This window comes from Anarhichas minor, unplaced genomic scaffold (genome assembly GCF_050575085.1).
Source record: "Anarhichas minor isolate MPS153535 unplaced genomic scaffold, ASM5057508v1 ptg000114l, whole genome shotgun sequence".
Lineage (NCBI taxonomy): Eukaryota > Metazoa > Chordata > Actinopteri > Perciformes > Anarhichadidae > Anarhichas > Anarhichas minor.
Genome location: NW_027466560.1, coordinates 1,521,708 through 1,591,582, shown reverse-complemented (window position 1 = coordinate 1,591,582; position 69,875 = coordinate 1,521,708). Strand labels below are relative to the sequence as shown.

General features: G+C 45.8%; 1 protein-coding gene across 3 annotated transcripts; it reads right to left on the bottom strand.

Annotated features, from left to right (window-relative positions):
- Positions 1 to 12,199: 12,199 nt before the first annotated feature.
- mgat3b (beta-1,4-mannosyl-glycoprotein 4-beta-N-acetylglucosaminyltransferase b) lies at positions 12,200 to 61,669 on the bottom strand. 3 transcript variants are annotated; one of them, XM_076083029.1, is made up of 5 exons: positions 60,913 to 61,669; positions 24,257 to 24,692; positions 23,101 to 23,777; positions 21,471 to 21,753; positions 12,200 to 21,384 (listed from the first exon to the last, which is right to left on the bottom strand). In XM_076083029.1, the coding sequence occupies exons 2-5, from the start codon at positions 24,689 to 24,691 to the stop codon at positions 20,887 to 20,889; spliced, it is 1,893 nt and encodes a 630-aa protein (XP_075939144.1). In that variant the 5' UTR covers position 24,692; positions 60,913 to 61,669; the 3' UTR covers positions 12,200 to 20,886. The 3 variants fall into 3 exon arrangements, with proteins under 3 accessions (XP_075939144.1, XP_075939143.1, XP_075939142.1); XM_076083028.1 differs by lacking the exon at positions 60,913 to 61,669 and adding an exon at positions 29,309 to 29,555; XM_076083027.1 differs by lacking the exon at positions 60,913 to 61,669 and adding an exon at positions 29,011 to 29,302.
- Positions 61,670 to 69,875: the final 8,206 nt, after the last annotated feature.

Genomic DNA, 69,875 nt, shown 5'->3' with positions numbered 1-69,875 from the left:
GTCACTTCCTCTTCATTTGTTGCAAAAAAAACAAGATGGCGACGGCCTCAATCAAAGATGGCGACGCCGAAATCGCCAAACTCGAAGCTTCAAAACGGCTTCTGACTACGCGGACGGGAATGTGCGATACCAGTAACAGTAGCATTTCCTTTAAAGTCATACGATACCTTTCGTATTCTACTTTATTCTATTCTTGGATGCGAGTAGAAAAAGGTTTGAATGCAGATGTCGTTCAATACTTCTGAGTACTGCGTTATTCTAGTCCTGATATCCAGCCCTGCTGATACCTGAGGCATCGGCTCTGATCACAATCACAGAGGAACAAATATCTCAGGAAATCTGAAGCCTTTGTTCTTAAAATATGCTTTTAAATTAAATTATTCTTTGATTCGCAAATATTAGTTCTTCATCTTTAGCGAAAATAAGACCTTTCAGTTATTTCTCTATATTTGGAACTTTTGGAAAGTTCTTTAGATTCTACAGTTTTAATTGACCATGATGCTGCTGGGTAATGTAGGCCGTCCAGGGTTCATTTGAAGGTTAATATGTCGACAAAGTTATAACGTAGTCTAAAACAGCAAACCTGTGAAAACCCTTCAAACTAAAGTGGAGTCATCTGCAGCTGCTGTAAGAGAGGAATCACGTGTCCTGTATTCTTGGTGAACTGAGCCTTTAAACAGAAGTTTATCCCAACACATCAAAACAACAAATAAAGGTGCTTCATCTCCAGATGCAGGAGTGCATTGTGGGTTTCATACGATGTATTCTTACACAGACTTCTGCAGAGCAGTTCATGTAAATAGCTGTATATTAGCTGTCTTTATATTCTGACCCGGTGCTCCCACTCACTGCTGGGGCTGAACTCTGTGTGTGTGTGTGTGTGTGTGTGTGTGTGTGTGTGTGTGTGTGTGTGCACAGTATTTCTTCTCTGTTCTGCATCACGAGCAACAAAAACACACTTGATTATGAAAAATTAAACGTTTTCAGAGTGAAAACAGTGAAATCAGGAGTGTGTGTGTGTGTGTGTGTTCCATTTAGGTGTCACGATGTTTTTAATCTCTTCTTTTTCTTTGAAAACATTGCAAACGCACATTTCTGCAGAGGACCTCATTCTAAGTCTCAACATCACAATCACAACATCCAGTTTTAAACTTGGCTCTGAATGTGTTTCCTATGAGGGAGATGGTATTTAATAAGATTTAACCCCAAAAAAGCCTCCAACTCTCTAAAGCCGACCAACAAAACCGATGCGAGGATGTGAGGATGTGAGGACGTGAGGATGTGAGGATGTGAGGATGTGAGGAGGCGAGGATGCGAGGATGTGAGGACATGAGGATGTGAGGATGTGAGGACGTGAGGATGTGAGGATGTGAGGATGTGAGGACGTGAGGATGTGAGGATGTGAGGAGGCGAGGATGCGAGGATGTGAGGATGTGAGGAGGCGAGGATGCGAGGATGTGAGGATGCGAGGATGTGAGGACATGAGGATGTGAGGATGTGAGGATGTGAGGATGCGAGGACATGAGGATGTGAGGATGTGAGGACGTGAGGATGCGAGGATGTGAGGATGTGAGGACATGAGGATGTGAGGATGTGAGGATGCGAGGATGCGAGGATGTGAGGATGCGTCTCTGCAGCATGCCGGCTCCGTCTCTCGGCCACATCTCTCCCATTAGCCGTACCGCCGTCCTCAGGGAGGCTTCGCTCGAGGAGAAGCAGGCTGCAGCGTTGTCGATACTTTAAGCCTCGAGTGGAGATCTGAACAAAGCTCTGCTGGGAGAACAAGCAGGACATGAGAAGAGTTTCCTGACGCTGTTCCAACACGCACGAGCTGCCACTTTAACGAGCAGCTGACTTTGGAGAGTTTAGGCCCGTCTGACTTTGTGCTAAAGACACGCTGGGAAAATACAAGAAGCATGAATTGACAACGTTTCAATTTAAACATGCAAAGAATAAAAATGCAAAACTGACAATTAAACTGTGCGCCCAAACCCTCTCAACATATTAACGCTCAGTCAGCTGCAGCAGCTTCACTTAATAAATAATCAAGTGGCGTGAAATCTCTCTCAATTATCCCCGCTGAGCATAAAACAGACCAAGAGAAGAAAGTGAGCACAGACGTGTTTCTCAACTATTTCAGAGTAAACAAGAGAAAATGTACGATAGAAAAATATTTAAAAAAAGCTTATGAATAGATGTGTTCCAATGCTCAGTCTGTGTATAAGCATCTTTTGGATGTATATATGCATGTACGTGTGTAATTGACGCCGTTCCTTTAAGAAGCACAGCTGGATGGAGTCAGTAATTAATTTTAAGTACTTTTTGGAAATAACTTCACCAAAGACTGAACTCTGAGGCGGTTACGGTGGATGTTTCATCAGACTACATTCGATTGTACAGGTGTAGCTAATTAGGAGAGTGTGTATTATTCACACGTTCACCTGTGAACTATTCTGATGATGATTCTAAATGAGAAGAGGACGCATCACCAACGTTGTGCACTGATTTGTGGACTGCGGTTTAGAAGCTTCGAGTTCTGCATTTACTCATCCTGTTCTTCTTCTGCAATCTGGAAGAGATCTGGTCTGTGGACCGGTCTCTGCTGGAGGATCTGGGTCTGTCCACGGTGGACCGGTCTCTGCTGGAGACTTCTCTCTGATGGTCTCTTTACTGATGGAGGTCTGATAGAGGATCAGGACTACACTGAGACTGGTTCATGTGGATCAGGACTACACTGAGACTGGTTCATAGAGGATCAGGACTAAACTAAACTAAAGGATCTTAATTGACTTTGCATTGACATCACTTCTGTCCTGAGCAACACAATAACTACAGTGAGTAAATATTCCTCGTAGTAACTTTACAGAAGTATAAAAATCAGAATCATGAACATGTGTCTCCTGCTGTAACCTATAGCAACTGGTTCCTGTTCATCCAGTCACAACACTGAACACTCTTCATCCTTCACACGGACAGACCAGCACACAATGCAAGAGGCTGAAGGAGGTTCACCAGGCTGTGGATCCTCTGAGCTCACACTGTCGGTGTCACACCCATAGAAACACCAGGAGGCCTTTTGCATCCTGCAGTGATGTAACTGATGAAGCAGGAGGGAGATCGGATGGGGGGGGGGGGTTAAGATAAATGTTATGAGACTGTAGACAGGTTAGAGACTGAGCCCCGGGGCGAGCAGCTGTGTTCAGGGTGGCGGAACAGGAAGAGGCAGCGCTCTGATTATTACAACCACATGACCTCTGACCTCACTCGTCGGTCAGGGGGTGTGGGGGGGGGGCAGGTAGGAGCAGCTGGGATTCATGGAAAGGGGAAAGTAACGAGCGTACGAAGAAAATCAAAAGACGTAACAACTTGAAATCACAAATGTTCAGCTCGTGAAAACCCCGAGAAGTGAAACCTATGAATCTATGAATGTGCCTCTGCTGCACGATCCGTTCATGCTCCTCCACAGTACGCAACACACACTCTGAGGGTCGCCCTGTATACACCAGCGAGCTACAGCGTGTGTGTGTGTGTGTGTGTGTGTGTGTGTTGATGGAGACACATTGAGGTCATTCAGAGTTTGGTGTTGGCACCGGTCTGCAGCTGCTTTCCTTTCTTTCTTTCTTTCTTTCTCTGCTGCACAATGAACCGGTACGAGAAGTGAAGCATCGACTCTGCGTTACATGAACAACAACACGAGGATTATGAAACAGCAGGAAACTCGGTCGAGATGCGTGAAATTAAAGCCTGAGTCGGGATGAAGAAGTGAGTGTGGCTCAGTGAACACTGTTCATAACCTTTATTAATCAGAGACGAGAGAACATCATGTAATATCTCAACAAAATACATCTTCACTTCATTATGTTTTCATCAGAAACAGCCCGAACATAATATCATTTACATTTTGTAATAAATGATTACATATTTAAGTTGTTTTTATAATTATATTTTATTTATTTATCTGATAACTAGTTAGGGGTCACATTTCAATAATAAAGAGAATATATATGTTTTGATCTTCCATGTCACCGTGTCCCACAGACGTCCTAACAACGTCTTCAAACAAACACTATGGAATAATTCATCACAAAGTGAAGGGAAATGTATGACTGTTAATGCACTGCTTATTAATCATTGAGTGAAAACGTGTTACATTTGGTCGAGTTATAACACAACACGGTGTTATTAACGGTGTTATTACACAGCGTGTTGCTACAGGTCTAGCATGAGAGGCGAGCAGGCTGATTATACGGCGCGTCACCGTGAAACAGCTGCACGCAGGTTCCCTTTAGTAAAGCAGGTACCATGTAAACAACGTACCGTAAGTACAGAAAGCACCCGTCATCAAATATCACCAACGTAACTTCTGAATAACTCAACAGCACTTTGGGACGAGGACACAGGTCTCCTGCGTGAAAGTCCTGTTTGTTTGTCCCTCTCGGTGTTCATGACACGTCTCCTCACAGCCGAGCAGAGTCACGCCTCTGCGTCACAGTCAGTACAGACCACGTGATGCAAAAAGCAAGAATGCGTTTCCTCTGCAGCTGAAGGAGAGACGTTGATACTAACACACCTTCAGAGGCTTCAGAGGAAGCTCAGCGGCTCCACCGGACTGAGAACTTCTCGTGACCTCTCGTGTTAAACAGCGGAGACGTTTCTACGAGAGGAATCAGAAGACATCACAACGCATGATGACGGCTTACACTGTTTTACTGCGTGCATTGATATCTTAAGTGTTTGTGTTTCAACCATGAATGTTAATGAAAGTGACCGACTGTATTTGAGGATTCCAACTTTGTCCTCTTCACATTCCCGTTGTCTCTGTCTGTCCCTCATCACTCACTGACTCTGTTCTCCTGTGAAAGCCTCCTCACCTCATCATCTGGGTAATGGCTCTTAGGAGAGAGCTGCCAGAGCGCTGCAGGGTGAGTCAGATATGAGGGAGGGAGGTGCATGGAGGTGCCAGACGCCGCTCAACGCTCCGCTGGCCTGATCTTATCTGATCTTATCTGATCTTATCTGATCTTATCCGGCGGAGAAGGTCGAGAGTTGAACGAAGACGAGCAGATTCAGATCCGTGCAAACGAGGAGGAGTCTGGTCAACAGAGGACGGACTCGTGCAAAGTGAGCCGCTGTGTGATGATATTGATTATAGGAGTAGAAGGGTTCAGACAGACGTCTGTGGATGACTTCGTCTCGAGGCTGTCACTTATAATCTGTAAGATATTCAGGCTCTCATAATAAAATAATAAAATAATAAAATAAACATCTAGCTTCTGTCTTCATGAAAGGTTTCAATCTGCGTTCATTCTCTGGGAAAATCACTGCGTTTGTATTGTGATGGAAACATGATCTGCTCAGTGAACACGAGTACTGCTGAAGGTCCATGATGATGCCTTCAGGCTCTGCTCAGTGAACACGAGTACTGCTGAAGGTCCATTATGATGCCTTCAGGCTCTGCTCAGTGAACACGAGTACTGCTGAAGGTCCATTATGATGCCTTCAGGCTCTGCTCAGTGAACAGGAGTACTGCTGGAGGTCCATGATGATGCCTTCAGGCTCTGCTCAGTGAACACGAGTACTGCTGAAGGTCCATTATGATGCCTTCAGGCTCTGCTCAGTGAACACGAGTACTGCTGAAGGTCCATTATGATGCCTTCAGGCTCTGCTCAGTGAACACGAGTACTGCTGGAGGTCCATGATGATGCCTTCAGGCTCTGCTCAGTGAACAGGAGTACTGCTGGAGGTCCATGATGATGCCTTCAGGCTCTGCTCAGTGAACACGAGTACTGCTGGAGGTCCATGATGATGCCTTCAGGCTCTGCTCAGTGAACACGAGTACTGCTGGAGGTCCATTATGATGCCTTCAGGCTCTGCTCAGTGAACACGAGTACTGCTGGAGGTCCATGATGATGCCTTCAGGCTCTGCTCAGTGAACACGAGTACTGCTGGAGGTCCATGATGATGCCTTCAGGCTCTGCTCAGTGAACAGGAGTACTGCTGGAGGTCCATCATAACATTATCATGATGTGTTCACGCGTCGTCTGTAGAATGTAGTTCTGGTGATAAACGTTTGAAGGAGATGTTTTCACATGAATATAAAATAGATATTAGAGATGAATTATGAGCTGTTTAACCTCCTAACGAGCTCTAAACTCATCATTATACATCATTAACACGATGACATTTGTTTTTAATCCATAAAAATACAATATTTTATTTCCTCATTTGCTTTGTGGTTTTATGAAGAAATAAACGTCTTTTGATGGTTTAAAGTATTCTGGATCCTTGTAGACCAGCTGCTAGATCAAACAACAAAGAGATCTGTTTCTGTCATCAATGATCAATAATTAGTATCAGCATCATATTTGCTCCCTTCTTTCCTTTCAGCTGATCCGGAGCTCTGTGATCCGTTACAGAGCTCCACCGCCTGCAGACCATGAGCCTGCTGTTACCTTGTGGCTCTCACCTGATTGGCTAATGCTCCCAGCATGGGTCCTAGTGTCCCCCTGCTCCACATAGGGACCACCTGGAACGACATGAACTGATAATTAAATACATGTTGTGTAGTCTGATCCCAGTGCTGTTGATGAGCAACACTGCGCTGCTTCAGTACGTCTGTAGAGTCGGGTTTTTTTAATCTGCAGAGCAAACAAGGCCAAGGTTCTCTGGAGGACACGAGATCCTCCCTCAGGCAGATGTTCAGCGTTATCGCTCCATCAGAGGCTAATTTAGTCGTTTGGTTTCCTGAGCCAGCGAAGGCAGCTGACGGGGCAAATCCTCAAGGAGGCGGATCAGGTTTCTGCTGCTGATCCAGGCCCACGATGCTCTCTCGGGAGTCAAGACTCCTAAACACACGCTGCAGGTCACGGCTCTTATCTGCTCCGTGCACAGCGAAGCGGTGTCGAGCTGGGAGAAGAGCAAGGTCGGCACTCGAAGATCACGACTTTCATTTGTCGAAACACCAAAAGAGTCTCTTGTACAGGATCGTCCTTACCTGTCCTCGTCCCACAGGAGGTCATGTGACGATAGCCCCGTGTCTCTCTTCATGAATCATATCAGTGTTGTAGGTATCGGTGTGAATGTAAAGGTAATGCTGCTGTTACTGGTATCGCCCCTTTCCCGTCCGCGGAGTGAGAAGCCCTTTTGAAGCCTCGAGTTTGGCGCCATCCTTAATTAAGGCCGTCGCCATGTTGTTTTTTCCACAACCAGTGAACAGGAAGTGACCATATGTGGACTGAGGAGGAGTGACGTAGAGACGGCGTATACGTCTCTGGTAGAGACCTGTCAATCACCGTGTAGCCCCGCCCTAAAGCATCCCCTGCTTTATGGTCTGTTTGACTCTAAATGGACCATAATGTACTAAATGAACATCATGCTGTATTGAAGAAGATTTGAAACTAGAGATTGAGACCATAAACTCATGCTTACAATGTTTACTGAGGTAATAAATCAAGAGAGAAGTAGAGTCATTTTCTCATAGACTTCTATACAACCAGAGGAGTCGCCCCCTGGTGGACACTAGAGAGAATGCAGCTTTAACACATGAAGCATCAGCTTCACTCGGCAGAACTCGGAGGTTGCCGTCTGGTCCAAACAGTGAGCTCCAGCTGGATGAAGAGCCCTCTAGGTCTAGAGATGATGAAGCTCGCTACATGTCAATCATGATACGACCACGTCCCCCTGTGCTGTTGCTTTAGAGAACAGAGGTGGTGATGAACACGAAGACACAGAGAGATATTCATAAAAATGGGGACGAAGCAATAATCTCACAGAAGGCCTCGAGTTCTCGTTCGTGCCAACGCTCAATGTGTGACTTGATTGAAGACGACTTTTCACCCGCTAATCAACCTACTTGACGGCAGGTTATTCCTTCATCCAGCCCGGAGGTATCTGGAATCTGCAACAGGCGCCTGAAGAAGCAGAGAATGTGATGTAACAGTAAAGCAACTCTGATGTCAGCGATGTGACTCAAACCCTTGATGGTGAATAGATTTGATGCTCTGCTGCTGGTCCTGGGTTCATTATCGCTGGTTTCAACCACCGCCTCACCGCCTCTTCCTCGTCCGTTCAATACAATCAGTCGGTCAATCGGAGGCTTTTCATTCAGTGTATGTCTCACGTGTGCGATTCTTGTTCTGGGCGATCAGAGCAGCAGAGCCGAAGCCTGCAGCAGTAGTAGAGACGGTCCAGTTGACGGTCTTTACATCAGGCTGCTCTCATCCAGCGTTCGTAGCTAAACCTACAAAAAAGTACGTTTATTTTGAAAAGACTATTTACATGTTACGTGCTGAGATTTAAATGTATCGTTGGACTTTTCGCAGGAACATTCAGGAGTAAATCTTGGTATGATATCATACGAGTCATAACTTCTGCTCTGAAGAAGATCCAAGAAGAACATTTTACAGAATGTTTCAACCCGTTCTCACTCGCTGCTCTGGTTTTGTCAACGGTAGCCAAATGTTGAACATTTTTTAGCTGTAGAACATTTCTCACTCGATGTGGACGTTATAAGCTATAATAAGGACTTTCACACTCCCCTCTTATCCAGATCAACTTCGCCTCAGTCCGTCTGACCTCCACAGTCCGGTCGGTCTCCTGGTGGGCCGGAGCCGCTCAGAGTCTGAGGTGCAGAACCACAGCCTGCCGGAATGTCCCGCCGCAGAACTGACCCACCCACGACAGAGGCTGTATCTGCAATAAACAAGAACACACACACACATGTATACTGTATATACATACTACACACACACAGACCAGCCAGCAGGTACTCTCGCACACACACACACACACACACACACACACACACACACACACACACACACACACACACTGTCTGTCTGGCTCTATTTTTGGGGGGGCTTCTAAATTACAGAGTAGTTTGACCTAGTTAGTCTGAACCCACCCTGAGCTTTTCTGAGAAGCCACACACACACACACACACACACACACACACACACACACACACACACACAGCACCATGCAATACAGGAGCAATACCCCCGTTGAGCCTGAGGCCTTCTGCAATCTCTTCTCGCTCTGCAGCAGCTATCTGGAGTTTCCCGTCTGCAGGAGGTTTACTTGCGATTATTTTCATTAATGCTGACTCACGGGGCCTCCGGCTCTCACCAGACGCATTTTCATTTTTTTTCGGGCGACATTTCTGTTCAATCTGTTCGTAAACTAAAGTCAAACTAAACTTGGTTTGCGTAAAAGCTGTCAATCAAACCCTGGTGCGGAAACAGCAGAGCTTCTCCTCTCTGCTGGAGACCAGGACGTGTTGCTGGACCCACTGGAGGGAAGGGAGGCACAGGAGAACCAGAACCAGGACTGAGAGGGTCAGACTGTCAGACCCTGCTGCAGTAACATGAGAGGTTTCCTAAAGGGAGTCTGGTGCTCAGAGACACTACCACTTTAGTCCACAGGGGGCGACAGAGTCAACACAAAATGAAAGTTCTTCGTAGTAACTTTTAAATAAAAACGATATAAATTTGAACATTTGGGGTCATGACACTTTGGATTGTTAATTATCTTCTTGTGATTACTTGGTGTTGCAGACAGTGTTCACTGTGTCTCGTGCATTGTGTTGCTGTATTTTAGCTGAGAACAGAATCACGATGTAACCAGAATGCTCCACGCTGCTCCTCTCTGATCTCACATCATCCTCCCTTCTGTTTCCTTGTTTCCTCCTTTATAATTCCATTTGTGCACCACGTCCCATTTAATTCTCTCTCTGTGTTCCCCGTACAACGCTCTGTGTTCCCCGTACATCGCTCTGTGTTCCCCGTACATTGCTCAGGGTTCCCCATACATCGCTCTGTGTTCCCCGTACATCGCTCTGTGTTCTCCGTACATTGCTCAGGGTTCCCCATACATCGCTCTGTGTTCCCCATACATCGCTCTATGTTCCCCGTACATCGCTCTGTGTTCCCCGTACATCGCTCTATGTTCCCCGTACATCGCTCTGTGTTCCCCGTACATCGCTCTGTGTTCCCTGTAATTCTGGAGAAAAGCTTTTTAATTGAACGGTCATTATCCGCTGAGACGGCGGCGCGAGTCATCAACGATTAGGAACGACACAAAGAGGATATTAGAGGTGATGAGATTAGCTTAATTGTTTGCTGTCGACTGGAAACCAACTGGTGTCTGAAGACTAACAGTGATGCAGAGCTCACGAGGACGGACCTGAAGAGTTAATCACGTTCATCCTTCGTTTGCTCTCTTAGAGTTACAAATTAATAATCCGTGACTTGACTAAATATCTACTGAAACAGACTCTTTAAGTCATGACTCAAATGTTAAATATGCACCTCTGTTGCTTTCTGCAATTATTCAAGTGGTACCTGCGGAGCAACTTGCTGCCAGCGAAAGCAACCCCGCTGAACACTTCATGATGAGTTAAACAGGCTTTAAATAAAAGTAAATGTGCATGAGAAGTCTTCTCTGAAAGCACTGGAAACCTTACAGCGATAAAGGAACAATAGAGTGAGGACTACACACCTCTGATCATGTGCTGGAACTTAAACCAGAAGGATTCTGGGTAATATTCGGTGTTTGAAGGCAGCAGGAGCTGCAGGACTGAAGGAAATGTGCGTTTAATCATGAACTTATAGATTTAGTAATCCGGTCTTTCAGTTGCTTTTCCCTTTCAGGGTTTAAAGATGTGTTGAAGAGAAACACAACAAACATTCTACATAATGAGCTTACAAACACACGGAAGGATGAGACACTAAAGTGTGCAGTTTGTGTCAGAAACTCTCTTCTGCTGAGGGAACGACAGACAAAGAGCCGAATAAATAGCCGATGAGAGGAGGACGTTAACGAGGTGACAGGTGAAAACAATCAGGACGAGACACGAGGACAGGAAGTGAAGCAGAAAGGTGAGGATACCAAAATAAAACAGGAAATAAGGACAAAAAAATGGGAACAACAAAAACCTCAGAGCAAAGCGAGACATGACATCTTCACACACACACGGGTACATGCATCCTCAGCACTGTATGCATTGCATCTATTCATGTATCTATTCATGTATCTATTCATGTGAATTCTTGAGGATTCTTAGATATAAAATGAACTAGCTTTGTAAATGACCAGAAAACCTTTTTATTTTAAATAAATGTGAAGCCATTTGTCAGTTCCTCTGCGGTCCACTAGATGGCGCTCTGAGGCCCAACAGTGGCCCACGGACCAGTGGTTGAGAACAGCTGCTCTCACTTCATCCACAACTAAACTACTGGTGAGTAGTTTATGAGGAACCTCAGCCTTTAACGGGACAAACATTCACCAGTTCATCCGTTTAATGACATCTGCTGGTCTTTCACCGCTACTGAGCAGAAACACGCTTCATCTAAAGGAACCAGAGTTAAACAGAATATTTAAAGTGTCCGGATCCAACAGGAAACATGAAGTTAGGCTGAAGCAACATCAGAGAACAAATAAAAAACAAAGAGCGGGCGATGGAGCAGCAGAGACACTGCAGCGCTTTAGACTGGGAACACCAGGACACGGGGACACTGGGCCCAGGTGTTCCCAGTTGGTCCTGATGATCCCATCACCAGGTGTCTGGAAAACATGACACATGACAGAGGAAAGCAGCTTCATCACAACATTCATACATCACTGTTTACACCTGTGTGTATCTTGTAATAACGTTAATCTTACAAATCTTATAAATGTTATATAGATGTGTCTTCAGACCCTTTTGTTGGTGCCTCATTGTCTCCACATTCCTGTGTGTGTGTGTGTGTGTGTGTGTGTGTGTGTGCCCCGTCACCCTGGTCCTCTGTGGCCGATCTGGCTCTTAAACTGGACATTAACTGGATGTGTAGCCATAAAGTCGCTCCACCTCCTCCTCTCTCCTCATCCTCATCCTCCTATTTTTTTGTTATTTTGTGTGAACAAGACCAACATGGGGGGGAGGGCATTCTCTCTGTCACTTATATAATATATATATATTATATATAATATGTATATATTATATATAATATATATATATTATATATAATATATACACTTACGTCTTAGAATGTTCTCCTCCTGATAAAGGACCTCCTGACTGTCAGCGTGCAGCGTGCTGGTTGTAGATGAACCAGTGTTCCCAGTGAAGCGTCCTAACGAGCTGTAATGAGTGACGTGTGCAGCGGTGCTGCCCTCTAGTGACACCACCAAGTACTGCAGTCAGGACACGACACAGCTCGGATAAAATTTTAAAATTAATTTATTATACGTCTTTGTCATAGAACTCATTACTTTTTGTTCATGGTTAACATACAGCCATTCATATAGAGAACACATGAGTTGTTTTTTATTCATCATTTTCAATTAACTTAGAAATGTACACTCTTCTTTGTGACCCCACAGAGGAGAAAAATATCCGGTTTTCAAAAGTTTATTTTCTCATTTGTTTCTTTTTTTCCCCTGAGGGAAAAGGCCCTCCTCCTCTTCCTCCTCCTCTTCCTCTCATTTGGATGATTGGATGTCGAGGCAAGGGAACACCTGAACACACTGGCACAATGATGAACACAGGCGGAGGGCTGATGCATTCTGGGAGCTGAACACCGAGCCACTAAACAACACACACACTCTCTCTCTCACACACACACACACACACTCTCTCCGGCACACCAATTACAGAGACCCATTAAAACATTTCAAAATAAAAGCACAGAATAATAATAAATGACCCCCCACAAAAAACAAGAAAAAACAAAGCCCAAACAATGATATAAAAAATAAAACTATGCGACCATATACAATCATTATCAGTGCATGTGGACTGAGGGAGGCAGGGGATACAGGTTGTGTTATTGTTCAATGTCACAATATGTAATAAGCTCAGATGTATAAAAATGATTTCTTTGCTTTTCTGGGTTTTTCGAGGCTTCGTCGGGCGGGGGGGTTTGTGTTTCTGTGTTTCTCTATTAGTGGACAAAGATAGAGCAGAACAACAGACAGAACCAGAACAGAACCCGTCTGCTAATCGCTCCAGTCTCATTTAGGTTTCATCCAACAGAAACACACATTTCATCACCTCGTTCGCTCACATTGTAAACCGTGTTATTATTATTTTCATCACAGCAAAGTCTGCGTAAAGAATGGAGGGCTGAATCTGGCAACGTGGCGGGAGGATTGGACGGATTTGGACCTGGCAACCGGCCCTGTTGGTTAATTGGCTGCAGACCGCACGCTTGGCCCCTGGGGGACATGAGACCGGGTGCCAGTCATCTGCCGATGTGTGTGTGTGTGTGTGTGTGTGTGTGTGTGTGTATCCAAACAATATGCTGTCTTCTGTTTGTTTGTCCTTTTTTTTCAAGGACAAGATGGACGGAAGGTGGGAGGAGTGCTTGTGTATGTGAGAGGACAAGCAGGACGCCTCCTAGTGGTCACTGTGAGGACAAGCCAGTGTGTGTGTGTGTGTGTGGACGAGGCTCATCTAAGCAGCAGCTATCAAATCCTTCGCTAAGCCCCGCCCCTCTAACGCGTGGCACGGTTTCAGGCTGGTTTGGTGGAAACGTTGTGTAATAGAGACACTCGTTCCCCGGAGATATACGTTCATAAAACACACAAATCAGATCATATTTCTTCTGGGAGTACAGTTAGTGACAGTGTGGGCTCCATGGTGACGTAGCTCTGACAGCGTAGCAGTGGGAGGGGGGCGGGGCTTAGCCAGGGGTCAATAAACCAGGAAGTCACACCGTCTTCACACCAGAACAATGGAACCCTGTTTCTGTTCCAAGTCTGTGGAGGAACAACACGTTGTTTGTGGGTTTTCAGGTTGCAGACGGACAACAAGTTGTGAAGTAGAGAAGTCAAACTGATCCAGTGAGTTTGTTTTGTTTAACGATCCACTCTATGAAACCCGTTGTGTGATCTGTTACGTGTTCACGAGTCTCTGGCTTATTTTGTGCTGCTGCTAAACGAAGCCGTCAACACAACACAACAAATCATAACCCTGTTTAAGATACAATACATCGCCCGGCTAGCTAACAGTTACGTCTTTCATCAAAACTAAAAATAAACAAACAGATATATATCCCCACATTCATATACACATATGTATATATATGTGTATATATATATATATATATGTGTACGCATTAAAAAAACAAAACACAACCCTCCAATAAGGTGCAACTCATAGTTTAACAGACAGACGTACTGTCTGCATCGCATCATGCAACTTAAATAAAAAGCTTTTTTTCCAAAAGATTATCGTCGTTTTTGTTTGTTTTTTCTTTTTCAGTTTGGAGGAAAAAAACAAAACCAAACAAAGAAACAGAAGATCGGTGATAAAAGAAACAACACAATAAAAAAAAAGCACCAAAGCAGAAGCATCCAGCCGTCAGACAGAGAGCACGAAACAAGAGATGATTATTCTCTGCATCCCGGGTTCCTCTCGGCTCGAGGGCTCCGGCCCAAACCGGCTCTGAGCGACGACAAAATAATGGCTTTTTATTTTGGTCACACAATGACGAGCCTTCATAGCACACGGAGCGGATACAGTACTCTGACTGTTTCACCGGCAGAGGACACGGCCATAACCCGACCACACACACACACACATACAGTGCAGCCTCTGTCTGTGTGTGTGTGTGTGTGTGTGTGTGTGCTGTTGTTATATGCATTCGCAAAATCCATGTGTGAAGGAAACTGAGTTATGAACAGAAACAATATTCAAATAAAGAAAACCGCCCTTGTGAATGAAGTGGCAACGTGATGCGATTAAAAGGTTAAACGGTAAATATGATGTCATAACACAACACAGCAAACAAGATGGCCGCCACAGTGTGAAGTCTCCTTTACGGCATCGAAGGAGGTAAATGATCTGTGGAGTGGAGACAGTGCTCTCACACACACACACACACACACACACACACACCGCCTTATAAAGACATTAGATATCAAGCTGCCAAGTGGATGACGTTCCAATTAAAAATAAAAGTACAAAAAAACAAAGTTAAATAGTAAAACAGAGCCACAAAAAAAAAGTGTTTCTCAAACTTCCACCAAAAACAATATTAAAACAGAAGGAAAGACACAAAACTTCATGCAAAAAGTGCAAAAATAAAACCGACCAATAGAGACCGTCAGTGGTTACCAGTCCCTCCCTCTTTATCCCCCCCCCCCCCCCCCCCTCCGCCTCCCCCCCCCTCCCTTTTTCTTTACGCCGCCATCGTCTCGCTCTCTGCCTTCGGCTCGGCAGCTGAGTTCAGGTTGCAGGTATAGACTCAAGTTACGAAGCAGAACGCACACCCGCACACCCACCCACCCACCCACACGCACGCACGCACGCACGCACGCACGCACGCACACACACACACACACACACACACACACACACACACACACACACACACACACGCGCACACGCGCACACACACACACACACACACCACGTGGGACAGAGTATGTGGACACCTGAACAGGACGCCCGTGTGTGATTGTTTACCACCAGATGGATGGAGCTCGGCTGCAGGGGATTTCCTCCCATTGAGCCACAAGAGCGTTCGTTAAATCATCTCAAAGGTGGTGTTGAGGTTCTCCCACGTCTCTGTGCACCTTACTTTGGCCACGTCGGCATTGTAGGAAGAGGAAAACGTTGCCACAAAGATATAAAATATGACTAAAGGACTTGAAAACGTATGTTCGCCATCGACTTCCTACAGTGAGCGACGGGACCCTCCGTGAACACCATTTTCTGCCAACGTGGGGCAGTTTTTGGGGAATGTGCTCATTCGCTCTCTTACCAGGAGTTAGCTGAGCTTATTGATACCACTCCTGTGTCTGCATGCTAGGTATGATATCGGCTAACTTAGCTTAGCATAAAGCAATGCTAAGAGCCTGATCAGACACGACGTGTTTCAGCAGCCTTGTAATTGTTTTCAACCGGAGTGAAGCGTTTGGCGCCGTGCTGTCTTGCTGTCCACATACAGCAAGCAACCGTGGAGGCAACCGTACAGCCAATCATCGGACCACATGTCCACCACATGACTTCTGTTCACGGCCTCTGGCCTGTTTGAGTTTTGTCTTTGTGAAGGTGAACCGGACGAGTTGGAGATTTCTCCAATGCTGATAAACGCCATGAATGAAATTCACCTCTATTGTCAAAGGGCGACACATCTCTGAGAGTCTGTGCAGCGGGATGTTTCAGCACCAGAGGGAAGTGTTTCATAACCGGCCCTTAAGATAATAGTATTTCTATGTTTGAGTGCAACGCTCGTGGTTAGCAACACCCGGCACTTTCCCATCGGCGGTGACACATCGTTGCAGCTGTCGGACTTAATGCGATCGCTCCGCTCGTGGAATGCGAATGCTTTCCGTCGTTTCCACGAAGAGGAACAACAACACGTTTGCAGCCAAGACGACCGCAGCAACACGGGAGGCGTGTGCTGGTTCCCATTCCTAAAATATCCTCCGAGAAGCGTTGAAGTGTTCGAACACACGAGATGAGGCGTCACAACTCCGACCGAGGAAGACCGAGGAAGTACACCTGGCACTTTGTTTCTCCGTATATCATTCAAAAGGCTTCAGAACATTCCAGAACCGCTCAGCAGCAAAACCCAACGACAGAAACAGAAAGGACTTCAACAACAAAGTCAGAAAGGGACCCGAGTAAAGTGACCCACACACACACACACACACACACACACACACACACACACACACACACACACACACACATCCTTGATTTCCCGCCTGCATGCCGCTAATGTTTCTTGGAAAAGATCACTCGGTGGAAGCCACAGGGCTGGAGGGGGGGGGGGGGGGGGGGGGGGAAGCATGTAAGCCCCGTAGACAGGCAGCCACTCTGCTAGCAAAACAACAGATGGGGGGGGGGGGGGGGGGGGGCAATCGTGGATCGTGGTGGTGGGTGCAACACACATCTGTACAGGATACACACACACGTGCTGCACGCTGCAGACATGTGCTGATGGTTAGTGTGTGTGCTGAAACTAATAACGAGGGTTTAACAGATCTTCTAGATCTTCACAGAGCCGGCACACATTTCTAAAATACTGATCAGTCTACTTTCTTTCTCTTCGTGTCTCACGAGTCCCTCAACTTTCAACTTTATAGAAGTGCAACACTAAATCACAGGCGTGTCCCTTTATGCATGGAAGTACAGAAATGTGCAAAAATGAACCGAATAAATCATTTATGCAGAGAAAATATGCATAAATGATGATGAACTAAATACTGAAGTGAACTGTAGCAGACGAGCTGCATTCAGTACAAAGTGAATCCGTTTCCCTTTTGCTAATAATCAATAACTGAAAGGTAATAAAGGCATCGGAGAGAAACGATGACCGAATTCAAAGCCGAAGAATCGTATCTTTGGAGAGCGTTTGATGCTAAAGTATTGAAAACAAAGTGAATCATGAAGCTGCGACGTCCTCGAGCTGTGTTGTGGTTAAAAAGGCTGCAGCCAGTTTCATTTCCCACTGCTTTATTGATTTTATGAACGATGACGACAGACATGACAGCAGGCGCCGAGCCAGAGCTGCGATCAGTCAGACGGTCACACCCACACACACACACACACACACACACACACACACACACACACACACACATATACATAACAATCTGCCAAAGTGTCCTTGAGCAAGACACGGCCCCTCTGACTCCGGTACGTCCACCTCGTTCTCCTGCGGGATGATGAGCTGCTCCCGTCATCCAAAACGCTTTCCACTGCTCGCTGCGACGAGTTCGTCAAATCGATGAAAAACACTCAAACTGTATAAAGAAGTTATTCTACCGAACGCGACGACGGGTTCCGTGGTTTCTTTGGGTGATTTTTCCTCCCATCGGCTTCTATGCAACCAGAGGAGTCGCCCCCTGGTGGTCACTAGAGAGAATGCAGGTTTTAGAGCACCAAATTCAACACCCAATAAAGCAGGTTAAACGATTCAAACTAAAATGGTCCACGACCATCCATTTTGAATAACTCCCTGAATCAACATCTCTAAAGTAAATCCACTCTGATAACTCTGTTGCTTTCTTCCCTCTAAAGTGCAGCACCCGTGTTATCAGTCGCCATCAATCAGCAGCTTTTTAAAAAGGCAGTAAATCGAATTAAGAAGCACAAACAATAAATACTCCAGCATCGTTCTCGTCTCCTCGGTCGGCTGATGTCAAGTCCTATTTACAGCTCGTCTCTCTGCAGCCTCTCTGGGGTTCTTGGATCAGGAGTTTGGCTCTCAGCGCCGACACCAAACCCCCAACAGCTGCTGCCGCAGACCGCGCTGCCGTCGGACCCGACGCAACCGCCAAGCGGCCTGTCGGCTAATCTGCTTTCCCCCAAAAACCTGTGAGCTCACAGCCAGCCTGACAGACAGATGTGCTGCAATCTCAGCTTGGTTACCCATGCGGTGGTCGAGGCTTCCGTGGTACGCGGTGCAGAGGGACTAAATGGTGAATGAGGAGGTCGAGCTCAAGGACGCTTTGAGGATAAAACTGCATTGTTTGGCTACATCAAACTTCTGCCTTCAGGATTTAAACTATTCTCAGAACGCTGTTCATTCCTCTCGAGGCACTGCTCGCTGTGATGCTGAGGTACACGATAAGCGTGGAGCCCAGACAGGCGTTGAGAGAAGCAGATGGTGGATGCAGTCAATCTGCAATTAAAAGAAAAGTAGACGCGTCTGCCGTTTTATTTTACTTCTACTCGTCCGTCTGCTGCAATGTTCGTCTGCCTACTTCACTGATCTCTGGCATCGTTCCTCATGCTGCTGTGATTCCTTCGCCCCCGGACAAGAACGCTAAACGCTGGCGTGTCCCCGGCCCACGCGAGACGCCCACATAAGGGGGGGGGGGGGGGCAATCCAGCCACATCGACAGCCCGTCCACGGCACTCGAGCCCTACATGTTCAGATAACAGGGTCTGTGGGCACGAGGGGAGGATGAATATATCCCTATTACTGAAACGACACATTCTCGTGAGGATTAAGAGGAAGTAGAAACACACCCAAAGATGGAGTGTGAGAGTGTGTGTGTGTGTGTGTGTGTGTGTGTGTGTGTGTGTGTGTGGGATGTGTAGAGAATAATCTAAATTTAAAGCTGTATTTGTGTTTTGTTTCACTTCACGCTGGACGTGTTGAATTTGGTGCAATTTTATTAAAATTTGAAGAAAATAAAGAAGCGGCGCAGCAGAGGGGGCGGAGCTTCAGGGCCGCTGCTTATTGATTGCGGTTCACTTGTGGACATACTGATGAGCTGTGAGCAGAAGGAACCCAACGGGCTGGATGGTTTGGGGTCAGATAGTGACTTTGAGTCTTGTGAGTGTTTCTCTCTCTGACGGAGATGAACTCACTAAAAGCGTGTTGCTCGGCTCAAACGACGTTAAGAATCCTGATTGTTGATTTCAGTGTCCGAATGTTGAAGAAGATATGTGGCTTGTAAGAAGCGGGTCTAATATTTTACTGTGGTGACTATGGAGCGGAAGAATCGCTCGTAATCTGTGTTCACGTTCGCTCCTCCCATTGGAGCTAAAGGGGCGGGGCCATGGAGAAACCATGTGAACATACTGACGTTACAACCGAACACTTCTTCAGCTCCCTGGACTCAGCGAGCGATGAGCGTCTCTGAACGAGCACTAAAGAAACCACTGCAATGCAGGGAGACGACCTCCGGCTCGTGAATGAGGATTCAGAGGAAACCGACACCAAAACAAAAGGAAAACACTCGGCGGCGAGAAAAAGAGAAAGAAAGACTGTGAGTGGGCGACTGACAGCCGAGGAGACCCACGGTCGACGGCGACCTCGTTTGAACGCTGCCGCTCCTCTCGCCTGATGTGAACCCTCCCACTCATCCCGACGCCGGCACCGTCTCTCACACACACTTCAGTTTCCAAGGAAACAAAACTCATCTCAGCTGCCCGGACGAACGAACTGAAGAGATCTTTCTTCGGTCTCGATTGTTCTTTGTCGGACAAAAAAAACCAAAACCGGCGAGTCTCATCCGTCTCGGATTGGCATGATTTATGTGCGTGAGCTCTGAGACACACACACACACACACACACTCATCCCTGCAACAACTCGTGCGTCAGCAGACACTGTGGGACACCGGGAACGTCGAGGGAGTCTCCTTTTTCTTTTTATCACCGCTCCCCGTCCTCCCTCATTACTCTCCTTTCTCTCCCGCCTTCTGTCTCTCTTGCACTGTTTCCCATCTCCTCCTCCGCCGACCTCCCCTGGCGATCCCCCCCCCCCCATTGAAGCAATGCAATTATGACACAAAGACAGGCCGCACACAAACACAGAGAGGCGGGGCTGAAGGTGCAGTGTGAGTACATGAATGAGCGGAGACATGTCGTTTGGCAGTGGGTTTAACAGGGTTTACACTTTTCTACTGAGACCCAAGAATATCTGAATATGTGTCTGTTTCTGGAAGGAGGTCACCAAGCATGACAGGAAGACAGGAAGAGATTGGGAACGCCAGCCGGTCCCGAAAACTTTAGTAAACACAGACAGAAAAAGAAAGAAACCACGCCTCCTCGCCTCCACGCGGCTGTGAAACATCGCTCTCTTTACCTCCGAGCTGCCCCTTTCTCTCAGAAAGTCGGCTCGGCTGGAGAAAGAGAGGAGAGGGGCGAGGGTGGCGAAAAAGAGAGACAGCTAGGCTCCTCCCCCAAAAAGGGAGGAGTGAGGAAATCTATGATTTTGTTTCTCCAGTGGTTGTATCCTCTCCACGATCTCTCCGTAAATCCATAGTGGATGACAGTGTTCCCTTTTTTTGACCCCAAAATAACGATTTTTCAGTTCCTGCAACATCAGTGCTGCCTGGTGGAGATACAAGTGGCATCGCTCCAACGAGAGATGTAGTTCAGTACCGCTCAGTGCTGAGGCCTCCCTCGGTCCTGCTAGTTAAGTCTCCTAGCTGACCTCCTAGCCCTCACTCAGTCTGGACCCTTTGTTGTAAGGGTTCTCCAGGAGGTACCGGTATCTGTCGTAGTGCTCCAGCATGTACTTGGGGGCGTACATGTGCTCTTTGGGTTCCACAGGGGGGTATTCCTGCATGGAGCCGTCAAACCAGCCCCCCGTCCGGATCAGGTCGCGGATGTAGTTGAGGTCGCGCTTGTCCTCGTAGTCGCCCCACCGCGGGAAGTCCCCGTTCTGAGCCGACACCAGCTTGAAGTAGATCCCGGTGGGCGTGAAGCACCAGGAGCAGTGCCACCCGGCGAAGTGGAAGGGGCTCCCCACCGACCACTGCACCAGGATGTGGCCCGTGTCATTCTCGTACTTGCGGAAACCCGGCATGGTGTAGTACTCGCGGCGGCGGAGCTTGATGCCGTCGCCGTCATAGACGCCGCGGAGCATCCCCACCGTGCAGCCCGACACCACCTCCAGAGAGCCGAACTGCTTCCAGAAGAACCCGTACAGGGACTGGACGCAGGGGAGAGAGAAGAAGAACAGAATCAGTAACTAAAACATTACAAAGAAAACGTCCCGCAGACGAGCCGAGTCGCTACCTTGCGCATGTGGATGGCGAAAGGCTCCGTCCAGCCGTCAAACAGCTTGAGGAAAAGGAGGCCCTCGAGTGCCGGGATTTCGTCCGCGTCGTTGATGACGAAGACGTCGTCCGATCTGATGCCCGCCAGCCTGGACAAGCCGTTGCGTGTCAGGTAGGTGCGCAGGTAGTCGTCGGCGATCCAGCCGTCCTGCCGACCGCCCTCTGGGAAGTGATCGAGGAACACGTAGAGGATCTTGTGACGTACGTAGTCGTACGTACCGTTGAGCAGGAGCCGCAGGAAACTGGGGAAATTACGGAAAAGCCATTTAGTGGAATCCCAAGAATCTGTGTTGTTATATAGAACTTGTCACATCACCGCTAACTATTCTCCCCGATGTCTTTGGATGTATTTTACCTGCCATTCTTTGCCATATTTTACACACATTTACGAGCAGTTGAATCCTTGCTTGAGTGTAATCCATTCAGACTTGACAGATTATATTGCTTAAAAAGGAACCCGGTAGAGTTGTAACTCGAGGACGCACATTCACATGTTAAGTGTCACATTATTCTAATGTTTGACAGTCAGTCAGTAGCGATGCACCAGCGATAGGTGGTGAAGAAGAGAGTCGATGGAATGTTAAGTCCAGCTTAAAGAAAAGGAGAATCCACACGCTGTTAAAGTAAGCGTCATTATTACTCCACCTCTGATATTCACTGTAATAGATTACAACACATTGATTTCCATTCTGCACAGAACACAAAGGGGAGCCGATCGGTGAGAAAAAACATTCATTCATTCATGAAATATGAACGATGTCGTACAAACTGACTGCAAGAACAACTCAATGAACCCGTCGGTGTGCACAGAGACAGAGACGCGGTGTCACTTCCTATGATTCAACACACCGATCTCTCTGCTTCCACGGCTGCACACGCAGAGTCAACCGTGTCGCTCGCCTCTTAATCTGCTGTAAAATTGCTCCCGAGGCGTTTTCGTGTCGTCTCCAAAAGGAACTTTGCTTTAATTGTCATTCGGAGCGCCGATGCTCGAGAGGCGTGAAGGCCGGCTGTAAACACCGGCTGTGAACCGGTAAAACTCGACGCATCGGCGGTGCCGCAGCTCGGCTAAAAGATTTGGGATTTTGTGCAGTTTTGATGAATATGAAACTGGGGCAATGAATGGGGGCTTCTCCAGTGACCTCAAGTCAACCAATTGATCGATATCAAGACGTGATGATCCTCATACACGTGTTTGAACGATATCCTTCGAAAAGCTACGTTTTCCTACAACAGTCCAGCAACACGTGTCACTTTCCCTTCAGTACATGCACTCAGTTAGGTTAAGAGAAACACACTCTTGGTAAGTTTGTGTTAAAATAAGCACAGAAGTTTTGTTACTGAAGAACGAATGTTGCGTGACAGAAACATCAACATTGACTTCTGGTTTCACACGAGGAACGAACAGCGGATTTTGTACTTCGTCATTCATGATTACGTTGATAACATCCAAAATAAAATATGTTTCATAGTTACGAATGCGGGTTGAGACCAGCCTGAACGACGACACAACGAGGCTTTTATAATATAAATGTGTATATGTGTGTATATATACTTCTTCTACCTCTTTAAAGTTTACAAAGTCTCACCTCAGAGGCCGTCTCTCTCCGTAGGCGGTGAAGTTGGATTCACAAATGAGGAAAATATCAACGCCTTGTGCGAGCTCATGGAAGCGCACATGCAGCAGGTCGAACTCGTGGTTGATGTTGATGGCGTTGATCACCCTGCGCGGGGTCTCCCTGGGCGTCAGCCGCTCCTTGGTGGGCAGATTGGAGTGGTACACCATGGTGGGAACCCCGCAGTAAGGTCCGTGCCATCCCGGCCGACAAACGCACTTCACCAGCCGCTTGCCGCCGCCGCCCCCGCCGCCCCTGGTCCTGGCCTTGGCCTTCGGAGCGATGGAGGGCGGCTGCTGGACCTCCAGAGGTTTCCTTTGCCCGGCGGCTCGAGCGCCGCCGTCCCCTCCTCCGTTAGCCACGGGGCCCCCTAATTTCCCAGAGTACTCCTTTTGGGTGGCCACCTCCGTCCCCTGTCTGAAGCAAAGGGCTCCCGCTTTGGTTCGCACAAAGTAAGGGGTTCTGTCATGCTGGAGCTGGTGTGTGCGGGTGTGGAGGTCTCCCATGGCTTCCAAGGGGTCGGGCAACGGATTCTTGTGCAACGCGTCCAGTTGCTCCTCCCCCACCAGCGGGACCTCCGGGAGGTCAGGCCCTGCAGGCCGGGCCGGGCGGCTGGGGTTTCGCGGCTTCAGACGGTCTTCGGCTCGCTCCTGAAAAGAGAGACAAAGACGAGAGGAGGAGGATTAACCCCCGAACAGTCACTGGACTATACACCAAAGACATGTGAGCTGCAGAGGAGAGGACGAGAGAGGGGGAGAAGAGAGACGAGGAGAGGCGGAGAGAGGAGGAGAAGAGAGAGGAGGAGAGAGGAGGAGGAGAGGAGAGGAGGAGAGAGGAGAGGAGAGAAGAGGAGAGGAGGAGAGAGGAGAGGAGGGAAGAGGAGAGAGGAGAGGAGGAGAAGAGGAGAGGCTGAAGTAGAGGATGTAAACATATGAATAGTTTAATATATAAAACACGTAGAGCCCCCCCCCCTTCCCCCCCAACATATGGATTTATAGATTCCAGTATTTTCCAAATTTTGTAAAATAAATTATCAAAGAAATACAACTTTTTCCTTTTTTAACTGTGATTCTGCACTAAAGACACGTTTGACTTCTACTTCTAGTCACGCTGGTTCAGGTTCACTCACCTCATCCGGAGCGCCGAGCCGCTGGTTCTCCTCCGGTTTCTCCCAAGGGTGAGGAGGCGCCGGCTCCTCCCTCAACCTCATCTCCAGCCCCGCGCCTCCAACCATGACCCCACCGTTCCCCAGAGCCATCCCTCCTCCTCCTCCTCCTCCTCCTCCCTCGGCGCCCGCCGCCGCTCGACCTTTGGTGTCCGACGGACGGAGGACCGGTAGGGGAGGGGCCTCTTCGGGGGAGGCGGGGCTTAGCGGTGTGGCGCCCGCGCCCTTCTCCCTCCAGAAGAAGCCAGAGACCATGATGAAGGACTTGATGTTGGGGTAGGGGGCGGAGAGCTCGCGCAGCAGGGAGACGTAGTGGAGGGCCTTGTAGTAGTGGAGGAAGGAGATGACGCACAGGCCCACCGTGCACAGCAGGAACACCCGGTGCCGCCGCATTTTCATCCTGCACAGAGAGCGAGGAGGGAAGAAGCATCAGAAGTCTGTCTCTTTAGTCACATCTCCCTCTGTGGGACGAACCCACAGTTACAGACGCAGAAAGTAGTGAACTCTGGTGGTTAACAAGCACAATAAGAAAAACCATCACCGAGAATAATAGTCCAGAACACAGGAAGAAGATAAACCGGCTTTTACCCTTCAAGCTAGCAAAAGCGTGACAATGTTCACCGTTTCCCCGCTCAGTCTGAAGAAGACGTAGAAATACTTAGAAATGAAGAAGAAGAAGATTTGAATTGATTTTTAGAAGTAAAGGACCTGAGACTTCCAGCTTCTCACGGAGGACTTGCTGAATGTAAAGCGATGATCGTAATGTTCAAAGACACGAGATGACACAATGATCCTGTCTGCACACATCGACACGTTCTCTGTCTGTGTGACAATAAAAAGTGGATTTAAATGGAGCATTAAAGTGGACTCAACACATCTTAACGTGGGCTCCTGAGCCACGCTCACGCAGAGCAGTCACGGAACAGTCCTACAACCATCATCAACATGAAGTCCTGAGTGAAGTCGGGTTAAGACCCAATCGAGTCCTAAACTTTGTGTTTCAAACCTCATTCATTTGTCTGCTGCAGGCGTCAACATCTGGTTCTTTAGAGTGAAGTCAAAGCTTCATGTGTTAAAGCTGCATTCTCTCTAGTGTCCACCAGGGGGCGACTCCTCTGGTTGTATAGAAGTCTATGAGAAAATGACTCTACTTCTCTCTTGATTTATTACCTCAGTAAACATTGTAAACATGAGTTTATGGTCTCAATCTCTAGTTTCAAGTCTTCTTCAATACAGCATGATGTTCATTTAGTACATTATGGTACATTTAGAGTCACACAGACCATAAAGCAGGGGATGCTTTAGGGCGGGGCTACACGGTGATTGACAGGTCTCTACCAGAGACGTATACGGCGTCTCTACGTCACTCCTCCTCAGTCCATGTATGGTCACTTCCTGTTCACTGGTTGCAAAAAAGCAAACTTGAGGCTTCAAAACGTCCACAAACCAACAAGAGACGTCATGACGACTACGTCCACTTCTTATAGACAGTCTCTGAAATTTATGTTCACTGGATGCAAAAAACAAAATGGTGAGAGCAAAATCACTGAATCGAGGCTTTAAAACATCAGTCTATAAACCAATAAGAGACGTCACCGTGTTATGTCCACTTCTTACCACTTATGTCCACTTAGCTGTTTGTTTACAGTCAAATGCCTTATGGTGGTAAATTAACCAATATTGAGCTACAAGTAGCATTCTTTTCTTTTATTGTCAGAGACGAGTAGTAGCTTCTATCTAATGCCCATGTTCTCTTTAGTATTCCTCCAAACCAGGAGACAACCTCTGGTTCTTTAAGTGAAGTCAAAGCTTCATGTGTTAAAGCTGCATTGTCTCTAGTGTCCACCAGGGGGCGACTCCTCTGGTTGTATAGAAGTCTCTGAGAAAATGACTCTACTTCTCTCTTGATTTATTACCTCAGTAAACATTGTAAACATGAGTTTATTCATTTCATTTGCATATTAAAACATGTAGTTGATCCAGTGAAGAAGTTTAATGGTGATATCTGTTCGTTTTGTAGAGTTTTTAAACAAGCATTTAAGATTGAAAACAACAATTAGCGCACCAAGAAACAAAAGGCCGACGCCCTTTAAACATGTCACCAAAGCTCACACCCCTCACCGATCCACACAGGACGGCAACTTACAAACAGAGCAACCGGCCGCACCGCGCGGCTCGTTTCTGTGGACTCAGCAGCTCTAAGGCAGCTCTAAGGCGAGGCATGATGCTGCCGGCCTGTGGGTGCAGCCCTCCTGTCAGACAATGCACATTATCATTAACAGAGCCAGCGCTGGTATCTCCAATCAATGTGGTGAAAAACCAAAGAATGTGAGAGTCATCAGAAGATAAACCTTTATAAACAAAGACTACTGTGTGCCAGATGTGAAGAGAAACAGCTGCTGCACTTTGCATTATGCGTTTATTATTATCATATGTATTCATTACATTACATTACATTACATTACAGTCATTTAGCAGACGCTTTTATCCAAAGCGACTTACAATAAGTGTATTCAACATCGGTGTTCCCACGTACATTCATTATTTTCTATTGTTGTATTTCTGATGAATAAAACTCGTCATAAACTAAATTCATCTCTGCTTCGGGACAAACCCGTCGGCTAAAAGCTGTTTTTAAGAAACATCTGGACAATTTAAGGGCGTGGGCAACGCCCGGCACCCATCCCTACGGCGATGAGCCGGCCAATCACAGAGCGGGCATGCGCTCGGGGGTCTGGAATGCGTTGAATGGAGGGAAGAGGAAACGTTGAGAAAAAAATCCCGTTTTTAAGTTCCTGTGTTGATACAAACTTTGAGGATCTGATGTCTGTTTGTTTCTCTTATCAGTGAGGTCCTACACCCCCCCCCCCCCCCCCCCCCCTCTCTCCCACCTCTCCCTCTGTGGGAGGTTTGAAGGGGTTGCACACGAAAACCCCCCTGGAGGGTTTAGAGAAGCCCAGAGAACGCAGCCCAAACATTTGGTTTGGCGACACGGAGGCCGATCGGAGCGATAAACAACCACAGGAGGAGGAGGAGGAGGAGGAGGGTCCCAGTTAACTGCTCCTAATTTCATCAGTCTGACTGTGTGTGTGTGTGTGTGTGTGTGTGTGTGTGTGTGTGTGTGTGTGTGCTGACCCGCTGAACCAGTTCCCCATTGAACTGGATTTTGGGGCTGGCAGACACACAGGAGTCTGTCTGTAGTCATGGCTACAGACAACACATCAGTGCATTTATCTTTAAGTTATAAGATGATGTAAAAAAAATTAAATAAAATCTCGAAAATTAGAAGAGGACGTTTGAGTGTTTGTTTCTGGAGGAGTCTCACAGTGAGGATGACGTCATGAGGCCTTTCTCTAAGAACACATTTAACAAACAGCATCAAAGACTTTTACACTCGGGACGTTTTATACTTTGTATTTTTTGGATCTGTTGTTTTTATCACGAGTACTTTCACTGAATTACGCGGCAAATGTTTTGGGAGAATAAAGGCATCAACCAATCACGTTGTGAGGACGAACATATTCTAACAACAACACGCCTTGACAAAGAAACTCCAGGGCATGATGGGAAACGCCGGGCCGTCGCCTGATCAAAGAGCTGATCGGCTCGTAGTTTCGACAAAAAACTAATTTCGTAAAAAAAATACCTCGGGGACCGGCAGTTAGCGAGCCCAACTCCAAGTTCACAATCACAAACGCGGCCCGATCAGAGAGTCAAACTGCAGAACAACAACCGCACCGTGAGCAACAAGACAACTCCAACCTAAAACTACTAAGTCGTGTGCTCGCACTTCTTCAGACACCTTTTGTTTGGGAGAGAAGAAGACATGCAGCCGTTTAGAAACGTAGAAAAGAAAGGGAAGCTCCTGGAGAGATGAGAAATACAAGACAACAGGAGAGAATCAGCATCGTGTGGGAGCGAGAGGGAAGACGCGTAGGACGACACGGACACAATAGGGCCATATATATACATATATACACATATATGTATATATATGTGTATATATGTATATATTCACTTAGCATGCTCAGGGTCAGAAACAGAAGAGCGAGCTCTGTAATTGAAATGCGAGTGTATAAGGTGTCGGGGTCGAGGCTGACGAGGACACAATCTGAAACACTTTAATGTCCATCTGGTCCACCGGATCTCAAGCGTGTAATAGACGGAACATGTTGTTGCACCGAAGCATGAGGGGGTGAGGGGGTGAGGGGGTGAGGAGGTGAGGGGGTGAGGAGGTGAGGGGGTGAGGAAGCACCTCAGCGTGCAATCATCCATCACCGTGGTGCAACCAGACAGGAAACCAAAACCAGTCAACGGTAACTTCAGTGAATCTTTGGGGGTTTGTTGACTGTAATATGGATGAAATAATACGAGTGAGGCATTAAAGGACAAAATGATGATTCAGTTAATAAAAGGAACAACGGAGTAAATCATGATCCACGTAAGAGTTTCATCAACAAACACAAAGGACCACTTCAAACAGACACTGCGCTGTTTCACAAGAGAGCAACGCGTTCACTGACAGATGTTAAAGTGGAAATCTAAAACACTGACGTCTTCACAAACAGTGAAAAGAAGCCGGATCGAAGCTTAAAATTGTGATATTTCATCAAAGTCATTTTATTTTATTCTACGTCTCATTTAAAACGAACCGTTTGCTTTAACCAGATCCTGTGAAATACATTAAAGTCTGAGTAACTCAGTTATGATTGACTCACCTGAGACCAACAGTCATGTGACCTCAAATAAACTCTAAATAACATCAATTCTTTCCAACATGTTTTGGACATATAGATTCCATTGTCCAGTTTCTGTTAAATAAATCATCAAAAAAAAATGCTTCTTGCAGAGTTTTGATCCAAAAACCGATTCATAACTCCTAATTTGATAAACAACGGCATGAAATTGAAAGTAACTGAACGTGAAATCTCTTCTCAAGACGGACGAGTTTCGTAATGATGCCATAAAGGTTTATCGGCCTTTCATCTCGAAGAGTACAAGAGCCGGATCTCTCACCACACGGTCCCTCTTGTTCCTGCTTGTTACAGAGCGATCGGCTTCTTATCTGTGATTCCTCCATCAGCAAACAGGCAGATAGTGAGAAGATGAAACTCTCCCTCTGGGCAGATATACTGCACTTCCTCATTCTCAGTTCCTCAAAGGGTGCATTTACACACACTTGGTGTTACTTAATGTAACTGTAACCGTAGTGACACACTGGAAATAACTTTGAAATCACCAACAAAGCTTTTCTGCCGTTCCTTCTGTGACCGATGCCTTCTTATTGTTACTCCACCCAAAGCTAAGCTTAAGTAAGCTTGAAGTAGAACAGGCTGATTTCGGTGGGTCGTCCCAAAGGAAAGGCTGCTTCTCGCTGCACAGAGTGCAACATAAAACAAACATGAAGTACAGCTCGACGCAGCAAACACTGCGCTCTTCACAAGAGATGGAATGCACTTTGACAATCTGCCAACGGGTTTAGCTTTCAAGGCGTTCACTGAAAGATGTTTATCAAAGTGGAAATACATTTTTGTTTTTGAAAAGACAGCTTCACAAACAATGAAACGAAAACCTCTCTTTCCTCCAGGAGAGAGCCGTTAGGTCCCCGTGTGAAACAAGTCCAAGTTCAGCTATTTGACGGGTAACCTGCGTACGTCAGTAACGCCACTTCCAAAAGTATTTTAACGCAAACGACGATCTTTTCCTAAATCAAACGGATCACTTATGTTGACTAAACCCAACTAAGCATTTCACCATCTTTTATTAAACCTAACTAAGTTTTGCCATTTAAATGGCGGATTCTGCATAATTGGAGAAGTGAGCGGTTTTCAGCTGAGGAATCTGCAGAGCAGTCAACGGGAGCAACTCCATTCAACTGCATATGAACGTCCCTCAGTGTGTAACAAGCAGAGTTTACTTACGCTGTGAACCCGCTATCTCACCATCTGAATAATGCCTCTTTTAAACGGCAGATAAATGCTGCCACATTGACTTTAGACCAGGCTTTTGTTGATAAATGTCACAATGGCTTTCTGCTGCATCAAGGTATCGCTGCCTCGTTAGAAAAGAGACATGGCTCTTCTTCCGCAGCTGCTCCTCTCTTTGTTCTGTCTAACATGGGACCAGCTCTTCCTCAGAGTAACTTCTTCTCGTCTCTTTTGCTGCAGAATCAGAGAATCCAGCTCTTCCTTCCTCTCTCGGGTCACTGCTTCGGTGAGTCAGATGTCAGGAGAAAGCCAGTGTGCTAAGTGGGTTTCAATAATGCAGGCACGGTGGGGGGGGGGGGCCTCAAACAGTGTGTGTGTGTGTGTGTGTGTGTGTGTGTGTGTGTGAAACTGTGTGTATGCTGAGGTAGAGCTGGGAAAAAGCCGGTGAAGTGCCTCCATTCCTCAGACCTCATCTATATTTCAGCTCTGTAGCGGTCCGTGAGGTCTTTCTCTCGTTCCCCCTGTTCGCTCTCTGCACTGAAGGAAGACACAAGTGTTCCATGGTACGTTACACTGCCCCCCCCCCCCCCCCCCCCATCCACCGGTACCCCTCCAGAGGCCGAGCAGCTTTGAGTGGTGAATGAAGATGTTCTGAACGGACAGAATGTGTTTAAACGTGTGATAAAGATCTTAAAACCAGGTTAAATGTATATTTATTCTCTGTTGTCTTTCCCTCAAACATTCATCATTCAGCTCGTACTGTCAACGACCTACATTTCATTTATTTTTAAATATTCATCCATATGTCTTTTAGGTATCTCACAGTGTGTTGCATTTCTAATTTTAAATATGTAATGTGTTATATGAAGTTGCACTGTTAAACTGTTGCTCATTTCATTGCTTGTTGTTTATTCGGATCAACTCCTCCTGGGGTCCAAAGACAAAGTAACACATGTGTTAAAGGGCTACGCAAGAGATTCACTTCTGCACTTCCATTAATCATTAAATTGGGGGTTTCATACCATAAAGAGACGGATTAACAAAGACGAGAGATGTTCAATCTTCTCGTCCCTCACACGGGTCGATCCCACAAAGCAGCTCCATAGCAACTCTTACCAAACTCCTGCTGCTGATTCATGCCCTCGCATTCAGAGCTCTTTGTCCCTCGTTTATAAGGGAGACTTTATTTAAATCAAAAAGCCATTCTGTGATCGTGAGTGGATTATGAAACAACTCAACGCCTCGAGACACGGACTTTGTGATGCTTTCACCTGTTCATGTTGGTGTATTGCGTCACTTTGTTGTGTATGCTTTTGTTGTTTTGTATCTCATCATAGTCATATAGTGTCATTTGTAGTTATCATGGGTTTATTAATCATAATTTGATATTATTAATAGTTTCATATTTTTACATTTATTAATTATTATTTATAAAAATCTGCTACCAGCAATAACGCTACACTTTGTAGTCATTAAGTGTGTCTTTGTAGTTGTTTAGACTCTCTTTGGAGTAATTTGATGTCTCTTTGTAGTCAGTTAGTGTCTCTATTGTTGCTTAATGTCTCTTTGTAGTCAGTTAGTGTCTCTATTGTTGCTTAATGTCTCTTTGTAGTCAGTTAGTGTCTCTATTGTTGCTTAATGTCTCTTTGTAGTCAGTTAGTGTCTCTATTGTTGCTTAATGTCTCTTTGTAGTCAGTTAGTGTCTCTATTGTTGCTTAATGTCTCTTTGTAGTCAGTTAGTGTCTCTATTGTTGCTTAATGTCTCTTTGTAGTCAGTTAGTGTCTCTATTGTTGCTTAATGTCTCTTTGTAGTCAGTTAGTGTCTCTATTGTTGCTTAATGTCTCTTTGTAGTCAGTTAGTGTCTCTATTGTTGCTTAATGTCTCTTTGTAGTCAGTTAGTGTCTCTATTGTTGCTTAATGTCTCTTTGTAGTCAGTTAGTGTCTCTATTGTTGCTTAATGTCTCTTTGTAGTCAGTTAGTGTCTCTATTGTTGCTTCGTGTCTCTTTGTAGTAATTCTGTTTCTTTTTGTCGTTGAGTCTCTTCCTGGTTGGTTCGTGTCTCTCTGAGTGACGTTTTGCAGGTGAAGGCCTGGGGGCCCCTGATACTTTGGGCCCCCGGGCCTGTGCCCATCGGCCCATTCAGTAATCCATCCGTGCCTCATTTAAGGTCATTTTTACAGCGTTTTTACTTGTGTTTTCACAGGCCGACTATTAGCCACAACTATTTAACTATTTAACTGACATGTAGAAACGGTGGTTTGGCTCTTTCACAGCGATAACCTCCCCCCACCAAACACAATACAATCACAACAAAGCCGACATTGTTGAAAGTAAATATACAAAAGCCAGCATCAGCACTAGTGTTAGAGGAATGACTCCTGGTATAAGGAACTGAAGTACACGTAGTATTTCAGTTGCAGTAGTAATGTTCTCTGTTTTGGTTTTATGAACTCGTCATTGTACCTCAGGGACAATAAAGCCTCGCTCTGCTGAACTCTCTTCTGTCCTCTCAAGACTCATTCAGACCTTCTTTCCTCCTTTCAATCTGACTCTCTGTCTAAAATATTCTGACAGCAGCAGTTTAGGGAGGAGACATGTTCAGATCCTGATCCTTCCTCGGCTGCACTGTTCAGTTATTGGACGGTGGCTTTTCATTATAACGGCACACCGTCCTCCTCCGTCTCCCCTGAGAGTCAGAAGCGCAATGCATCTTGGTACATGTAGGCACATCGATGTCAAAAAAAGGTGGTAAATTTTCTCTTAAAAATGTAAAACTATCTCAACTCGAAGTCTCACACTTATTCAAGCTCAACTTTAAGTCAACGTGAGTGAGAAGCTCCAAGACGAATGAGCAAACTCAACCCGCTGATGAAGACTGTGTGATACGGTAGAAAGCTGTCGGGCATGCGAGTAAGTGGATCTTTATTTGAGATGATTTTCTCTACTTGTTTGACTCTTTATTACTTTTCTTTCTCTGCAAGATCTCAATCTAGCGGGCTGTATTAAAATATATCTGTACAGTATATTTGCTGCATCTTTTTGCAGACGTTTTTACATTTATGTTTCTTTTCTTTAATTTAAAAGCACATAAAAAGGAACATTTAACAAAAATATACAAATAATAAGAATCTACAGAAACCAACAGTTAGGTTCAGACAACAACACCGACAGTTAGGTTTAGACAACAACACCGACAGTTAGGTTCAGACAACAACACCGACAGTTAGGTTCAGACAACAACACCGACAGTTAGGTTTAGACAACAACACCGACAGTTAGGTTCAGACAACAACACCGACAGTTAGGTTTAGACAACAACACCGACAGTTAGGTTCAGACAACAACACCGACAGTTAGGTTTAGACAACAACACCGACAGTTAGGTTCAGACAACAACACCGACAGTTAGGTTCAGACAACAACACCGACAGTTAGGTTCAGACAACAACACCGACAGTTAGGTTCAGACAACAACACCGACAGTTAGGTTTAGACAACAACACCGACAGTTAGGTTCAGACAACAACACCGACAGTTAGGTTCAGACAACAACACCGACAGTTAGGTTTAGACAACAACACCGACAGTTAGGTTCAGACAACAACACCGACAGTTAGGTTTAGACAACAACACCAACAGTTAGGTTCAGACAACAACACCGACAGTTAGGTTCAGACAACAACACCGACAGTTAGGTTCAGACAACAACACCGACAGTTAGGTTTAGACAACAACACCGACAGTTAGGTTCAGACAACAACACCAACAGTTAGGTTTAGACAACAACACCAACAGTTAGGTTCAGACAACAACACCGACAGTTAGGTTTAGACAACAACACCGACAGTTAGGTTTAGACAACAACACCAACAGTTAGGTTTAGACAACAACACCAACAGTTAGGTTTAGACAACAACACCGACAGTTAGGTTTAGACAACAACACCAACAGTTAGGTTCAGACAACAACACCGACAGTTAGGTTCAGACAACAACACCAACAGTTAGGTTTAGACAACAACACCAACAGTTAGGTTCAGACAACAACACCGACAGTTAGGTTCAGACAACAACACCGACAGTTAGGTTCAGACAACAACACCGACAGTTAGGTTTAGACAACAACACCAACAGTTAGGTTCAGACAACAACACCAACAGTTAGGTTCAGACAACAACACCGACAGTTAGGTTCAGACAACAACACCGACAGTTAGGTTTAGACAACAACACCGACAGTTAGGTTCAGACAACAACACCAACAGTTAGGTTTAGACAACAACACCAACAGTTAGGTTCAGACAACAACACCGACAGTTAGGTTTAGACAACAACACCGACAGTTAGGTTTAGACAACAACACCAACAGTTAGGTTTAGACAACAACACCAACAGTTAGGTTTAGACAACAACACCGACAGTTAGGTTTAGACAACAACACCAACAGTTAGGTTCAGACAACAACACCGACAGTTAGGTTCAGACAACAACACCAACAGTTAGGTTTAGACAACAACACCAACAGTTAGGTTCAGACAACAACACCGACAGTTAGGTTCAGACAACAACACCAACAGTTAGGTTTAGACAACAACACCAACAGTTAGGTTCAGACAACAACACCGACAGTTAGGTTTAGACAACAACACCAACAGTTAGGTTCAGACAACAACACCGACAGTTAGGTTCAGACAACACCGACAGTTAGGTTTAGACAACAACACCGACAGTTAGGTTCAGACAACAACACCGACAGTTAGGTTTAGACAACAACACCGACAGTTAGGTTCAGACAACAACACCGACAGTTAGGTTTAGACAACAACACCAACAGTTAGGTTCAGACAACAACACCGACAGTTAGGTTCAGACAACAACACCGACAGTTAGGTTTAGACAACAACACCGACAGTTAGGTTCAGACAACAACACCGACAGTTAGGTTTAGACAACAACACCGACAGTTAGGTTCAGACAACAACACCGACAGTTAGGTTTAGACAACAACACCGACAGTTAGGTTCAGACAACAACACCGACAGTTAGGTTCAGACAACAACACCGACAGTTAGGTTTAGACAACAACACCGACAGTTAGGTTTAGACAACAACACCGACAGTTAGGTTCAGACAACAACACCGACAGTTAGGTTTAGACAACAACACCGACAGTTAGGTTCAGACAACAACACCGACAGTTAGGTTTAGACAACAACACCGACAGTTAGGTTCAGACAACAACACCAACAGTTAGGTTCAGACAACAACACCAACAGTTAGGTTTAGACAACAAAACCAACAGTTAGGTTTAGACAACTAAACCAACAGTTAGGTTTAGACAACTAAACCAACAGTTAGGTTTAGACAACAACACCAACAGTTAGGTTTAGACAACTAAACCAACAGTTAGGTTTAGACAACTAAACCAACAGTTAGGTTTAGACAACTAAACCAACAGTTAGGTTTAGACAACAAAACCAACAGTTAGGTTTAGACAACTAAACCAACAGTTAGGTTTAGACAACTAAACCAACAGTTAGGTTTAGACAACAACACCAACAGTTAGGTTTAGACAACAAAACCAACAGTTAGGTTTAGACAACTAAACCAACAGTTAGGTTTAGACAACTAAACCAACAGTTAGGTTTAGACAACAAAACCAACAGTTAGGTTTAGACAACTAAACCAACAGTTAGGTTTAGACAACTAAACCAACAGTTAGGTTTAGACAACAACACCGACAGTTAGGTTTAGACAACAACACCGACAGTTAGGTTTAGACAACAACACCGACAGTTAGGTTTAGACAACAACACCAACAGTTAGGTTTAGACAACTAAACCGACAGTTAGGTTCAGACTAAACTACTACCATAAAAACCTCAACATGGTGTTGAACACCGGTCTTCTGGTTTAAAGTCCTGTTTGTTGGACTCGTCCTCTCTCGTTCACCAATAGTCGTTTTTTTAAATATTATAAAGGAGTCACTTGCTCTGACTGTTGTTTACTCACATGGGTTAATTTTATTCATGCGTCCACCATGATTAAGAATCCTAATTGATTTTCATCCTGAGTGACACTAGAGAAACAGATAATCCGTGTCCCTGTACATGAAACCAATAGATTGTACTTCTTGATACTGAGCTCTGCAGGCGGACACGCAGGCCTGGGATTAGCTAAAGTGGGTCAACACCCACAAAAACACTTAGGTTTCGCTGACACAGTCCCATTGTCTGTGTGGCCTCCATTGTTATTACGGAAACAGGAAGCCATTTAGAAAAGGGTCCATTTTGGCTCGAGTTGAACCTCATGGTCTTCGCATTAGTCCGCGGTCCGAGCGGTAATTGCTGAAAGCAGAGAAGCGGGCCCGATGGACCCAGAGAACGGCGCCGTTGTGTTCAGCATTGTTGCTGACGGATGCACGACAGGAAGCTGAGAAGTGGCCACGTTAGGTTTAAAGCATCCAAACAGTCACTTCTGGCAGCGGTTCCTGAATCTAACTCTCGGACGAACGGGAAGTTCGGCATTACACTCGAACGCGGCACGTTTCGGCCTCGCCGACTGGTTTTAATTATAGGTCAACGGAGAGAGAAAGAGATCAGAGAGTGATTTGAGAGAGGAATGTAGAGAGTGGAAATGTGAAAAAGAAACAGCTCGAGGCAGAGAAAGGGCAGTGTTAAAGGAGTGTGAGGACAGAGGAGGGGGTGCAGGATGTGAGGGAGAGCAGGGGAGGTATAAACAGAAATAGAGAGAGAGAGAGAGAGAAGTGGGGGAGGGATGCAGAATCAAGAAAGAAGCCGAGTGTGATGGAGACGACATCACAGAGGAGGGAGAAGAAACATTTGGTTTAACGGCAAAACAAACAACGTCACTACTGTGGACTCACACACCAGCGACTATAGTTTGAACATCTGCAGGAACCTGAGAACATGAATGTAAAGAACCATCAGCAGTGACTTTACCAGGGTGTCCTACGGAGATCTCTGTGAACCCTTTGAGCTGTGTGACATCATGATGGGAACTCTTCTTAGATGAAACAAGAAGTAATCCACAAACTAACGGTCAGATAAATGGACAACAAAGACGTGATGAATAAAGGTTGCAGCCCTCAGTACGGATTCATCTTATTATAGATGTAATGTATATTCTGCTTGTTCCTTATTGGCTGGAATATAAACTGATATATATATCCACACTGGACGTCTATCAGCTACAGCATGAATGTGTTCAGGCCTGCCGGCGAACATTTGTGCTTTTCTTCTTCCAGTGAGCTCAAACATTAAAGCCCGATTCTTCGTCGTGGCTGCGAGCCATTTCATATTTCAGACGAGCAAATCCTCGAGCTGCATCGCTGCCAAGAGGAATTTGAGTAATCCATCCGGGCTAATCGAGTCGTGCTTCTGTGATTACAACCTTAATGCGAGTAAGATAAGTCTAAAGGGGGGGGGGATTATCTGACAGCCGCAATATTACCCTGCTGGCTCTCGTCAAATTATTAAGAGTTCACACAAACACGAAATAAAAGATGGAGGCCGAGGGAAGTGAAGGCAGAGAGAGACGGAAGAAAAGAGTCGGCTGAGTCCTGTAATCTGGAAGAACTGCTGTCAGCTTCACTTACTGGAAAGTCTGAAAGCACTTTGCTCTCACACACACACACACACACACACACACACACACACACACACACACACACACACACACACACACACACACACACACACACACACACACACACACACACACACACACACACACACACACACACACACACTCTACTGCAGTAGCCGATCCTCCCATCACCTCGAACAAAAAGCCACCACAAAAGTGAGATCAATGGAGCAACGCTTGATCTGCAACATTTCCCTGTGAAGAGAGGACACTTAGAATAAAATGTTTTTGATGAAATATCACATTTTTAAGATTCGTTTCAGCTGCTTTTTCTGACGGAAGTGTTTGTCACACATGATGTGTTCGAGGACCGGTGGAAAGATGAAAATTTGACGACGATAAACGGTTCAATTTCAGTGAGAAAACGTGCTTTTCAATCCCGCCGACGGGTTTTTGGGTTCAGAGAAAGCCTCGTTTTGGAAAATCTCGTCATAACAAATCACCTCTGAATGTAAAGTTCAGATAAATAAAAATGTCTCATGAACACAGAGAGTTAAGCTCAAGGAGGACATCTAAAGACAATATTATCACTATAACTAACCATATTTCACTGGCGTGTCTTGGTTGCGGCTCATCGTTTGACCTCGTGTTACAGGTCGGTGAGTCGGCAGAGAAACACTGAAACATATTGAACCGTTTCACACAAACAAAAGAGGAAGTGTGAGAAAAGTGCATCTGCGTTTTCTGGTGGAAGTGAAATTGAGAATATGGTCAATGTCTCGCTTGACTTGGCTGGCAGGTGTCTTATTTATATGCAAATATGTACACATGCATGTACTTGTACAACTATCATCTCCCTCCCTCCCCCATCCATCGCAACCTAGAATAAGAAATAAGAAAAAGGCTCAAGACTTTAAGAACCAACAGTTTGAGAAATGTTTGGTTTTCTGGAATCGGATGAAGGAAAAGTGGTGAAATATTAATGATGTTCGTTGTATTTAGTGCATGTTTTGTAACTTTGTCTCTAATGACGTAAGTTAAGTACTTTACGTACGTGATACTTTAAGTACCTGATGTAAGTTAAGTACTTTAAGTACCTGATGTAAGTTAAGTACTTTAAGTACCTGATGTAAGTTAAGTACTTTACATATTTGATGCAAGTTAAATAAGTTATGCAAGTTAAGCTGCGTACAGAAGTTAAAATAACGTTACCTTTGCTGCAGCTAGGTCGCCGTCTAACAATAAATGTAAATCTTTTTGTATTAAGCTGCTTAATATGTATGCAGTATGCAGCTTTGAAAAGAAGTCACATTCATTAGAGAGCCGTCTTCAAACAGTAGACACGTGCTGGTTCTTCCCTCTGAATCCGCCTCAGTAACTGTGATTGAAATGCTCCAATGTTCTTGTGTTTACGTTGTCGACTCACGTACGAGATACAAGTTACTTTAAAGAGGAATATGAGCGATCGCATTCAGCTGTGAGCCTGCGTTCATAGACAGGCCGACTCCCAAGATCCATTATGTTGACTCATACCACTCACCCCCGAGAGAGCACATTCAGACCTGCCTGCACTCCTGACACACACCGACACATGCAAAAACACACACACACACACACACACTCTCTTACACACTCTCTTTTTCCTGCTCGCAGCACGGCTTCTTTAAAGCGTTGTGACGGATTGGTCAGCAGTTGCTGTTTTGCACGTGCGACAGCGACGGCGTCTGAAATCGGGGTCTGGCAGATTTGTTTGATTTCTTTCCCCCCGGCGGCCTCGCCGTTGTTCAGACTTGTAACGCGGCCGGTTGCCAACTGCAATCACAAGGCCTGTCGCTGCACCGCGCGGCTCACTTAACTGTTACAGACACAGTTCAGAGGAGGCGCCGTGCATGCTGGGAATTCAGAGGTGTTGGCCCCCGCTGTGTGTGTGTGTGTGTTCATGCACGAGGCCTTCACGAGTGAATTCATGTCTCAAGAAACAGTTGCTTTGTGCGCGTTAACACCGGGGCCTTCGCGCCGCACCCTCTCTCACGTTCAGACTTGACATTAATTAAGTTCATTTTAGCAGCGGCACAGAAAACAACAAGGAAGCAAAGCAGCTCTGCAAATAAGGTGATGCAGGCACCAGAGTTTAAAAAATGACAGGAAATATAAGCGCTTCAAACTGAGCTTCGCTCCCTTCTCCACGATCCACGACTCCACCTTCAGCCTCTCTGTGACCCGTCTGAGAGTAAAAAGACGTGTCAATTAAAAGACGTCTGCGTTACTTCCCACAGCGTTACTCTTCATTTGTTGGAGAGTCAACAGTGGATATAAAATGATTTGGCAGCTCGCAGGATGAGCGCTGACCACTCACCTGTTTGGAGCCAAATGAACTTCCTGAACGTTTCCACACTGGGCTCCGTTTGTGTGCAGACGTCAACCACAGGATGCCAAGACATGGAGCTGCAAATGCTAACGGCGTGAATCTAAAAACACCAGCTGATGCTGTGGTCGACTGCTCAGACGCATACGGGCACGTTGTGAGCTGAGGAAGCGTTAGTGAAACAAGAGACAGAGATCTTAACCACGGCTGCAAAGTGCCTTCAACGACTACGCTGCAGATCTGCTTCCTGCCGTGTTGCCATAGAAGCATCACCACATCCTAATAATTACTGCAGCTGAATATCAGCTGCACAGTTTCAGACTAAATCATCAGCTGAATATAGCGTCAGGGTTTTGTTAAACTAACTGGAAAAAAATGTGGACTAAAAAAGGTGAAACTCGGCGTAGTGCAGGCCGAGTGCTGGAGAAACTCCATCAGCGTCTGGGCCGACAGAGAGGTCAGAGGTCAGAGGTCGGCTGCGGTCGGTCTCGTCGTCGCTGTCAAAGAGTCGGAGATTCGATCCGAGATAACGGCGTCGCAGCAATAAGACTGACTGGGACACTTTAAAAGGTTTCCAGCTGCCAGCTCAGAGGCTGAGTGTCAGTCAGTCCGTCCAACACGCCTCGGGTCAGAGGGCTGCTTCACCTAAAGCCACATCTAAAAGCTGCAGTTTGGTTTCATGTGGCCGTGTTTTTGAGACATCCGTCTCTCGTGGAATTTAGAATTTAAAGCTGCATTAATCAATTCTGATTTTGCAAACACGCAGCAAAATAATTTCCGGCCAACTGCTGAAGTCCAGCATTCACTTGTCTTTAGTGTTCTAGTTCAGCAGCCAGTCGATAACTCTGTCGTCTGCGGTTTGGTGCAGAGCGGGCGGCGCTGGGAACCAGTCCGGTGAAAGAACCTCACGAGTGCAGTCGCAGCCCACGAAACCAAAACAGAGAGCTGAGAGATGCTACAATGGGGGAGCTGCAGAGTCGTGTTGCTCCATTATTAATGTAAAAGTATTCGCTTTAATCGACTGAAAGGCAACATGAGAACTCTTCACAGTCTGAGCACCACAAACCAGAAATCTCATCAAATACCTCAGAACCAAAACTAATCACACAGACAGCAACACGGGCCGGGTCAAATATGTGCTATTGTAATATGCAACTGAGCTTATGATGGACAAAGAGTGTGAATGTGAGCATGTGTTGGTGTTTGGGGGATTTGTCTTTCGCACAGCAGCAAACATTCATATATTTCCTGCAGCTCTACATTCAGCTCATGTTTCCAACACAACAGACCATTTGGCCGCCCGGCTAACCGGCTACAGCATCTCAAGTGCCCTCCTCTCTCTGCCGGCCCGTCTTCCCTTCAGACGGCACAAGCCTCACCTGCAAAGGTCAGGACTGTGGAGGAACCAGAGAGAGAGAGAGAAATGAAAATGTCAGCCACCCGTGAGCTGCTCGTCAGCAGGGCGTATGTTTGAGCGAGCATGTCCGATGCCTCAGAGCAGGGTAAATAACCCGGGGCTGTTTGCTGCGCTGCCTCTCCTGCTGATCTGCCCACACAAATACACACCCCCCCCCCACACACACACACACACACTTTTCAATCCCCCCCTCGCTGACACCTCATTGTCATTCTTTTCCCCTTTTCCTGCAGCCTGTTTTCTCTCCGTCTCCATCTTCTTTTAAAAAGAAGAAGAGCGAGTTTGCTGACATTTTGAAGCTCCCACTGCTGCAGAGCCGAGCGCTCAGAGCTCCCAGCAGAGCGCTGCGAGACGTTGTTCCGTTATTTTAATGAGAAATCACCGGAGGCGACGACACGGCGTGAGCACAACAGGTATGCGTTGTGAGCTGGAGGCTGTGATTAGAGCTGCAGCACATTGTTTGTATTAACACGGCGACACACAATGATGATTTGAAGTTCAGTCGTGAACTTGACACAACGGATCGTTCTGTTGTGTCCAATGAGCAGCTACAGAGTCACGCATCACGGATCTGTTACAGCTCCACTCTAATTCTACCAGACCTCTAACCGGAATCTTTTAAAGAAACCAACCCGACTGGTCTTCAACGGCGACCCAACTCTGGTTGAGAAACGACGTGACTCGAGCTGTACAACGTCTCTGCCAAGTGTCAATAACAGCTGTTGAGCTACAGCTCTCTGGAGTTCTTACCGGCTGTTTGCTTCTCAACCAGCCCAAAGTACAGTGAGGAAGACTTTCAAGTCCAATCTGAGACTCAACCCTAAAGACGTCGAGGCGGGATGTTACATTAACATCTGTCTGATCTGACCAAATATAAATATGCAGAGTAATTCATCTACTCTGCTGCTGGTTTTGTTTCTCATACATATTATTTTCCTGTTATTCTGAATTTGGTGTACTTCGGTTCAGGTTTTCATCGCAGTCACATCAGTTAATTCACTGACTTGCACACCTTCGGTGCATGAAGTGACTCCCTCAGCCTATCAGGAAGTGTCCAGATGTGTGTGCACTTTGCTTCTGCCACATGTATAAAAGAGTCACCGCAGGCAAATGCTGCGGTAGATCCAGAGCAGCATGAATGTGCTCAATTGTCAGCCGGTTGTTTTATTCGTTAATGTGGCAGAACCACAGCAAACATCTCCCCGAACCAGCTCGGCCACAACAGGACGCCATAAACAAGATTACACCCAAATATCAAGATCATACCCAAATGTCAAGGTCATACCCAAATGTCAAGGTCATACCCAAATGTCAAGGTCATACCCAAATGTCCTGCAGGATACAAAACAGAGAGAGTCTGCGGAACAAGTCAGAACGCTGCGGCTTTGACGGCTACGAATACAAATATAAAATAGATAAAAGACCTTCTGTTATTTTGTTAATAATTATAATCTACTTGATTACTCAATTTATCTTCAACAAAAACACAAATGCAAGGCCAACCTTTGAGTAGGATACTGCTTAATATTTGTTAATATTGGCTCTAATTACACAATGCAAATTAACTTTCTCGATACATTTTTGAAGCCACACAGGCGACGACTTACGCACGTCTTTAGCTACGTTCACGGTTAGCATCCACATTAGTGCGACGTTTCGTTTGAAAACTCCAGAGTTGCATCTTTGAAAACGATGGCGTACAGTGAAGCACAGTGTCGAGTGTTGGACTTGCTTCTTAAACACGGTCCGTCGTGAAAGCAGGTCCCCGGGACTCGTGCAGAAATTCTCGGTTCATTTTCAAACCTTTAAAATATTGAAATCAAACAACCTGAGAGGAGGAAATACCTCCGTTGATCTGCTCTCAGCTCATTGACCAGAACCTCGAAGAGTTCCTCCTCTCTGACACCAAACTTGCTGTGTGTGTGTGTGTGTGTGTGTGTGTGTGTGTGTGGGGGGGGGGGGGGGGGGGTGAACTTAATTTCCTGGATCGCTTCTGTTTCAATCATCCGACTGTAAAACAGCCTCGGCTCCCCGGCAGCACAGGAGTAAACACAACATCCCTCTGACCTTAAAGGCGTCGTGGTGAAGACGAGGAAGAGGAAGAAGGTGGATTTCCTTAATGAGGGTAATTGCAGCGAGCAGGAGGACAATGTGGGAGACAGGAAGCGATTCAATGGGGTGACGCGAGGTTATTCTGAACGTGATGAGTTTTCCCTCCACGACGTCTCGCGCTCTGAAGTAAAGGTGACGAGGTCGTTCTGCCGCCATCGTGAACGTCGGTCGGGTATATGTTGACGCGCGAGGGAGCATTGTGTCTTCAGCTTGTCGTAAATTAAGTTTCCCGTTAGAGGACAAAAGAGAGTCTTGAACCGAAACCAGAACAACAGATTCCTCAATTAAGCAGAAGACGGTGACGCAGTCCCTCCGGTTAGACCGCGAGACAATGTGAACACAAACACAGCAGCTGTATGCTCCAGTAGATAAAGTGGATCATTGAGGAGCACAAACAGCCTCTTGTCCTTTTCTGAATAAATGCTGCATTATGTCCCCGAAACAGTGAGTATGTCTCAGGCCAGACGAGGCGGGAAGTCAGAGGAAAGCTCCACAAGAGCCGACCAGGAACGTTGAACCGTGAACACACTTCCTGCTTCACAACAAGTCTCGGGAAAAAACTAACGCCGTGTTTTTGAGAATGTTGGCATCAACTACAGAAAAACAAATAGATTCTCGTGACATCTCTGGACCACAGATGCAATCAGCCGATTATATAAACCAACAGTCAGCTTCTGGTTCACACAACGCAATAATCGCAGCTTTACTACAATGTTCAAATAAAAGCAAAACCCAATTGTACAAACATAGAACGTTCTTTTAACCGCCTTCCATCACAATCAAACCCCAACGAAACAGCGCTGTGACGGCAGCGAGGTCAGTCTGAGACTAAATGGGTAGAAATGAGAAAATGATGAGCACAACCTCTGCAACACAGGACCGCGTTGCCCCTGAGCAAGGCACCTAAAAACAGTCCTACTGAAGCAGCTGATGGTTCCAATCCCCGCAGACTTTTGCATTTCAGCGAAACGTTCTTTAAATATAATCTCATGGCCTGGTGGTCATGGGATACTCTGATGGCGGTGCTGGGAAACTTTATTCTTCTTTGTGGGTTTTTGTTGTTGGTTAAAAACCCGGACCACGTTGAATCACTTCAAAGGAATCCACGATTGAAGATTTGTAAAACAGATATTTTATATCAAAAGGACATAAAAGGCTCGATTATTAACTATGAAGAGAGTTTCTCACTCTGTAACACACAAAACTATTTCTAAAAACAGCTCCATTTAGACTGTTAACAGGAAGACAGAAGAAGATTCTACATGTACGATCACTAAATAAGGACGTGAGAAGATTTTATCATCGGACAGAAACGAGAAGAGAAAACAAACAGGAACCGAGCCCTCGATGTGAGCGAGTAAGATCACTTAATGTCTGTTAGTTTTACTTGATTTCTTCTCTTTTGTGAGTTCGGAGTCTCAATCACACCTGAAGTGAAGCTCCGGTGTGATTTCTTTCATCTAAATACGGTTCTCCTCCATATTGTGAATTCTTTCTGACAACTTATTCGTATGAGCCGAGTTAACCGACACTTCTGTAAAACTGAGGTTTCTCCACAAAGAATCACTTTTTTGTGCTCATTAGTTTCTCACAAATAATTCATTCAGCGTAAAAAAAGCATAAAGAACGACTGGAACCAAAAACGTGCATGTCATGTTCTCATCATTGCCAATCAGAGCAGTAAAGACCTGTGATACACCCGTGATACTATACCTGTGACCTGTGATACACCTGTGACTACTGCAAAGCCACCTGTCCCTGAATGAATACCGATTGTTTCCCACAGTAGTGAGAGTGTGTATTTAGAATCCAAAGTCATTCGGTTTTCTTCTGACGATTTCTTCCTCAGGAGGAAGTCTCATCTCAGATCCTCTGATTTAGAAACAAAGACCACCAAAGCAGTGAACAATGATGTGTGTGTGTGTGTGTGTGTGTGTGTGTGTGTGTGTGTGGTTTATTAACACTTCTACCTGTCCTCAGGCTTTCATCTCCCGCTGCCTGATCGGTATTCCTGTCATGTTTTTACTGCGCGTCACTTCCACTGATTGCACCGTGCAGTACGAGAGAGGAACCAGATATAGAAGTGTCAGAGCATGTGTGTGTGTGTGTGTGTGTGTGTGTGTGTGAAGACAGATCAAACAGCATGTGTGTACACAACAAAACAGCCAACATAGAGTGTGTTTTTATCACATCTCTACTTCCTCTTTTGCCATCAGTGCAGCTTAGAAACATTCAGCATGCCCGTCTCTTCTGCTCACAGTCATCAGACGAGAGCTTCTAGTTTGCACTTGGAACTAAACGGGAACAAGCTGAGCTTTGTGTTCACAATATGGCTGCAACAGCAACATTCAGCTCGAGACAGAAGGGTGTTAAAAGTGCTGGCCTCTTGATGTTTTCACTCACTGTGTAACCTCGAATGGTTCACACAGCGGGCAGCCTACCAAAGCTGACATGCATCCACGCCCACGAGCAGTCCAGAGTCGTCAACTATCCTAAGCTGCACGTCTTTGGACTGTCGGGAGGAAGACGGAGAACCCCGGAGGGAACCCGCGCTGACACGGGGAGAACATGCAAACTCCAGTCAGAAGGGCCGTCCAGCCCGGGAATCGAACCCCGGCCCCTCTTGCTGTGAGGCGACAGTGCTAGCTCTACAATCATAGCCAGAGCAAGACTTACAAATCTGCATACAAATAACGTTTTCACCCTTTTTCATCCTATAAAATATGTAACATATGTATTAAAGGAGCCGGCAGCTAAAGCGGCTGGTCTCCATTGTGTGCTTTGAGCAACGTGTCAGATGTATGTTGAGTTTTATAAACAGAAGAACACATTTTAGCAGACGGGGTGTCTTTCTGTAACTATGTTCATCAGCGTTGCTTTCATCTCGTGGAGACTTCTGCTGGAGATGACTTCATAGTTTAACAGCAGGAGGCGAATCAGTGCGGTTATGAGAGTTGTCTTCATTAATTTAACTGTATTATCATCATTTAGGTAACGTGCACCTTGTGGTTCGTGTGAAGCTAAAGTTTGCACTTTTTGTCTGAACTGGCAAAAAAAAAAAAAAAAGTCGTGTCTTCACCTGTAAAACGCTTCTTAGAGAACAAGACTGCTGTTGATGAAAGTACAGTGCTGCTCATTATGTGTGTGTGTGTGTGTGCGAGTGTGTGTGTGTGTTTGTGTGCGAGTGTGTGTGTGCATTGGCTCGCCACTCTGTCTCCAAGATAGTGTTGTTGGAACACAATGAAGCCCATTCAACTCTGCAGCCAGAATAGTGCTGCATCACACACACACACACACACACACACACACACACTCCTCAGTGAAGCGTCTCTGGATCGTCATTACGTTGGTGTGACACCGTCACCAGCGACTGTGCCGACAGGGTGTCGGTGTCAGCGTGTGGATCACAGTGACGACGGACCTTTCTCATGTAAACTCAGCGTTCTGTGTGAGGAGCCCATCGCTTCCCCCGGGATGGATAACGACGCATCGTTTCATACACTAATGACACGCTATCGATGTGACAACACGTCGCGCTGTAATCCCCCCCCCCCCCCCCCCCCGTGATGCATGGACACGTTATTTTAATGTGGAGCTGCTGTGAAGAGTCGAGGCTCTTCATGTGAAGAGGTTAACCCTCTGAGCCCCGAGCCGCTCAGGGGTGGTTCTCTCTGTGAAGTCTCTATGACACAGAACCATCGTGAGTACAAGTAGAGAGAACCAGAACATGTCTTTAGTGCAGAACGACACAGTTATGACGACATCAATCATTAGAAAAGTTGCATTTCTTTGATCATTTCTTTTACAGAAATTAGAAAACGATGGAGTCTAAATATCCAACATTTCTCAAAGTGCTCACAAGTTACAAGTGAAAGAAAAGGAGTCTCTCGATGCATTGTTGTCCTCACATGACTGTTGGTCTCAGGTGAATCAATCATGACGTCATAGTTTCACTGAGGAGCTCACACTTTAATGTTTTTACACAATCTGGTTAAAGTGAACGCTTTATTAGAGGAGAGACTTTATGAAGAATAAAACGTTTTTCTGATGAAATATAAAAATGAAGCTTCTGCTTTTTCTGACGGAAGCGTTTGTCACACACGATGTGTTCAAGGACCGTGGTACAGATAAGAGCCGACCACACTGGCGCTGGTTTGTTTTACAGCTTCTGGCCTGTGACGAACCGTGTCGTTAAAGTCGAGTCTGCTGCACACTCGACTGACGAGCACGAGAGAGTTTAAGAGGCCGCAGCCCAAAAAGTCAACACGTCCGTTTCAAGGTTGAGCCGTTAAAGGTCGGCTGAGGAGGTCAACGGAGCGTCTGTACTTCAGGAGATTTACTGCAACACTCGGAAACAATAAAGAACTTCTCCTCCACAGAATGAATGAACTTATTGGAGTTAATTTCTGCCCGTGTGGAAATGTAGGAGAAAAGGCTGACTGAGGCTTTTCATTCTTAAAGTATTCAGTCACGTCGAGCCCGTAATCGTGCCTTAAATACGACCGTCTGCCGCACGTCTTTCTTCAACACTCTGTGAGCTGAAGTCATTCATGTAGAAGACAATCCACGTGTATACAAGGTGTGAGAGACAGTCCTGGTACCTCACACACACCTTCAGTGTGTGTGTGTGTGTGTGTGTGTGTGAGACCTAGATGCTACAGAAACAAGACAAAATGTCTCCAAAACACACCTGATCTGTCACATGACCTTTCGTTACAATCCGTCCCTCCTGCTAGATAATAGCATGCACGGCTCAGTCACACCCATTCAGCTCTCCATTACCCCCCCGCTCACCCAACATCTACAGAACAATGAAGACACTCAGCGATCAGTGTTTGGCTGCGGGGGAGATGAAGGTGTGCCGTCCTCCTACGGGCCTCATGAGACTCTCAGACCGGTAATCAACTACAGGATCCGGTCCAAAGGTGTCCGGACTCCTGCGGTTTGTTTGCGATGTGATAAAAAGTGTTATGTTGAGCCATCTGTTCCATCGAGCATGTGCATCTAGTTTAGGATTACTCTTAATGTTCGTCAATAATTATTCTTATGCCAAAGAAAACACATTTTACTGAATCAAATTCAAAAACACACATTCATGTACTTTTTGTGGCGTTAAAGCATCTGAGGTGATCCGATCCCAAGTGGACTCTCTCCGAGTACTTCAGTCCACACCTAGCATCCCCCCCCCCCCCCCACACTCACACACACACTATATGCAAATAAACATTGTTGTCCATCCATTCATCCATCTTCCTCCTCTTATCCGGGGTCGGGTCGCGGTGGCAGCAGCCCAGCAGGCTGACCAGACCTCCCTCTCACCGGCAACATGTTCCAGCTCATTCTGGGGGATCCCGAGGCGTTCCCAGGCCAGCTGGGAGATGTAATCCCTCCAGCGTGTTCTGGGTCTTCCCCGGGGTCTCTTCCCAGTTGGACGTGCCTGGAAAACCTCCAGTGGGAGGCGTCCAGGAGGCATCCTGATTAGATGCTGAACCACCTCAGCTGACTCCTTTCGACGCGAAGGAGTAGCGGCTCGACTCCAAGCTCCCTCCTGATGACCGAGCTCCTTACCCTAACTCTAAGGCTGAGCCCGGCCACCCTACGGAGGACCGGCTGTCTCTCCCAGCGACAGCTCTAGAGGTTCATTACGTGGAGCGTAAAGATTAACGGATGCAGAGATTGTGACTGAGATACAGTAAAGAAAAGACAAACAGATGCAGTTGGATGTCAGAAGAGGATCTTTTTAAATCTGTCTGTGTCGTTGTTGCAGCTGCATTGTGAACAAAAAGAAGTGATTTGATAGAATCATTTCAGCAGCACTGATGTGGACGCCATCGTTAGACGATGGAGTCACCGATCACTGCTTTCATGGCCTGATAACTGTCATGCTTTCTAATTCTTCTTTCAGAAGATTGTCGACATGGTATTCAACGTATTCTCAGCGCTGTGCGATATCTTACGAAAGGTTACTCCTCATTTATCGTGTGTTTTCCAGCAACACGAGTCGATTTACCCTCCTGACATGAATGCCGTATTTTCAAAATAAAAGTTCAGCTTTTGCAGGAAGCTCAGTCAGGTTTATTAAACAAAACTACTTTGTCAGGTGTAATGAAAGATGGTGAAATACTTAGTTAGGTTTAGAAGAAGATCGTTGTTTGGGTTCAAATTCAATTCAATATATTTTTGTGTTGCCCAAAATCACAAATCCTCCTGTTTGAAAATGTAATAACAATAACTTATTCCTCCGGTCAGCGTGGAACGAACTGCTTCTAGATGACAGACCTCACCTGCAGAAAGCCACCGGATCCTTCGGTCTACTGACGATGCCTCTGAACGCGTCCTGCCGTGCAGGGGATCCTACAGAACTCACGTTGAAGGCAAAATGTTGCCACACCGGAATTTTCAGTTCTGTTGTTTCCTGAGAACTACGGGCGCTGGCGTTGTGTGATGTCGCGTAAGGATAGAGTGTTGACTGGCAGTAAGAAGGGTGCTGCTGAAGACATGTTTTCATCAGCACGCTGGGTGTGCCTACATACCGCTGTGGTTCACTGTGAGGTAGAGACAGGAGTTGTAAAAACAGAACCACGCCTACGCTTTGCTGTTAAGATCTGAGATAACAAAAGGCCATATTTGACGGGCTGAGACTCATTTATTTGTCAGTGTGTGATTGTCCTGTGGACTCTGGACTTAAGCCCTCGTATGCATACCTGGTTCCAGTCCGGCTGGGGACGCCCTCTCTCACTTTCTCTGCCATCGTTTCCTGTCAGCTTTCTACACTGTCCAATAAAGGCCAAAGATAAACTTCCCCAACAGTATGTGAAAAATGCCTGCCACAAAGTCCCGGACCCCGAGGGAACCTTTTGGTCTCATGCAACCAACAGTCCAGACCCTGAAACTATTCAATGTACAGAAACATAAAAGAAAATCCTCACATCTGTGAAGCCGGTATGAGCAAATGTTCGGCGTTTTTTGCCAAACAAAGAAGTTGTTGACAATGTCTTTGTCCGTACACATTGTGTTCGTCTCGACCCTTGAACCACAGAGTTCATGCATCTGGCCTGAAGTCTCCGTGTGGACGTACGGCAGCAGAATACAAAAGCACCGCCACCGAGGCTTTCCTCCTGGCTGCAGGGGAAGAGTTTCAGCATGCACGGGCGAATAAACAGCGTAATCAAGAGGGAGGCACTCCACCGAGATCCAACGAGGAGAACAGACAGACACACACACACGCACACACACACACACACACACACACACACACACAATTATACATTAAGATCCAGCTGCTGGGTTTTTCTGGAGGGACCAGGGTGTAGTTGGATGCCTAAAAGAGGGGCTTTTCTGGGCAAACTGAGGTGAAGCCGAGCTTTTCCAGTTACTGCAGCCTCCTGAGGCAGTGTGTGTGTGTGTGTACATACGTACATCTATCTTTGTGAGGACCATGGACATTTTTGGAAAGCGAGGACATTTTGGCCGGTCCTCACTTTGGGACAGCCCTCCAAAGGCCTGTTTGAGGGTTCAGACCTGGTTTTACGGTTCAGGTTAGAGGGTAGGGAATGCATTATGTCTATGAGTGTCCTCACAAGGATAGAAGTACAAGGTTGTGTGTGTGTGTGTTCAGTAAGCACTGGGCCACTTTCCCAGATGAGATTCTGATCCTGATGAAAATGTCCCTCCTCTTCCTCTCATTCTCTCCGTCCGCCCGTCCGTCTGGAGACAAACAGTTGGCCGCCCTCCCTCTTCCTCTTCCTCTCCCACCTTTGTTCCCGTCTCACCTCCCTCGCACTACCGGTGACAGACTCCTTAATGACGTCGGTATCGGAGAAGACCAGTAACGCGATGACCGTGCGCCATTATCATATTAATAAGACGTGCCGAATCGACGAGCTGCTTTTGTTTTGTTGTTCAAAATGAATCACAACCTTCTTCTTCTTCTGTCTGTAGCTAGCACATGCTCGAGTGCATGTTGTGAAAGACTTTAATGCTGGTTGAAATGACAACATTCTCTCTCAGTCCCTCCCTGCGTCCGTCCAGCTCTGACATATGCTGGTGCTTTTCTCTTTCTCGTTCTGAACACCGAGCTGGATGTGACGAGCCGTCTGTGTTTTAGTGCTCCGGGGAACGGTGCTATTTTGAGCCACTTTTTCAGAGTCACTTTATACGCTGCAGGCAATAAAACACCAGTGTTTCTGCCGCGAGTGTGTGTTGCATGGAGACGACCTTCAAGCCAACAACGGCTGCATGTTTAAAAACAACAACAACACAGAAGAGATGTAACCGTCTCAGGGGTTCGTAGTAGCCTCTGTAATGTCACACTGACCTCCCGCCGTCTCCTCTTTTCTAGTTCCGACTGTAAACTCACTTAAAAGCATCATCAGATCCGCCTTAAACGCCATTTGCAGATAATTCTCTGCGTTTCCTTTCAACCAACTTGAAGTATTGGATTTGCAGCACGAGGACAGATCGTGTTACCAAGGTCGTCATCTCATCCGGTCAGCGTCGGCAAATCTATGCATCGATCCAATATCTCGTTTACGCTACACAGGAACAACACGTGTCACTCGCTACCCGATCGCTACTGCACACGTGCAAACTGGTACTACGCAGCTGTGGTTAAACATTATTGTGCAGCCTATATTCTTTTTCTCTGCTAATGCCACAATATGAACAACAAATGTGTGTTTGAATCAGCAGGAGGAGAGCTTGTGAACGTTAGCTGTTAGCAGCAGAGTCCTGCTTGGCTAAATAACGGAGCTAACAGCTAACGCTAACGGGGGTTGTATTGCGTTACTTTGTGATGCGTTCAGGCTCTGGTCAGTCAAAATGAGTATTGTGCAAACGTAAAATATAACATTGAGTAAAATATAGAACTGTATTTAACACAACCCTCGATACTTCAACTGTTGAACCCTGCAAACACACAAACCATCTCCACACAGACTAAACACTCAAAGAGAGATCTACGTATCCGTCTTTGAACCCAGGCACGAGGCACACAACCCCCCCCCCATAAGTTGTGAGGCAGTGGTACGTCCCGACAGTGAAGCCTCAATAAACACACATGCTGGGTCGAGCACAGGTCGGGGCCCCTTTCTCTCCCTGCCAGGTGGGTGTCCCGAGGTCTCCACGGCGGGGACATGACTGTAAGGTGACACTGAGGTGACCAAGAGAGGGGGAGGGGAAAGAGAGCGCAGGGGAAATCAGAGAGAGGCAGACTTCTATTTTTGCCTGCTGGTGAAGTCGGCTTGGCTGTCGACACAGTGTGTGTGTGTGTGTGTGTGTGTGTGTGTGTGTGTCACAGAGGGAGACACTGCCTTATTTAGGCTACATACACACCAATACGCCCCATTTGTTACTGTGTCGTCGTTGTCTGTTCTCACTCGTGGCTCTGCTGGAGGCTGAAGTCTGTCCTACTGGAGAGCGTTTAAGCTTTTGCTCCTTTACAGTTTCTGTGTGAACTTCACAGTAGTTGTGCAGGACAACATAAGCGTTAACGAAAAAAGGAAAGTCCTCAAACTGTGACTTCAAATGACGCCGCTCACTAATCGCTCGTACACCAGCTGCTCCCTCTGCACGTCGGCAGCAGTAGAATTATGAAATGCAGAATTTAACTGAACAGCTGCTAGTGAAGACAAGAAGGTCAGCGACGCCGGTAATCTGTTATCTACGTTGAATTGACCTGATAGTCGATTGATAATCAAGGCTGTTGTTGATGAATCAGAGAAGGACACTTGATTGTGTCTCATCCGTCACCGTCATGACTGATGAGACACAATCAAGTAGTGGACGTTGTCGTCTACGTCATCCTTTCTGTCCGTCCACACTGCGACGCAACCCGGGAGATTTCAAACATAAAAACGGCGTCGGTGGCGTTCTTCAAATGTCTCCGTCTTACGGACTCTAAAACTCCGGAGTAGTTTGGACGCTAACCGTGAACGTAGCTAAAGACGTGCGTTGTAAAACGGACAGGTAGAGGTGTGGACGTAGCCTCAGACAAGGGGAGCATCCTCCTCCAAACAGCAGCAGTGAGTGCGCTTCATCCACAGACACATGCAGCCCAGCAGACCCGCCTGAACAGAAATCCATACTTCATTATCACAACCGCTGCCCCTCAAGACCCCGAGTTTGTGTGTGAGACACTGTTACTGAGTGGGACTAACTGCATTGACTACAATAGGACCACGCTGCTGTTGCAACATCTCAAGCACAATAACCAAAGTCCACCGTCTCCGTGTCTTTACGAGATTCCCGTTAAACTGTTAAACGCTGCGATAGTAATCTTTACAGACCGGCAGATGGCACCTAAGCAAGGTCACGGTTAGAGCAGAAGACGCTGAATGCTGCTGTAAGAAGCACGAGAAACAGTTAGCAGCTATCAGACACAACGAAGGAATCACTTCTTAACGAGGAAAGCCGTCACCGCTGAACCCCAAAACCCGCCAGCGGGATGAAAAAGCACGTTTCTCTTTAAACAATCGGCAAAACCGTCGTAATCGTCAGTTATTATCTTTCCGACCGCCCTTAAACACATCACGTGTGGCGAATGCTTCCGACGGAACAAGCAGCCGAAACGAAGATTATAATTGTGATATTTCATCAAAAACATTTTACTCAACATTTAAAATCTCACCACAAATTAACACTTCAGAGAAACTATGAAGTCATGATTGATTCATCAGAGACCAACAGTCATGTGACAACAAGGAGGAGAAACTTTGACTGAGGGAGGAGGAGAGGAGAGGAGAGGGGAGGGGAAAGGAGGAGAGAGGAGGGGAGAGAGGAGGGGAGAGAGAGGAGAGAGAGGAGAGGAGAGGAGAGGGGAGGGGAGAGAGGAGGGGAGAGAGGAGAGGAGAGGGGAGAGAGGAGGGGAGAGAGAGGGGAGGGGAGATAGAGGAGAGGAGGCTTGAAGTAGAGGTTGTAAAAAATGTAAGTAGTTCAATATTTATAGCACGTAAACTCCTATTTTTTATAATCATTGGTGACACTTGGAAACATGTTGGAAATATAGATTCCATTGTTTGTAAAAGAAATGATGAAAGAAATTATTTGGGTTAAAATAAATACAGAAGTGCCGTTATTAAAACATTACGTATCTATCACAGGAGGAACAAACAGTCTGTGTTTGCTGCTGCATCTTTCATTCGTCCTCATGATAACGTGCATAAGATATGAAATGACTTCATGTGTTGTCTACGAATCACACCGCAGTCATCTTGTTTTACATATAACTACGAACGCTGGAGACCAGCCAATCGAACGGGACCCCCTCAATGAGACGATCCTCTAAAAGAAATCCAGCATTGTATTTGCTGTTTAATCTTAATTCAGAGATCAAATAAAAGAGGACACGCTGCGAATAGCTCCAGAGGCTCATCGTGGCGTCACAATCCGTTTCATCAGCTCGTCCTGCCGTCATTCAAATGAGCGACACGAGTCTCATTATCTCCATGTTCACAGTCTGCAGCACCACGTGAGCTCCTCACAGTCAAAGTAGAGCAGCACAGCGCTGCCTTTCATGTGCCGAGCTCTGGGATGATATTTATATCTCTGCAGCTCGTCGTGGTGACAGCAGGTTAGTGACAGGGGGGGGGGGGGGGGGGGGGGGGTCGGAGCCATCAAACGCCCTCCGACCGGCTAATGAGCACTCTGAACCTCCAGAGCCCAAGTTTCAGATCCTGCGTTGTAGTTTTTTCCCCCCCGTCTTTAAACACAACACAGGATCTGCAGCATGCGTGGGCCGAGAGGGGTGGGGGGGGTGTTATGATGAAGATGTGTGTGTGTGTGTGTGTGTGTGTGTATATATAAAGTGTGTCGGCGGAGAGGAACAGAGGTGGAGAACTCTACTGGAAGGCTGAAGAGTCAAGTGAAAAGAATTACACTGCATGAGAGAGAGAGAGAGAGATGTCAAGAAGAAGGAAAGAGATGTTTGACTGTGTGTCAGATTGTCTCTCCAGGAAGAGTGTGTGTGTGTGTGTACAGATGCCAGATCAGAGGTGGAACACGGCTTAATTCCCCCCAGCAACAGCCTACATAACCTGTTGGTGGGGTTGGTGAGCAAGGCACACACACACACACACACACACACACACACACACACACACACACACACACACACACACACACACACACACACACACACACACACACACACACACACACACACACACACACACACACACACACACACACACACACACACACACACACACACAGTAATCATGGGTGGGTTATGAGACAATGGGCCCCTGCTCAAAGACATGTAAAAAGGACCCATCACCTCATGACACAGACTTTGTGACGCTCTTTACATCATTTTGTTGGTGTTTTGTGTCATTTTGTGTCGTAGTAGTAGTGTGATATGTCTCTGTGGTCATTGGTAACCGTCTATTTGAGTGACATGTTGCAGGTGAAGGCCTTGGGGGGGCCCCTGATGCTCTGGGCCCCTGGGCCTGTGCCCCTGCAGGCCTCTTTACTGATCCATCCACTGAAGAGGTAATGATGCACACAGAGATCAACAGAAAAACTACAGGCCCGTGTTTTTTGTGATGTTGCACATTGACCGTTAGATCACCGGGGTGATGCCTCCGTGTCTCAGCGCTCACGACCGGACAGGAAGTAACACGAGCTGCTGGGACAAACTCGACCTCCCGCAGCGTTCGGCTGCAATTTCTGCACCCAGCGCTTCTCCCCGTGGAGATGCAGGTAATCTAGAATGACAGCAACTGTGATCCATCAGTGCTTTTACATTTACTTGAGGACGATTCCGCTGCTGCAACGTTTTAAGACTCAACGGGGTCTGCTGGCTCAGGCTCTCAGTCCTCCACCTTCAGGGGGATCCAGGAAACCGGTTCCAGGCTACAATGTGCATCCTGAGAGCAGACTAGTAGTTTGAGCTGCTGGACCGAGATGTTTCCGACTTCACCGTCTGTGCACTGGAGGGTTCAACTTGTGCACGGTGCTTACTGTTTCATGCGGTGAAACGTACCCACGTCTTGTGTTTTAAGCATGAAGGAAGAGTCTACTTTGTTGTGTTTTTGTGGCTGATTTAAATGCTCTCTGCCACATTGTTTAAAACAAACCAAGGTTTGCAAACTAAAGGCACTGATTCTCAGCTAGCTTCGCTCATTTGGTAGATACATTGACTTTGCATCTGTAAAACTGTCTTTCTCTGGAGTTCACACGCTGCAGGATGTCAGACGTCTGCTTACAACAACAAGCCTGCTTTTGTGTTCATTTCCTGCAGACTTACATTCTCACTTCTGACTCAAATGCAACACGTTTCACTCGGATTTCTAACAAAGAAAGAGGAGGAAACTCTCAGGCCGTTCAGTATGAAATCAGTGCGCTTGCATTACAAGACGTGAAGTCACAGTCAGCAACTGATCTCCTCCAAGTTAACCAAGTCTTTTGGAGGGAAAGCCAGCAAGAACAGGATGAAGAGGAAGATGAAGAGGCTGCTGATCTCTGCACCTCTGGCGGTGTTTTAAACGACGAGCCTCTCCGAGCGACAGCAGAGACGCTCGTTTCTCGGCGGTGAGAAGAAGCAGCGAGGGGAGGAAGACTGGAGCAGTTGTGACAAAGAATAAGAAACGTGAAAGGTGTGAAGCTGCTGCAGCTGACGGTCCGTTAACGAGATTAGAGGCATTTTGTCTTTCCGTTGTCACCAGACGAGTCGACGTCAGCCGACTCGCTGAGCTCGAAAAGACGAGAGAAACAAACCTATGACCAGGACAGAGACAGCCGTCTGACTAAAACATTGCAGACATTATGACCACGGCTGATGGCGTCAAGCTGCCTCTCGTCTTCGTGGGGAAACACAGAAAAACAGAAGCTGTGATGTTCACAATGCAGCCAAGAGTTCCACATTTTCGTTCACTTTTTTGCCGAGATCTATAGAAGTAGCTTATGCTAAGCTAACCGGCTGAGGGCCAACATCTTCTGTCCCGATATAGATCATTGTATATCTCGATAACAGCATTCATCACGATGTAGAATGATGATATTTGATACGGACATGGATGGAATAACCACACGGTGAACCTATCTTTACAAACTCCTGTGTAAAACAAATACTTGATCAATAAAAAGAGGCAACACGTTTACAGACATGCATGCTTGATGAGATTATTCGGATATATTTGAGTTAGCGTGTGCTTGTTATCAATTTAGAAGATGTAACTGTTTCATCAGGATGCGATTCTATTGGAAGAGATATATATATATATATATATATATATATATATATATATATATATATATATATATGATGAGATATGGATTATCATATTTAATATCCAGCCGACATTATTCTAGCTTCACAGTCACGAGAAGAAAGTGAATAAACACGTTTCCCAAACTATTCCTTTAGACACCATGGAAACAACCTGCCATGAGGAGCAGACTCACATGGAGCGATTGTAATTTCTCGTGTAACCAGTTTGTTTTATACTCGGCATCGCTTCTTCTTCTTCTTTCTCCTTTGTTTACTATTTTTCTTCTCAACATGTTTTTTGTGCAATAAAGACGTGTTTACGCGTCAGGCCGATGAAGCAGATTGAAAGTGAAACTAAAGGAGAGCGAGAGGAATCACACGGGAGTGTTCTTAATCAACTCTGACAGAAGACGTGAGCTTCAGTTGAGGAGCTCGGGTGGATCTCTGGAGTCCAGACTCATAACATCCCTCCGTCCTTCTCTCTGTTCTCTCCATTTTCATTCTTCCTCCTGCAGACCTTTTTAAACTATGAATACGTCAGAAAGTGGCCGAGATATGAAGGTGTAACGTTCCACCGGAGACGCTACGAGCTACAAGTCCCCAGACGATCATCTCTGTTCTGAGTTCATGAACACGACGTCTAACACCAGGACACGTTTCTCTATGTGTTCTTCTGTGCACGTCACTGGTCCTCAGGTAGCTTCCTATATTTGGTAGGTACATTGACTTTGGATTTTCTCTGGAGTTCACACGCTGCAGGATGCCAGACGTCTCACAACAACAGGCCTGCTTTTGTGGTCGTTTCCTGCAGACTTACATTCTCACTTCTTCCTCAAATCAACATGTTTCACTTGGACTTTCTCCGTGACGGGAGTTTTAAAACGGACGTTACAAACAGTCCAGAGGTTTAGAGCCGGTGTTCCGGTTGAACCAGTGACCGTGTTAACTGGTGACTCTGGCGGTTGCTCGTAGTGACGGCAGCTGTTGAAAACATCAACAGAACACTTCGTTTTCCTCGTAGAAGCCTTCAATCATTTCTAAATATCTGTGTTAATTATCTACCAAACATTCACTCATCAGTCACTACGAGCATCCACGGACGCATTCGGCTGAGAGTCACCAGTTAACACGGCCACTGGTTAAACTGGAACACCTGAACCGCTCGTGATCCTGATCCGAGTTCTGTAGAACCTGAGTCGATTCTGACATCCGAACATGTAACAACCAGACGTTTTGATGCCGATAACAGTTTTAAGTCAACGTCTGAGACAAAACAAGGTTTATCTCCCCTGAACCCTGCTGCTCACAGCACCCATATGCATGTAATACAGCTGTGTTCAGTCCAGATGTGGCGTCTAAAACCCCAAAGATCCCTCAGAAACATCCCCCCCCCACCAGCTCCCTGTCTCTCAGCATCAGCATCACTGGGAAGTGAAAAGGCCAGCCTCCCCACGAGACGTGGTCTTTGTTGATGTCGGTCGTCGAACCATCTGAAGCCGTGGAGTGAGACGACCGGAGCAGAAGGCCTCTGCTTCTACACAACGAAGTGTATACTTCCTGCTTCCAGCTCACATTCTTTCCCTCTCTGCTCTCTGTACAGCCTCGCAGGTACAGATACAAGTCCAACGTTTCTGTCCAAACAAAGTTAAAACTAACAAAAACCACGCTGCCGGTCCTCTGGGTTCAACTGGACTCAAATCCAGAGCGGTGCGTCTCCTTCACACAGAGCGATTCTCCAATAATTAGCTCTACCTGACGTCTGCATCTTTAAAAACCTGGATCCATCCGGAGGGAACACACTGAGCGCGCTCACCGGCGATGACTTGTTTCACACATTCACAGCTGGGAGCTGCCAGGTCCAGCTCAGCTCAACGACGAGAATACAAAAAGAAGCAGTGCTAAAAGTAGTGCTAAATCTGCACTCAACTGCCCGTCAGGGATCCGCTCACTGACGCCCTCATTACTCAAACCCACCTGGGGCCCTGGATCCATACCTGACCCCTAAGCAGCGGTGGCGCTGGGATTTTGGGATTTGGGTTTGACTAGATGCACACTGAAGACATCGGCTCAGGTGACTCGGATGTGAGGTGACGTGTAGCGGGGCTTTCAACACCACGGAACGGGTCGAAAACAAGCAGCCCAGATGGGAATCGAACCATTTCCTTTTTTAATGTTATACGCTCGGCCTTAAGTCCTGTACCGTCCAGCACATGGACTCGTTAGGCGATTATGAGACAGAAATGTAACCGTAGTTTTGTATCTCTTTGTGATATGTTGGTGTCTCTTTGTAGCCGTTTCTATCTTGTTGCGGTTACTTTATGTCTCTTTGTAGCTGTTTTGTGTCTTTTTGTGAAGGCTTTCCATCTCTTAGTTTCTGTTTTGTATCTCTTTTTGGTCCTGTCATTATCTATCTGTAGTGGTATTGTATTGTGTCTTTGTGGTCATTTTCTGTCTCTCTGTAGTCGTTTTGTATTTCTTTACGTCTCTTTGTAGCCGTTTTGCGTCCCTGGTATCTGTTTTGTATCTCTTTGTGGTCGTTTTGTATCTCTCTGTAGTTGTTTTGTATCTCGTTGCTACTCCTTTACGTCTCTTTGTGGTTGTTTGGCGTCTCTTTCGGTGACATGTTACCGCCTCATGTCTTGTGTCTGTTCAGTAATCATCCATGGTTCCTGGTAAACTCTCTCATAAGAATAATAATCTCACATGTCGCCGTTCAACAACGTCACCGGATAGAATCATGAGACGGCACAAACTGTTTCAACCATCTCCAATTTCATGAGAAGCAACTTCATCAACCTCTCACACACACAAACACACACACACACACACACACACACACACACACACACCCTCCCCCCCATTACATTGCAGTCTTGAACTGTATGTGTAATGGCAGGGGGCTTCACGTCACAAGCCTTGCTGCCCCTCCACACCCCCCACCCTCCATATCCCGGAATAAAACACAGCGGAGCATCTCGTCTTACCCATTTGAGCCTGTGTCGGATGTCTTTCAGAGGTTCATGGTGGATGAGAGCCCTGCTGGTCCGGGTCTAGTCTGCTGGGTTTTGCTGCAGATGCCGCGTTGCCATCGCACTGGTGATGCCTGGAGTCTCGGTGATAACCGGGGGCCCGGGTCTCTCTCTCTCTCTGAGCCGGGTTACTCCTCTCCAGTCATCTCGCAGTGTAGGACCCCCCCACCCACCCACCCCCGTTCTGTTCCGGTTTTATCCACCGAATCGGTTGCAACGATGATCGTCCCGAGCGGGACCTGCATGCGGATCCCGTCGGTGTCGGTGATGGCTCAGCCTCCTCCTCTCCGTGTCCTCTGGTTCCTCCTCCGACGGACCGAGCTCAGCTTCGTCCACACGAGATTTTAAAAACAAAAAGAGAGAAAAAAACCTCCGCGCTGCTTGAGTTGCGCAAAAAGGACGAGCCAAACGGCGCAGACGAGGATGGAGATGGAGAGATGAGGGGGTCGGCGGCGGCGGACGGGGAGGGGGGGTGTGATCGCCGCTTTCTGCCGTTTCTATTCGCCGTTTTTCTGTCGTGTTTACGACCCGCTGTCGCCTCCTCCCTCCTCTCTCTCTCTCTCTCTCTCTCTCGCCGCGGTGCGTCTCCCTCTCTTCCGCGCTGCGCTCTGCACCCGGTGTGTGTGACGCCTTTTCCGCTCGCAAGAAAACAAGACACCCCCTCCCGCTCCCGTCTCTCCGTTACTTCTTCTTCTTCATCATCCTCCTCGCTCCCTTTCGATCTGCGATCACACATGCATGAAGGAGGAGACGACGAGCGTGCGTGTGTGTGTCGGGGGGGGGGGGGGGTGTAAGAAAACGATGGCGATGGAAGGAGGAGCCCCGAGAGCAGAGAGCTCCTCCCCGTTATGCTGCTTATCAGAGGAGAACGAGGGGGGGGGGGGGGGGCACCCATTATTGATAGGGGAGATAGAAGGGGGGGGGGGGGGGGGGGTGTTGGTAGTGCAGAGAAGCTGCTATTGTTATTATTACAATCCTCTAAATGTATGCAGCCACAAACAAGTTCTGCAAGTCACAAACAAAAAAAAAATGCTAAAAAAAAGCGCCCCCGCGAGGTCGTGATGCTCATTACCACCATGTAATAACTGCTGCATGGATCACAGAGCTGTGAGTTAAACTCTCACTGCTGCACACATTCAGCACAGAAATGATCTGACTTTATTCCCATATTTAATATTTCATATTCAGACATTTATACCTGCAGTTCACCTTTGAGCCACACGAGGGAGCCTGGATGTTCGTATGGATCTGATAATTGGAGACGTTCTATGACGTTGAATCTAACGTGAAAGGGTGGAGCACACTCTGAGGGTTTTTAACTGATGAGAGGAAATGAAAAGAAATCAATAACACAAAAGTTGTGATTTCTTTATGTCTACTAAACGGCTGCTTTGCCTGCTCGAGGTGATGAGGAAACGGCAGTAAAAACAGTCAGCAACGTTCATTCACGCACACAACGTGCTGTTGGGTCGAGTTAGTTTGTCGGGTCCCAAGAAGAGGGTGAAGTTTGGTCTGTGATGCCGACTAAAGGTGGAATTACAACTTCTGAGTCCGTCACATGAAGCCTTTGAGCATCTAAGCCAAAAACGCTACCAGAGGCGTGTACGGCGTCTCTACTTCACTCCTCCACAGTCCAAATATGGTCACTTCCTGTTCACTGGCTGCAAAAACAACAACATGTCATCTTGTTCTACATCTTGTTCTACCAGTCTGTTGTGGTCAGTGCACTGTTCTCCGTAGTCTGCTGGGGGAGCAGCGTTGGAGCCGGAGACACCAACAGACTTAACAAACTGGTTAAGAAGGCCGGCTCCATTGTTGGCTGCAAACTGGACAGCCTGGAACAGGTGGTGGGGAGGAGGACTCTGAAGAAACTATTATCCATATTGGATAACCCGGACCACCCTCTCCACCACCTACTGCAGGGACAGACTCTCTTATCCAATAACAAACACAACATTCAGTAAAAAACAACACTATTCCTCGTTTTTTATCCGTCAGCAGAGGAAGTCCTGTACTGTGGTATGTTTGAGCGAGCCGGATTCCTTTAAGAGGCCTCGCAGGCCCTGGTGCAGGTCTGGGAAGTCCTCCAGCTTCTGTCTGCTGGTGTCTTCCAGCGTGACGTTTCGTTTTAATGTGAGGACGGGTCGACGTCTGTCGCTCATTCGTCACACATGGAGGCTTTGAATGAGCGCTCAAACAAACTCCACCTCCTCCGCGTTCACCGACGTCTCTCGGAGGAGTAACAGCCCATGAATCACGAGGAGAGGATCGGCCTGTTGACTTTGTGGAACCGCAAATGGTAACGATTCATGTGTGACAACAGAACAGATATCGTTATAATGGTCATTTGTGCTCTCTCTGTTTAAGGCGGAGCATCAGGTTACAGAGTCTGACCTGCAGCGCTTCACTCATGTGAAGAAGAACTCAGGTGCTCGTTATTTGGCAGCAGTGATACAGAGGAGATTTAACAATGGTGTGTGTGTGTGTGTTCGGTGAAGCCTGTTACTTATACAGTAAATACAGCTGGATGAGAAGATCTCCTTCCTCATCTTCACGATGCCTTTTTTTTATTAAATATTGATATCAGCCTGTCGGCACATGCAGCGAGACAGGAAGCAGTCAGTGGGAGGAAAACCTGGAGACTCATCAAACCTGGAACATGAAGTGAGAACCTCATCCAGGTTTTTACTTCTGTAATTTCTGAGAGTTTATTGGCAACCAAAGAGGAGTTTAGATTGTACGGTTTAAAAGTATTTTACAGACTTGGGTCCAACATTTTTTAATACTCGCTATAATTAAACATCACTACTTTTAGATCACAAGGAATAAATAAAAACTCAGTCGTTTAGTTATCTAAACCTAACTAAGTAGTTTAGTTGTCTAAACCTAACTAAGTAGTTTAGTTGTCTAAACCTAACTAAGTAGTTTAGTTGTCTAAACCTCACTAAGTAGTTTAGTTGTCTAAACCTAACTAAGTAGTTTAGTTGTCTCAACCTAACTAAGTAGTTTAGTTGTCTAAACCTAACTAAGTAGTTTAGTTGTCTAAACCTAACTAAGTAGTTTAGTTGTCTAAACCTAACTAAGTAGTTTAGTTGTCTAAACCTCACTAAGTAGTTTAGTTGTCTAAACCTAACTAAGTAGTTTAGTTGTCTAAACCTCACTAAGTAGTTTAGTTGTTTAAACCTAACTAAGTAGTTTAGTTGTCTAAACCTAACTAAGTAGTTTAGTTGTCTAAACCTAACTAAGTAGTTTAGTTGTCTAAACCTAACTAAGTAGTTTAGTTGTCTAAACCTAACTAAGTAGTTTAGTTGTCTAAACCTAACTAAGTAGTTTAGTTGTCTAAACCTCACTAAGTAGTTTAGTTGTCTAAACCTAACTAAGTAGTTTAGTTGTCTCAACCTAACTAAGTAGTTTAGTTGTCTAAACCTAACTAAGTAGTTTAGTTGTCTAAACCTCACTAAGTAGTTTAGTTGTCTAAACCTAACTAAGTAGTTTAGTTGTCTAAACCTAACTAAGTAGTTTAGTTGTCTAAACCTAACTAAGTAGTTTAGTTGTCTAAACCTAACTAAGTAGTTTAGTTGTCTAAACCTAACTAAGTAGTTTAGTTGTCTCAACCTAACTAAGTAGTTTAGTTGTCTCAACCTAACTAAGTAGTTTCCTGTGAAGATGGAAGTTTATTTTGAAATTGACAGGTGTTGCTGAACTTTTGTAGGAAAACACATTAAAAGTGTTACACTTCGTAAGATATCGTACGAACCGTTGTATCAGGATGTGTTGCCTTATTGGTGCGTATACCTTCATTTTAGGGAAAACATCTGTGTTTAGACCCTTTCCTTCTTTCAACAAAATACATGAAACTACTCGGTGTGTTTATGTTAAATATACAACGAGGATCCTTCATGAGGGAAGCAAAGTCTGTATAACTTTGCTCTAACAGGCCGAGAACCTTCTGCATTAAACCAACTAACAACCAAATATATTAATAATATAATATTTGTTCACAGCAGCGTCGTGGACATTACTGACGTCAAACCAGCTGATACTTTGGTTTTAAATGAGCAGATCAACATTTGTAATTACAAAATGTATCTGGTCCAGAAACTTGTAACTAAAACAAAAGTTAAAAATAAATCTAAAATCAGTTTTTATTTCTGATGAGCAGAGAATCTGAATGAAACAGCGACATCCTGACAAAAGTAAAGACGGACGAACCTGAACATTTGAAACCTTTAATGCAAAAAAAAAAAAAAGGTCAAATTTAAACCGATTATTGTAGACGGGCACCAAACAGCCAGCTTCTGTCTCCACGTATGAAACCCGAACTGCTCAAGAAGAAACACACACACACACACACACACGTCTCAGATGACACTGCAGATATGCTGCTTCATGGAGGACTTTGATGTCTGCACTGCAGACAAACTGAACCGGTACCGTTGGCCACAGGTTTCAGAGCTTCCCTCAGATAACATTCCAGAGTGACGAGACAGAAAAGTGGAGCCGGAGACGGAGCGTCCGACTGAACCGCAGGCGGGTTTAGAGAAGACGTGTAAAAGAAGCAGCAGAAAATACACCGTGTGTTTTATCAGGACGACGAACGGGAAAGATTCATCTTTAAAGAGGAACGGATCAACTTTTGGGGAAATGTGCTTCTTTGCTGAGATTTAGATGAGAAGGTCAATAAGGCTGGAGCCTGGAGACGCTTAGTGTAGGAGACATTTCATGCTAGTATTTAGTTATTATATATATATATTATATATACGAGTAGGCAGGTACAGGACCAGCATGCACCAGGTTTTTTATCAGAGCAGGAGAGGCAGCGACAGGATTCTCTTTGTCATTTCTTTGCTTGTTTATGATTCTGAACGGACAATGAACTCATCTGTCTGCATGAAGCACAAACCTGCGGTGCGTCAGTGGCCCTTTCATTCATGTCTGCTTTTGCTTTTTGTCTGAGACAAACGGCCACTACACCGAGGTTAGCATGGAGACTGGAAACAGCGACCCAACCCAACATATCAGGGCTCACTAATAGGTGGGCCGCGGTCCGGTTCCGGACCCGAACGCCGTTGTATGCGGATGGTTTATGCGGACCCGGACCTAAAACTGATGATTAATAAATTCTAACAGAGCGCTTCTATTTTTTACCGGCACAGCTTTTCCAGCCTGTACGGCACTCGTTCAGCGTCCAGGAAACACTAATCACATGCGTTGTAGTTCATACACTGTATGTGTATTCCTATAAGCGTCGCAACTCCAGTGACATTTGCACACACGGGAGAGAGACCCAACAGTCAGAGAAGTTATTTCACATTGTGTTCTCTAAGAAGAGAAATGTGACCAGAGAGACCAGAGACCAGAGTCTTCAACCAGGAATGGACAGACTCGTACGTCTTCATTCGTCCTACAGGCAGTTTAAACCAGAATGTCTCACATGTTCAGAGAATGTGAAGCGTCACTACGAGACAAAGCACGACTCTTTTGAGCAAACGCACCCACTCACATCTGATATGAAGGTACAAAAAATGGGCAGACGTTAATACACCTGTTGGCTACTTCAAAATATATATATATATATATATATATATATATATATATATATATATATATATATATATATATATATATATATATATATATATATATATATATATATATATATATATATATATATATATATATATATATATATATATATATATATATATATATATATATATGTGACTAAATCATAGAACAAGTTAAGACATTATTTGGTGTAGTAAGTTCTCTCTAACTGGACCTCACTGAACTTTAATTGAATACCTCTGCAATATATTAACACATTCCCCCGTTACGACGCCTCTAAACTCCAGAAAGTCACAACAGAATAGTCCTGCATGCAAAGCACCTGGACAAGCACCACTTGGGATTTGAACGGATAAAAAAAAAAAAAAAACAGATTAAAGTGTAACTTCCTCCCGAGGTCTGGGTCCACCCGCTGCATAGTTTATAAAAAATGCAAAATGAAATAGCGGAAAGATGAAACCACGCCCACTTTAACAGCTGCAGCGACTTTAATTCAGCCAGTGAGAAGCAAAGGGCCAACATGCAGAATCTGTATCTAGCTTGTTATTAATATCTATGAGAAGATATTTAGATATGAAGGCAGATATCATCCAGTAGGAGACTCAGGAAGCTGAGCTGGTGTCACGTGACTCGTCACCATCAAACATGTGATCGATCAGAAAAGGTCACCATCAAAAATGTCATGTGACTTTTTACTTTGCTTTTTTTAAATCACCATTTATTTTCTAAATAAAATCACATATCAATTTAAGAGATTGTTGGTATTAATATATATATATATATATACACCATGTGAGACCTGATATATATATATATATATATATCCCAAAGTTTTCGGTCATTTTTCTAATAGTTCAAACTGTTCTCATGAGCAGCGTTAGAAATGCAGATTATTGCTGATACGCATGAATAACTTCCTGTTTCTGTAGAATATATAAAAAGATCCTCATAAGCAATAAAACGTGTGAGTGAAGAAACGCTTCCTACTTTTGGACACGAGTTTCTCTCCACCGTCGCCTTTAAACACAAAAACACAAAAACAAGCACCACATCTGATCACACACACATGTAGAATAAAAGTACTCCAGCTGTGTCTACGCTCAGAGACTAAAGGACACACACACACACACACGCGCACACACACACACACACACACACACACACCTCATGTGTCTTTACCTCTCAGATCTTCTTCACTCTCTTATTCCGACGCGGAGGGATCCAGGTGAACGACACACGGCTGCCGGGTGACACTGACGAGCCATCAACAGGTGACGAGAGCCAGGTGAGTGTGAGCCGAACAGCCCACCCTCAAACACAGCAGGTATGCCGACCTCATTGGTTGTGTCTCCAGGATGAACACACCCACAGAGTGGCGGGTCCACGCTGTGGTGCAGCTACAGCGCTGACTGATAACAACAACATAAAAAGGTTAGATTATAATCATTAACTTCCTGTTACTTCCTGTTCACACTTCTTGTTTTTATTTGCAGAAAGAAGATGATCAAGAAAAGCTATTCAGTGTCTTGCACAACATACGACACCAGAGAGACCTGAGAGACCAGAGAGACCAGAGAGACCAGAGAGACCTGAGAGACCAGAGAGACCAGAGACACCAGAGAGACCAGAGAGACCTGAGACTTTAACCAGGAATGGACAGACTCGTACATCTTCATTATTCCTACAGGCAGTTTAAACCAGGACGTCTCACATTTTCAGAGGCCGTGAAGCGTCACTACGAGACAAAGAAGTCTTTTGAGCAAACGCACCCACTCACATCTGATATGAAGTCACAGAAAATAAAGGATCTGGGCACAAATACCCGACAGAGTGAGAACCCGGAGGCACACAGGAGGCGCAGGTCTAGCTCCACATCGCCATCTGATGGACGGACTGAGGAGCTCTGCTTAAAACACACCAAAGTCATCACTTTATCTGACTTATAATTTCTGAGCTTATCCCTCGGTGTCATTGGAGGGAAGCGTTGAAAACACACGAGGCTCTCACCGGACGTAAATAAACACAATCTATCACTAAGAACTTTATTCTTCCAGACAGCAGCGATGGTACATTGGGTCAAAGTACTGCACCTGGTACTTCTTCTCCAGACTCAGATATTGTACTTTTTACATTATTTGAGAGTAACCGGTTACGTTATAATATCAAGATTAAACATGTAAAACATGTGATTGATGAGGATCATATTGGGAAAACTTGAGTTCCTGAATCGGGACAAAATTTGAGATATGGGCGTAAATATAAAACAAACACGCCCATGAGACACAACGAAAGAGACAAGAGAACAATGTGAGGGGAGAGAACGAGCCCGTGAAAGAGATTCTGACTGATTCCACCAAACAACAACAACCATGTGTTCAAAGAAAAACAGACCATAATATAAATGTGATGCCGGTCCCTACGTCGTGGTTTTATTCATCGTTTCGTTGTTTTGTCAGCAGCAATGTTCTACAGGGGCCCGTCATCGTGCTCAGGGGCCCGTAGTAACTTCCTTCCTTATGCTATTGGCTGGAGGCACTGTTGAGGTGCCCTTGAGCAAGGCACCAAACCCCCAAAACCCCCAGAGACCACAGAGCAGCTGGACTCCCCGGTTGTCATGAATCGACAGGCTTTTACTTGATGACATAAATGAGACGACGAGCACAAAGCCTCACACTTTACAACCGCTCCCGACGAGTTCATTGAAGACACGTTTCATGAACGAGGCCTCAGCAGGAGGACACATCACGCCCCACAATGAGACGTTTGGAACGCGGCCTTCGATACCAAACAGCTCTGTGCTCCAACTGCTGACACGACGGGTTTAACGTGGAATCATTTGTCTCCCTTCTATTACTCTCTGTGTGCGTTTTCTAATCAGTTCCCTGATTGAGACATTTAGGGATTCATATCGGCGTGAAGTTAATTCAGGGAATGAGATGAACTCCTGGCGAGAGGAAGGAGGCTGTGGATGGTGACTGGTAGCACGAATCCTACAAATACACATGACTTCATATAGAATCACTGACAGCATACGATGCAAGTTCATATTCCCAAAGTGTAACGTTTGAAAATGTTTCTTTAAGAAGAGACTCTACAGGTGAAGATATTTCACTAACAGATATCACCATGAAACCTCACCAGTGCATCACTCACATTAAGAGGATTATTATTTATATTACAAGCTTTCCGAAATATGTTTAAATATGCAAATGAGGCACCAACTTTTGGTGCAGTGTGAAAGAAGACGAGTTCTGGAAGATAAACTAAAATCTGTAAATTGATGAGCGTATGATAAGTGATGTTTTTGCTTCACCGTCTCACCTTGAAGGAGGAACATCTCTGGTACGTCA

What these genes read in the sequence shown, in the direction of transcription:
- mgat3b (XM_076083027.1), bottom strand. An exon ending in GGAGAGAGACGGCCTCTGAG is followed by an intron (nt 21,754 to 23,100) that starts GTGAGACTTTGT and finishes TAATTTCCCCAG; the next exon opens with TTTCCTGCGGCTCCTGCTCA. An exon ending in TCGCCATCCACATGCGCAAG is followed by an intron (nt 21,385 to 21,470) that starts GTAGCGACTCGG and finishes CCCTGCGTCCAG; the next exon opens with TCCCTGTACGGGTTCTTCTG.